Source organism: Apium graveolens, chromosome 9 (genome assembly GCF_009905375.1).
Source record: "Apium graveolens cultivar Ventura chromosome 9, ASM990537v1, whole genome shotgun sequence".
Lineage (NCBI taxonomy): Eukaryota > Viridiplantae > Streptophyta > Magnoliopsida > Apiales > Apiaceae > Apium > Apium graveolens.
In genome coordinates this window covers 261,927,814-261,999,902 of record NC_133655.1, presented here as the reverse complement: position 1 = coordinate 261,999,902, position 72,089 = coordinate 261,927,814, and the positions used below count along the sequence as shown (strand labels likewise).

The 72,089-nt window shown below is 34.0% G+C and overlaps 3 protein-coding genes across 3 annotated transcripts; 2 read left to right on the top strand and 1 right to left on the bottom strand.

The window, feature by feature from the left end:
* Nucleotides 1-27,001: 27,001 nt before the first annotated feature.
* LOC141683309 (protein NO VEIN) lies at nucleotides 27,002-41,355 on the top strand. Its single transcript, XM_074488006.1, has 8 exons — nucleotides 27,002-27,510; nucleotides 27,979-28,313; nucleotides 28,830-29,538; nucleotides 30,440-30,538; nucleotides 32,206-32,380; nucleotides 32,677-34,403; nucleotides 34,817-35,029; nucleotides 35,611-41,355. The coding sequence occupies exons 1-8, from the start codon at nucleotides 27,061-27,063 to the stop codon at nucleotides 40,039-40,041; spliced, it is 8,139 nt and encodes a 2,712-aa protein (XP_074344107.1). The 5' UTR covers nucleotides 27,002-27,060; the 3' UTR covers nucleotides 40,042-41,355.
* A 2,290-nt stretch (nucleotides 41,356-43,645) lies between these two features.
* On the bottom strand, nucleotides 43,646-60,321 carry LOC141683660 (protease Do-like 2, chloroplastic). Its single transcript, XM_074488409.1, has 21 exons — nucleotides 60,013-60,321; nucleotides 57,955-58,131; nucleotides 57,011-57,061; nucleotides 56,747-56,820; nucleotides 56,547-56,610; nucleotides 55,603-55,647; nucleotides 54,830-54,937; nucleotides 53,557-53,634; nucleotides 49,211-49,277; nucleotides 49,038-49,096; nucleotides 48,457-48,556; nucleotides 47,665-47,744; nucleotides 46,470-46,526; nucleotides 45,634-45,737; nucleotides 45,173-45,260; nucleotides 44,932-45,017; nucleotides 44,799-44,823; nucleotides 44,624-44,695; nucleotides 44,454-44,504; nucleotides 44,310-44,370; nucleotides 43,646-44,238 (listed from the first exon to the last, which is right to left on the bottom strand). The coding sequence occupies exons 1-21, from the start codon at nucleotides 60,214-60,216 to the stop codon at nucleotides 43,991-43,993; spliced, it is 1,899 nt and encodes a 632-aa protein (XP_074344510.1). The 5' UTR covers nucleotides 60,217-60,321; the 3' UTR covers nucleotides 43,646-43,990.
* A 430-nt stretch (nucleotides 60,322-60,751) lies between these two features.
* On the top strand, nucleotides 60,752-63,939 carry LOC141687126 (uncharacterized). The gene is made up of 2 exons (XM_074492292.1): nucleotides 60,752-61,161; nucleotides 63,404-63,939. The coding sequence occupies exons 1-2, from the start codon at nucleotides 60,877-60,879 to the stop codon at nucleotides 63,662-63,664; spliced, it is 546 nt and encodes a 181-aa protein (XP_074348393.1). The 5' UTR covers nucleotides 60,752-60,876; the 3' UTR covers nucleotides 63,665-63,939.
* The last annotated feature ends 8,150 nt before the right edge of the window (nucleotides 63,940-72,089 follow it).

The window sequence follows — 72,089 nt, the reverse complement described above, 5'->3', positions numbered from 1 at the left end:
TAATAATAATTTTTAGTCAAAGTCGTAGTAGATTAATATGTGATATGTTTATTAAATTATATGACACCTAGGTGAAATAGAATTGTCAGCTCTATATATATATATTTACACACAGCCTATTAGTTTGTCTAGTTATCAAAACCCTAATATTGCTAGACGGTGCCAAGGGTGAGAAAGAAAGAAGGAGAGATAGAGGTTTTTAAATAAAATCTGCAGAGAAGCGTAAGACACTTTACTTTAATAATTTTGTGTATGTATGGTCTAATATTTGATATATGTATTGTATGACCTGTATGTTATTATGGGATTTGATGACAGATATTAAATTATTATCATGGAACTAGTAGATCTGTGTTCTTGTTTTAAAGTTAGGCTATATAAACATCCATGCTTTACATATATTAATAGGTACTGAATGATTATTTCTTTAACGACCATGTTACTCACGTGTTATTTTCATAATTAAATATTTGTAAATTTATATGACTATATTTTAATCAGACTATTTTGTTGTTAAAAGATTATATATGCCTCTGTTTTATCTCATACACTATTTACTACGAATTTGCAGTTTGCCTACTACTAATTAATATACAATACTTGTGATTATTACTCTTATTAAGTATAATTTATTATTATTATTATTATTACTGATATATCATGTACGAGGTTATTAACCGGCATAATTGTTATTATTTATTATTATGAATGAGTGTTGTTTGTCCTTTTTGGTATAAATCGTAAGCTGTAATTTTATAATTTAAAAATATAGATTAGTTAGAGTGGTATTTAATCTCACGGTTAATACCATATTAGTTTATATCCTATTAAGTGGTCGTGGTCGAGTATTAAGGGTCAGGAGGTCTTATCCATGTACCTTGTTATTATTTTATATTTATTATTTTGAAGATTTTAGACGGTTTAATTTTTGTTTAGAAATATATTAGTGCTCTGTTTTCAGGTTTTAGGATTTTAAGTAATATTTCCCTTTATTTTAAGAAGGGGGTGTTACAACAGGTCCATTATTTTTTCATCGCCCTTTTGCTACATAAACTTATTTCCGGATAAATGCATATTATTGTGAATAGTTTGCAATCCAAAATTTAAAATACCTGTGCGATCGTTAAAACGAAAGGATATTAAATTGTAGCACGACGGTTAACATTTAAGTTGAGTGTGTTTACATAAGTTAAAAGAGCTTAGTTGAATTGATCACAGTGAGAGATGATTATTAGCTAAAATAGTTGGTTAAATAATATAAAATTTAGATTATTTAATACTAGTTTTACAATCCGTGCAATGTACGGGCCTTCATTAATATTTTTATATTATTTAAAATTATAATAAATTTAGTTTTTGATTATTATCTTATTAGTATATTTATAAATAATAATATAAATATTGTTATTAACGAGATTCAAACATGAATATTGGATACTATATAAATAATAATATAAATATTTACTGTTCGTGGGATTTGAACCTGGGAGTTTAAGTAGTGTATAAATAATAATATAAATATTTATTGTTGGCGGGGTTCGAACCTGGGAGTTTGAGTAGTTGAGTAGTGTATATTATTTCAGTATTTGAATTTAACGGTCATGATTACTTGATTAAAAAAATCTGACGATCATAAATGGGGATAACCAAACCAACCAAAAATGCATACCAAATTATACCCGATTCCGGTTATTATATTATAATAAGTATAGATTTATTAAAACCGAAGTTGACTATAATGATTGGTTATATTTTAAAATTTATATGTTATAATTATTTTAGTCTATTATAAATAAAATATTTTATTTCAATATGGTAACAAATGATTTGGCACATTGCTAGAGGTGTCTACAGGTTCGACAAACAAAGCCATATCATGAGATTGACTATAAATTTTGCTAATGGTTTTATACCATTAAAGTGCATAATAATTTTACATAATCTCTATAATTATAAATATTACAAGCCACAAAGACTTTTAGCTAATGGTTTTATATCATTGAAGATAGAGAATTTACCAAAAATACCAATTTTTCTAAAAAAAATTGCGATTTTACTATTTTCTAATTTTTTTTGCAAAAATACGGAATAAATCAAAATCAACCAAAATCAATCAGATATGCAACTAGTTGTATAAAGTTTTTTTGGTTGATTTGAAGTTGCATGTAGTTGCACAAAGCTGTCAAATAGGGGTGAGCGTGGTGCGGGCGGTGCGGTTTTTTCCTCAAACCGCAAACCAAACCGCACATGCGGTTTGCTCAAATTTCCAAACCGCAACCGCACCGCGTACCCTCGAAAACTGCATAAACCACACCACCAAAATGCAATGCGGTGTGGTGCGGTTCACTACGGTTTATACTTTACAAGTTCAAAAAAATTATTGGAGACAGTTAGGAAGGTTGTAGAAAACTTCTTCAAACACAATATTTGATGTAATATTAGTGTTTTTCCCATTATCGTCATTAATAGAATATGTAGCCCTTCTGGAGATGTAACACGGGATATTGCAACGTATAACTGACCATGAGAGAATATGGGCCGAGGAAGATACAATCCAACTGTCTCCAATAATTGTCTTTGGCTCTTGTTCACAGTCATGGCAAACCATATTTGGAGAGGAAATTGTGTTCTTTTAAATTCAAATGACCAATTCGTGTATGTTGGGACCATATCGATTCTTGGAATTAGATGTTTCGTACCAACTTGAGATCCACAGAGAATTTGACATTCTATACTGTTTTTTTTACATCCAGTAACTATCATCCTTATACTATTGCATAGACCCATAATCTGATTTAAATTCCTCATCAACATAACAATAGCTCCAACCTTTACTTTCAACTCATGTTTAGGCATACATGGCATATTAATGGAGTTCAGAAACTCTACTGGAAATGACGAATCAAAGTCATTATCGTCAACGCCCCTGTCTTCAATTGAATCTTGACTAAGATAAGTATGCACATTACCCAAAACTCTTTCAAGAATCTGCGCATTGATGTCATCAACTACAACGTTTGTTGGAGTCAAAATAGATCTCGATCTCAGATACTCCCGTGAATGCATATTATTCTGAAAATCTAGATATATAATGTCAATTAGGGTTTTTAGGGACTCTTGACAACATAGTCATCAGGAACTACAAACTCAGTTTCAACATCTGCATGATGAGTATCAATGCATTCAACTTTTTCGTCTCCAATCTCAAGTTGCCATTTACTAAAGTCATTTATTACTTTATTTCTAGCTTCAGAATTACCTGAATGTAATCTCATGTTCTGACTGAGAAGAAAGACCTTGCAAGATTTTCAAAACCGGGATTTGTTAAATGACGCATTCACTATTTCAGCGCAACCGCACCGCGTACCCTCGAAAACTGCATAAACCACACCACCAAAATGCAATGCGGTGTGGTGCGGTTCACTGCGGTTTATACTTTACAAGTTCAAAAAAATTAAATAAATACAAAATTTAAATTTATTCAAATTTTCGAAAATAATTTTAGTCAATCAGAATGTAATATCTTAATTCACTAGTATAAATACTTGGATTTTAATTTTCCTAGTGAAGAAATACAAACAATAGATTGTGTAGTCTCTTTTTTATTTGTCAGGAGATCGTGTGTTCAATTTGAATTCCTTAATGAATTTGACATATAATTATAACTCAATAAGGATGTTATGGCCATCTGGTGAAATTCAGTTTAACTAAGAACATAAAATGGTTCTTTATGTTACCCGATAGGAATATAAGTGTGTGTATATATATATATATATATAATATATTAAATATTGCGGTGCGGTACAGTTTTGAACCGCATTTCAGAAATTAAAAACCACAACCCTCACTGCACTGCGCGATTTATTAAAAATTCAAACCGCAACCGCACCACAAAAATTAAAAACTGCGTTTTGCGGTGTGGTTTGGTGCGGTGAGGGCGGTTTTTGCAGTTTTTGCGATTTCCTGCTCACCCCTACTGTCAAAGGTTGCATGCAGTTGATTTCAGTTGCCAAAAAACCGTATTTTTGCAATTTTTTTTAAAATAGTATTTTTGCAAATTAAAAAGTATTTTTGCAAATTTTTTAGAAAAATCACAGTATTTTTGCAAAAATATTTTTAGACTTGGGTATTTTTCAAAAAAGCCCCTGAAGATTCTCTTATACAAGTTGATATTTTTCATTGCACTCGATTTATTTAATTAATAATTTAAATTGAGTTAAACAAGTGTATTTATTTAATTTTTTGAAAAAGGAAAATAATTAATAAAAAGTTATACAACATCTACACATATAATCGAAATTAAACAATCGCGTAATCATATCACTGTTGAATCATTTCTCCTTTGATAAGGTACCGAGCGATTTTTTGAAGAAATATGTACATGTTTTAACTCTCCAATTATTATTTTGAACAATTGACCATAGACCATAGATGCATCACCATAAAAAAATTTATCACTTAATCAATATCATTAAAATCTGACAGATCTGCAATCCCGTACATGATGAAAATTAATGTGAACGTATGTTATTTTATATGCAAATAATTTCTTATAGAATTTTATCGAATATGCATAGCATGTGTACATCTAACATTATAATCTGTTTTCCAGTTTGGCATAGGAGAAGAAACTCCTGAAGTGTATAGTACTGATGGGACTCAGAACATGGGACGATAAGAAATAAATTTTTAAGCACTTGAACTATCTCATCTCGTTCAAAGAAAATTAAAATTTAATGAAAAAAACCGAATAATAAGGAAAGGATAAAATTGGGAACTCTCACAGGTGTATATAACTTAATTGATAATTTTTATGGATAAAATTGAGTTCAAGTTTTTAATTGATTTTTTTGCTGAAATCGATTTTTTTTTGTCATGATTGAACTCGATTGCTCGATTTTCAATTTGACACATATTGGAGGTGGGCAAATTGGTCCGTTAATGAAAATATCCTTAAATAAATTATGGGCCTGACAACAACAATTTATGTTTGTGTACTCACCATGTCATAGGGGCATCTAGGCCCAAACAATGCACCGCATCGAAAGCGGAACAGTTGTTTAGGTCTTTCGAACCCTTTCTCTTTTCTTTCTTTGACCATTTTCAGCTTGAAAACTGACTAAATTTATATTTTATTTTTGATTATAAGTAATACGAATATCCATTTTTAGTTTTTTACTTGCATATCCTAAAAATTGTTATTTCCTTAACTTTTTAAATAAATATTTATTAAAATAATTGAAAAATATGATATCAAAATCGTGTCGCAAAAGAATTCACAAATAAATATCTCAAATACATACTTAAAAAATATGTATATAAGTATATAACCATACTTTCAACCGCATATATTAAATTTATATTTAGATCACACGTTAAAAAAATATGCTAATTTTCCCATTCACCCCACTTGAAAAAATAACAAAAATACTTGGAAGCAAAAAATAGAAAAACAAATATTAAAAACTTACACACATATTCATTCAAAATATTAAACATGTAAAATTAGCAACAAAAAAAAGAAAATAACAACATGTGTGTGTCCCATCACATACATATATAAACGCCAACAAACCGCCCAAACCCCCCGTCTTCAAACTCTTCTTCTCATACCCTCCTCTTTTTTGGATCGAGGCCAAAATAACAAAATGGCAGCTCTTCAGTTGCATCGTTTTTTACAAATCTCTCGATATCTTCCTGGTTATACTTCTATTTCATTATTATTTTTATTTTATTTCTTTGCTAATTTATGTTTCTTCTTCTCATTTTCATTCTTTAGTGTACTTCGATTTGTATTAATGTGTATGCAGTGAGCTGTGATTTAGTTTGCGCTTTGTGTGTGTTATGAATGAAGCTGAGATGTGTTGGATAAATCTTAAACTAGTTTATCTATTATTTTGTTTTATGTGTATTGTTTTATTTTCAGCAGTGTCTCGGTATTGGAATTGGTCGTGATGTCCTAGAGAGTTTTTTTAGGAGCAGTAGGAAGTAATGGGAGTAGTGGAGTAATTTTAGGATTGCAGGAGTCTTTCAGTTTTTAGTTTCCTAGTTTGTAGCTACTAGGTTTGTTGATTTTCTTTAAATATCATTGTATTTCCATTCAGTAAGTAAAAGAGAGAAAAGTTATATTCTCAACGTATTGTTGTGTGTAGCTTTATATTTAAACATCTATCTTGTAGTATCTGAATCATTAAACAACATTTGGTATCAGAGCTCCAAGGTTTCATATTTTATCAAGTGCACATGTCAAAGGTAATGGACATAGGGAAAACTAAAGGTGGATCAATGGGTTTGAGCTATCCGATGTTAACCAGAGTAAACTACACAGTTTGGGCAATGAAGATGAAGGTTCTCATGCAGGCACATGGAGTCTGGGAGGCCATAGAAAAGGAGGATCCAAAAACACCTGTAGAAGAAAGGATGGACAAAGTGGCTCTAGCAATGATCTATCAGAGCATTCCTGAGGAAATGCTACTTTCTCTCTCTAAAAAGAAACAGGCAAAGAATGCTTGGGAGGCGTTGCAGACTATGTGTCAAGGCGCAGATAGAGCTAAGGCAGCGAAAGTTCAGACCTTAAAAACTGAATTCGAAGCCTTGAACATGAAGGATGCAGAGCTGTTAGATGATTTCAGTTTGAAACTTGTTGGACTTGTGACGAATATTCGAGCTCTCGGAGAAGATGTGAAAGAGGCCTATGTGGTGATGAAACTGTTACGTGCAGTTCCGACTAAGTTTTTGCCGATAGCATCAACTTTAGAACAATTTGGTAACCTGGAAACAATGACGTTAGAGGAAACGATTGGATCATTAAAAGTGCACGAAGAAAGAATAAAGGGAAGCACAGAAATCACAGGTGGTCAAGTGTTGCTAACAGAAGAAGAGTGGATTAAAAAGGAGAACAGTGAAAATAAATTACTTCTCACTAGAGAAGAATGGAAAAAGAGAATGCACAGAGGTGGTGCTGAGGGCAACTCAGGTGCAAGGGGTCGTGGCGGAAGGGATAAAAGCAGAATAAGGTGCTACAACTGTCACATTTACGGTCATTACGCTGCCGAGTGTAGAAAACCAAATCGTGAAAAGGAAGTAAGGCAGGAGGCATTAATGGCACAGACAAATGACGATGAGCCAACGTTATTGTTGGCAAAGCATGACAAGGAGTGCAAAGAAACGATGTTGAATGAAGGAGGCGTAACCCCAGTGGTAATGATAAATGGAAAGGAAATAAAAATAAGTTCTAATGTATGGTATTTGGACAACGGGGCAAGTAATCACATGTCGGATGACAGGGAAAAATTTATGGAGCTAAATGAAGGGATAACGGGGTCAGTGAAATTTGGAGACGGTTCAACAGTGAAGATTCAAGGAAAGGGCTCAATAAATTTCAAGTGCAAGAACGGGGAAGAGCGTATGTTGCACGAGGTATATTATATTCCTTCCCTTTATAGTAACATAATCAGTCTGGGTCAACTTTCTGAGGAGGGAAATGAAGTTATCTTAAAGGGAAATTATTTGTGGGTATATGAGAAAAAAGGTAGTCTGTTGATGAAAGTTAAGCGTTCTCAAAATAGACTATATAAATTATTAGATGAAACTGTGACGTCCGAGTGTTTGTTGTCCAAGTTAGATGAGGTATCAAGGTTGTGGCATGTTCGTTTAGGACATGTAAATCAGTTATCCATTGCACTGATGAAGAAAAACAACATGGTGTATGGTCTACCCAATGTCATTCAATCGAGAGAAGTATGTAAGGGATGCTTAAATTCTAAACAAACAAGAAAGCCCTGTCCCCGGAAAGCAACTTACAGTGCATCAAAAGTGTTGCAACTAGTACATGGCGATCTATGTGGTCCCATTGAGCCAACTACATTGGGAGGGAACAAGTATTTCTTTTTATTGATGGATGATATCAGCCGAGTAATGTGGGTTTACATCATAAAAAGAAAGGATGAAGCTTTTGGTATGTTTAAAAAATTCCGAGCCCAGGTTGAAAATGGAGCAGAGAAGAGAATCAAAACTTTCAGAACGGACCATGGAGGTGAGTTTAATTCAAATGAGTTCAAAACTTTTTATGAGGATGCTGGAATTGAAAGGCACTTTACAGCTCCGTATACGCCCCAACAAAATGGGGTCGTAGAACGGAGAAACAGAACTGTCATAAAAATGACTCGGTGTTTCTTGAAAGAGATGGGGTTGCCGGCAAATTTGTGGGGTGAAGCTGTTCGTCATTCAGTATATGTGTTAAATTGACTACCAACACGTGCCTTATCGAATCAAACTCCATATGAAGCATGAACGGGTAGTAAGCCAAACTTGGGCCATCTTCGCGTCTTTGGATGTCTGATGCATATGAGAATTCTTGATGTTCACACGAAGAAGTTGGATAACAGGAGTATGCAGGTGATTAATCTTAGACGAGAACCCGATACTAAATCATACAGAGTTTATGATCCAGTGGGCAAGAAAATACACGTGAGCAGGGATGTCATTTTCGAGGAAATAAAAGGATGGTCTACGTTGTTGCAGGGAGAAAATGATAATCATGATATGGGTTCTTTTTCAGTTCCAGAGATTTATGAAGAATCTAACGGGAATCATGATAATGCAGAATTTTCACATGTTCATGAAATGGGGGGAGAAGATTATATGACGCCACCACACTCACCAGTTAGTGGCATAAGTGAAACTGTAGACTCGAGTTTATCACAGTCGTCCGTTGGAGGTGTAAGTGCTCACAGATATGATGATAGTGGAGAACCGCGACGCTATAGGCTACTTTGAGATTTGTATGAAGACACTGAACAAATTGAATTGGATCAAGAATTGTTATTTGTGGCAACTGATGAGCCACGGAATTATGAGCAAGAAGCTAAGGATAAGAATTGGAGGCTAGCGATGGAGAAGGAAATCGATTCTATTGAAAAAAATGGGACATGGAAGTTGACAGAACTACCTATTGGGCATAAAATTATCGACTTAAAGTGGGTATACAAACTGAAAAAGGATGTGAGTGGAAATGTTGTGAGGCACAATGCTCGTTTGGTTGCGAAAGGTTATGTACAGGAATATGGTATTGATTACGATGAGGTATATGCACCAGTTACTAGATTGGAGACTGTTCGTTTATTATTGGCATTGGCAGTTAAAAATGATTGGCAGGTGCATCATCTCGATGTAAAGACTGTATTTCTCAATGGAGATATCAATGAAGAGGTATATGTTTCGTAGCCAAAAGATTTTATCAAAGAGGGACAGAAACAGCTAGTATATAAATTGTTTAAGGCGTTGTATGGTCTAAAGCAGGCACCACGTGCGTGGTATGACAAACTAAACAGTTGTCTTGAGAAGCTGGGCTTCAAACGCTGTCCCTCAGAACATGCTGTATATACTCGACGGATTAAAGATGATGTACTGATAATTGGCATATATGTTGACGACATTTTGGTAACAGGTACAAAATTGTCTAGCATTGATATGTTCAAAAAATAGATGGGTCGAATCTTCGAGATGAGCGATTTAGGACAGCTAACATATTATCTGGGCATAGAGGTCAATCAAGGTGATGGGTTTATCGAGCTGAGACAAAGCGGGTATGCAAAGAAGTTGCTTTTGCAAGCGGGCTTAGCAGATTGCAATTCAACCATATTTCCCATGGATCCAAAGGAACAACTGATAAAATACTATGGTGGAAAGCCAGTGGACAACACAAAGTTTCGAAGTCTGGTAGGAGGTTTACGGTATTTAGTATTGTTGTGCATTTGTTGTGTACTTGATGATTTCATAAACAAAACATCTAAGTGGATTTTACTTAGTGAAATAATGTAGCACTCGACGAATAAGAATTATAGTCCCGACGGATAACTCATTATAGTCCCGACGGATGTTAACTTATTATCCATCGAATGAGTAGCTTATATAATAATGAGTCTGTAGCACAGCTATGTATACACCTTTGTATAGAATCTGTAGTAGCATATAAGTCATGTTGACTTTAACTAGATATGCAGAATATGTTAATTAATTGTACATAAATGATGTCTTGTAATTCTGTATAAGTGAAATGAAGTCATATGCTTGATTGCTACCCGACGGATAACCTACAAAGCAACCGACGGATGATCAACAACCCGACGGATGATCAACAACCCGACGGATGATCATGTACTCAACTAATAAAGAATTCAAACAACAGTTGAACAGTGAAAGCTGAGCACAGCCGTCGAGATGTATACAAATCTACTGTGGAAGCCCATTAACCGGGTAATAGAGGACGAAAAGCAGCAAAGATTAAGATTAATAGTTTTTATATTTGTTCAGTCTTTTTGACTTTGTAATTTTGGTAATATATAAACCAAGAACGTAGCAAATAGAAATGAGTTGAGATACACAAAAATAGAGAAATCTTTGTAAGTAGAATTATTAGCATTTCCCTGTATTCTCAGTAGTTCAATTTGTAAGCAGCTGTGAGCATTCTTCCACACAGAGTCCTCTCGATATATAATATATATCTCTGGTGGAATTATTTAAATCCACCAGAAAGTTTTTAAAGACTCTTGTTTTTAATTACTTATGTTTTGATTCAATTAAGTTTCTATTCCGCAATGTGCTAATCAAAACATTATATCTATATTCGAGTTGAACATTTTTATTTCGAGAAAAAGGTTCAAGAATTTCATTCAACCCCCCTTCTGTAATTCTTGCTATATTGTTAAGGGACTAACAATTGGTATCAGAGCAAGCTCTTAATCTACAAAGAGTTTAAAGATCAAAACAATTCAGCAAGATGAACAAGAAAGACGTTGGGGTCAAGATTCCTTTTCTAGATAAAGATAATTACCAGCATTGGAAGGTAAAGATGCATATTCATATGATTTCTCAAGATGAGGCCTATGTGGACTGCATAGAAAGAGGTCCTCATGTTCCAATGAGAGCTGCAACAGGAAATGAGCCATCTGTTCCCAAACCAAGGCATGAATGGTCTGATCCTGACATTGAACAAGTCAGGAAGGATAAAAAGGTCATGAACATTTTGTTCAATGGAGTTGATGCAGACATGTTTGACAACATTATAAACTGCAAAACTGCCAAGGAAGTCTGGGATACTATACAGATAATCTGTGATGGTACTGAGCAAGTTAGAGAAAATAAAATGCAGCTCTTGATTCAACAATATGAGCATTTTCACAATGAGGAAAGTGAGTCACTCACTGACATTTTTAGTAGATTTCAAAAACTCCTAAATGCTCTTAAGTTGCATGGAAGAGTCTATCAGACTAAAGACTCTAATCTGAAATTTCTCAGATCTCTTCCAAAGGAATGGAAACCAATGACAGTCTCATTGAGAAACTCACAAGATTATAAGGAGTTTACTTTGGAGAGACTGTATGGCATCCTGAAGACCTATGAGCTTGAGATAGAGCAGGATGAAAGGATGGAGAGAGGAAAGAAGAAAAGGAGGATCCATTGCACTAGTTGCTGATTTGGAAAAGGAGAAGGAAGTGAAGATGGAAGCTGTAGAATCAACTTCAAAGGTCTGTGAGAATAAGGGCAAGGGGCTTGCAGCAGAAAGTGAAGATTCATTGAGCCAAGATGAAATGGAGGACATTGATGAGCACCTAGCATTTCTTTCCAGGAGATTTGCCAAGCTCAAGTTCAAAAAGAACTTTGGAGCAGCCAAGCCAAATAGAAACATGGTGGATAAGTCAAAATTCAAATGTTTCAAATGTGGCTTGGCAGGGCATTTTGCAAATGAGTGTAGAAAGTCAGGTTCCAGTAAGAAAAGGTTTGAGTCTGTGGATTATAAGCAAAAATACTTTGATCTACTCAAACAAAAGGAAAGGGCTTTTATTACACAAGAGAATGACTGGGCAGCAAATGGTTTGGATGAAGATGAGGATGTCAGTTATGTCAATCTAGCCCTAATGGCCAAGTCTGATGAAACAGAAACAAGTTCCTCAAGCAATCAGGTAATTACTATAAACCTTGCACATTTATCTAAAGCTGAGTGTAATGATGCCATAAATGACATGTCTACGGAATTATATCATTTGCGTGTTACACTTAAGTCTCTTACTAAAGAAAATGCTAAAATCAAAGAAAACAACTTGTTTTTAAGTGAGAGGAATAATGTGCTTGAGTCTCAGTTTATTGATTTTGAGAAATTAAGAATTGAGTGTAAGATTGCTAAGGAGGAATTAACTGAGTCCTTGAAAAAGGAAGAGATTTTAAAGAAGCAGCTCGAGCGTGAACAAGAGGTGATTAAAGCATGGAAAACATCCAGGGATGTCCATGCTCAAATCACCAAAGTTCAAGGAATTGATTCTTTTTGTGATGAAGCCTGGAAAAAAAATAAAGAGAAACTATAACCTAATTTGGTAGATGGTTTGCTGACAGATGTAGACTCGACGGATGATGAGGATTATCCGTCGGATAACAAAAAGTGTTATCCGTCGAAAGATGAAAATCCTCATCCGTCGGCTGTGAGCAAGCCCATTAGCAAAGCCAAACTAATCAAGCTAAATGAGAAGTATGGGTCTGTTTCCAAGAACTTTGTTTCAGGAGAGTCAAGTCAAGTTAAGAAAGGGAGAAAGGCTAATGTTGGTCACATGACTGTCAAACAGTTGAGTGACAGACTTGAGAAAATTGAGGTAAAAACAGAGACTAAAAGGAAAAACAATAGGAATGGTAAAGTAGAGATTAACAAACACAATAACTACACACCTGATAAATATGCTCCTAGAAAAATCTGTGTCAAGTGTGGTAGTGTAAATCATCTGTCTGTTAATTGCAAATCTGCCATGCCTACTCCCATGTCTGTTCAGTCTCAATTTCCTAACATAAATGCCATGCCTCCCATGCCTGTTAATGTTATGCCTACACAGAATATGAATGCACAGTTTGCTAATATGCCATTTGCACCTAATCCATATTATGCTGCATACAGTATGCCTCAAATGCCATTTAGCATGCCTAACTGGAATAACATGTTTACACCAAGCATGCCATTTCCTGTTAGCCATAATATGCATGATAATTTTGTTGCATTAAATGGTTTCAAAGGCCCAACCCAAATGACTAAGGAAGATTCTGAAATTCCTAAGTCAAATGAGTTAAGACCTAAGAAACAGAAGAAGAAAGCTAACAAGGCAGGACCCAAGGAAACTTGGGTACCAAAATCAACTTGATTTGATTTTGATGTGTGCAGGGAAACAGAAGGAATCTTTGGTACTTGGATAGTAGTTGTTCAAGACACATGACTGGTGATTCTACCCTGCTCACAGAGTTTAAGGAGAGAGCTGGCCCAAGTATTACTTTTGGAGATGACATCAAGGGTTATACTGTGGGATATGGCTTGATTTCAAAGGACAATGTCATCATAGAGGAGGTTGCCTTAGTGGATGGTCTTAAACACAATCTATTGAGTATCAGCCAACTTTGCTGCTGGCAGTTACTGTGCACAAATTTTGTGGATGAAAAATCAATTGTTGGACTATGGTCTGCAAGTTGAAAGAATTCCCATTTTCTGTGATAACACAAGTGCAATTTCCATCACAGAAAATCCAGTGCAACATTCAAGGACAAAGCACATAGACATCAAGTACCATTTCATAAGGGAATATGTAATGAATGGTACTGTGGAGTTATATTTTGTTCCAAGTGAGAAGCAACTTGCAGATATCTTTACCAAGCCACTGGATGAATCCACCTTTTCAAGGTTGGTAAGTGAGTTAGGTATGCTTAATTACTCTTAATTTATCTGAGTTATTTTGCAAGTTGAAATGTAGCCAGAAATTTAGCTGATTTTTAAGTCTTGGATGAAATTTTGGCTAAGTCAAAATTTGCATCTTGACGGATGACCCTTATCCATCGAGTTTAGTCATCCGTCGATATACCATTTTGCCAATAAAAATCAATTACCTTTCTGGAACCTTTTAAAACTCGACGGATAACAGTTTATCCTCATTCGTCGAATTGTCTAAATCTCAGTCGTTAATTCCCTGAACATTATCCATCGAGTATACTTACAGTTTGTAAGCATTACACGACGGATAATGGGTGGAATTTTTACAGTTCATTTTTAAACGGCTATTTTAGGCAATTTCTATTGGTTAATTTACTCTTCTTTATTATTTTTATCCGTTGTTTTTGAGATAGTATAAAAGCTTATTTCACTACAATTATTTTCTTTTATCATTCTCAAATTCAATTGCTTTTATTTCATTCTCTCTCAAACAAATATTCTCTTTCTCTTCAAGCTTTCATTCTCTAACAATGGCACCTGTAGTAAAGATTATGTCTCAAACTGGGTTCATTTATGAGAAGAACAACTTCACTACTTTGGTCAATAGGGGTATTCAGCAATTAGAAGACTATCACAAGATGATGGACTTTGTGAAGAACTTCAAGTTAAATTACGCCATATTGGAATCACCCACAATTTTCTGTAAAGTTGTTGAAGAGATGTGGACCACTGCAATCTACAACTCCACTGACAAGACCATCACTTTAACCATCAAAGGTAACGAATTCTGTATCAATAGTGATGTGATAAAAGCATGTTTCAAAATTCCTGATAATAATGTAACTTCACCACACACTGACACTGATCTTATCAATATGCTTAATTCCATGCATTATACACTTCCTACTTCTAAACTAAGTGATATTAGAAGAATGGGTCTTAGGAAGGAGTGGAGTTTCATGTGTGATGTAGTTACTAAGGTTTTTTCTGGAAAAATCAGTAATTTTGATTCTGTGAACATTTCCATGCTTAACATGCTATACATGCTAGTTACAGATAAATTTTACAATTTCAGTGACCTTGTCTTGATTGAGTTAGGTTTTAAATTAGGTGAGTTAGCTAAAAGAGGAAAGAATGTGTATTATGCTAGATTTTTCATGTTATTAGCTAACCATCTATGTCAAGAAATTGTGCTTGAGAACCCAAACAACAAACTGGCTTGTTGGGTTCAAGAGAGAAGACTCATTGCAGATTTGAATAGAGCCAACCATCACAGGGATGTGCCAATATTCTATTTTCCTGTAATGCAGACACCTCAGGTAAGTGAGGTAAGTTCATCCATCCTTACAACTATTCCAACCTCCTCCATTTCTTTGAGTTCAGGAATAGCTATGGCAACTGTGATAATGACCAAACAGTTGTCTACCAAAGCTGCCAAAACCACTGAAATTTCTAAATCCAAATCAAAGAAAACCCCCTCTGGTATCTCTCAAAAGGTACCAGTTGAAAAATTCACCAAAGCCAAAGAGGGGAGTGTGAAGAAGGGTAAGTTAGGTGAGGGAAGGGGTGAACATCAAAGAAACGCCAAGAATAAGGTTGGAGAGTTGAGTGAATCCCAGCCTAGCCACACTGCTGTTTCCCAACAAACTGCAGTGCTTAAAAATGACAAAAGCTCACTTCTAGCTACATCCTCCCAAAAGGATGCAGTTATTGAACATAGCTCTCAGCCAAGAGCACAGGACAAAAGGGTTAGGGACACAAGTTCAGCCCAAACTTACACAAGAAAGAAGAAATCTAAAACCTCTGGGGATGCACAGGGCACACACACAGTGCAAACTGGTGCTAAAGACACAGTCCCTGCACTTTCTCAAATTCAGTTTGATATGGCTCCAATAAATGTGGAGTCACAGCCAAAATCTCTAATAATAGAAGCATCTGACACACCATACTCACCAACAAACTCTCTGGAAGTGGATATGATAAACACTTCAATTCCTGATTCCCCTTCTTTAACTCTGTTGGGGAAGCCAAAATCTAATGCAAGTGAGCATCATATTTTAGATGATTTGTTGGCTCACTTGCCAATTCTTTCAGATTCTATTGTGACATCTGTGCCTCAAATATCTTCAATCAACGCAGAGTCAACAATAGTTTCTCTTCCCACCTCATTCATTTCTACTCTCTCGATGGATATTGTTCATCCCTCGAGTAGTGATTGTATCCCGACGGATAAGCTTAACAGTAGTTATCCGTCGGATAGCATTACCACTCACTCGACGGATATCACTTATCCGTTGAGTATCTCTGCACAACTTCATACTTCAATTATTTCAAGTGCAGAAGATTTAGTGGTTGTACAGTCACTCTTAAGACTGAGAGAGGAGAGTGTATTGAGTGAGAGACTGGGTTGCTCCCAGGCAAAAGGAGAGGAAAAGAGTGAAAATCAGCAATCCATTTATTCAGGATTGACAAAAGTGAGTGAGAGGAGTCCCACCTTAGTAGGTGAAGGTGAGGGTGTGAGGGTGGGGAGCCAGGGTGAGACCCTGATATAACAAAAGAGAGATTATGAGAGAAAGGCAGGTACAGGAGAAATAAGGGTGGATCCAGCCATTGCTAGTGAGTCAATGATTGTGGATGATGCTGAAAAGGAAAGACAATTTCAGCAACATTACAAAGCTGTAATTGATAACATTTCCTTGGATGCTGACACTTTTACTCATCCTGTGTCAGCCTATCAATTGTTGGCTGCTCAAGGCAATGTGGAGGTAGAACAGACTTTGAACTTAGTACACACCTCAGAATCTCTTCAAAGAGATAAAGCTGCTGTCAATAGGATGCCTTCTCAAGCTGGTGAGCCATCTGAAGAATTTGAAGTAAATTCTAATGATGATGACTCTGTTTCTTTGGATGGAAGCATGAACTTAGGGGGAGATGAAGGCCCAAATTCTGTTTCAGATTTACCTGAATGGGGATGGACAAAGGAATCTACACCAGGACAATTTGGTGTATCCTTGGTTAAGCAAGTTATGGTTATTCAAAAGGCCCTTCAGGAAACTTCAGATGCTGGTACCAAGGCTATTCTTCAAGCTCACCTAGACTCTCTACATCTCATGAAGATCCAGCAGTTAAGACAGAATCTGAGTGTGGATGAACTCAAAAAGGATATAGCTGACTTGAAGACCTATTATTCTGAGAAGCTGGATTCAGTCATCCCATATGGTACCATGCAAGATCTATTACTGAGACCGAGGAGAGAATCAGATTCTGAAAAGAAGCTGGCCAAGCTGGAAAATAGAGTTCAAGCTATTGAAAATTTTGTGGCCATCCTTCTGCAAAATCAACAGTCTCAGACAAGCCTTCTCATGCAACTGGCTAAAGCACAAGGCCTAACTCCTCAACTTGATGATAACAAAAAGGAGGAGAGAGAATCAAGTAAGGGGGAGAAAGGACCAAGTGAGGGGGAGACACTTCAAGTTCAAATCAGCAAAGTAATTGTACCTTCAATTACTGTCTCCAAGCCAACAACTGCAGATGGCATAGATCTGATTAAAGCAGCAGCAACAAATTTGAAAGTTGCTGAGAAAGGAAAGTTGAGTTTTATCAACTGGAATAAGATTGATGAGGAGATACAGAAAACGTTTGAACTTGTCAAGGAGTCAGTTAAGTCAACCATCCATCACTCTCAAGTCAAGCCAATCAGTGTGAATGAGATGAACATGAATTATCTGGAAAGAGGACAATCTTCCTGCATCAAGTCTCCAAAGGCTGAAACAATTCTTAAACCAAGAGCAAATTATCCAAAATCATCCTTGAAGAACCCCTTGGACACTGTGTATGAGACACCCAAGCCTGATGAAAAGAAGCTTCTATCAAGATCAATTGTCTTCTATAAAGATCCAGCTGATTCAGCTTCAAAAAGGAGAATTGCTAAGATATTCAGAAATGGAAAGGAAATTTGTGTGGTAGCTGGACATCCACAATTTGCTCATACAAAGAGAGAAGAAAAAGCCAGATTGAAGCAGGAAAAGAAGCAAGCTGCTCTAGATACAAAGAAGTTTAAACTAAAGAAAGAGCAGATTGTTATCTTGGCCAAGCTACAGGCTGTGAATTCATCTCAACAAATTCCCTCTCAGCCATCTGAAGCTGCTGAATCAAAGAAGAAAATTGAAGAACAGAAGAGATCTCCAAGGAAGAAAGAATTGGCTAGAAGAACAAAAAGGAAACTGGATATTGTTGACAAGGAATTGGAAGATCAATTTCCTAAGGAACCCACACCAGCTACAACTCAAACATCAAAGCCCTCTGTGGTATTTGAAGGCATAAGGGTGGTGGATCCCTACAGGAATATTCATGGTGAACCTATTGTGCCAAAGGATGAGCCAATAGAGTGGGATAACATACCAATTCCTGACTTCAGCTTACCAATCCTGAGCAAGCCAAAAAGGACAAAGTCAAGGGCAGTCAAGAAAGTGAAGTTGTCACCTCTCAAATCCAAGTCAGTAGTTAAAGCTCAATCGAAAGTCAACAAGGGAGACTACTTGTACCTGTGTGACATCAAAGAATTTTCAGATCTAAACCTCTATCTGGATGAACTGAATGAAGTGAGGGGAATTGATGCATACAGGAACCTACCTGAAAGGTTAGTGTTCAAGTACAAAGGAGGAAATGAGATTGTGTGGCCTCTTCACAGGATTCTTCAAGAGAGCCAAGCTGTTCTGATTAAAGTTTATTCATCCTTCAAGAAGAACTTTGGGTTCAATGTAACTGCAAGAAGACTAGTATTGAATAAGATTGAAGAACTAAGGAGTATTAAAGCTAAAGATGGACTCTCAAAGACTCTAATCATCCCATACACAGGGAGAAGAGTGCATCTAAGGCCCTACTGGATGATGGAGTTCGTAGATGACAAAGGTGTGAGAAGATTCTTCATATTAGAAGACCAATTGAGTATCTCTAGTAATGAGACTCTCTTGGAAATGCAAGAAAAGCTAGATCTCTCAGAATCTGATGAACTGGAATTCCACAGGCAGCTCCAAAATCAGATTAATGAAAACAACAGAAAGCTTGGAAGAAGAACCAGACCTTCAAGAAACTAGAAAAATCTGCTCAGGCTAGAGGAGCATCTTGAAAATGACTGTGAGCCAAACCTTGTACATTTTGATTATTTGAAGCACTTTCAGTGTTATCTACTTATCTTTAAAGTTATATATTTAGGATGTTTTGTTATCATCAAGTTTCTCTGAATTTATGGCTACAATTCCAGTAGACATAAATTGGGGGAGATAGTTGTGCATTTGCTGTGTACTTGATGATTTCATAAACAAAACATCTAAGTGGATTTTACTTAGTGAAATAATGTAGCACTCGACGGATAAGAATTATAGTCCCGACGGATAACTCATTATAGTCCCGACGGATGTTAACTTATTATCCATCGAGTGAGTAGCTTATGTAATAATGAGTCTGTAGCACAATTATGTATACACCTTTGTATAGAATATGTAGTAGCATATAAGTCATGTTGACTTTAACTAGATATGCAGAATAGGTTAATTAATTGTACATAAATGATGTCTTGTAATTCTGTATAAGTGAAATGAAGTCATATGCTTGATTGTTACCCGACGGATAACCTATAAAGCAACCAACGGATGATCAACAACCCGACGGATGATCAACAACCCGACGGATGATCATGTACTCAACTAATAAAGAATTTAAACAGCAGTTGAACAGTGAAAGATGAGCACAGTCGTCGAGATGTATACAAATCTACTGTGGAAGCCCATTAACCGGGTAATAGAGGACGAAAAGCAGCAAAGCTTAAGATTGATAGTTTTTATATTTGTTCAGTCTTTTTGACTTTGTAATTTTGGTAATATATAAACCAAGAACGTAGCAAATAGAAATGAGTTGAGATACACAAAAACAGAGAAATCTTTGTAAGCAGAATTATTAGCATTTCCCTGTATTCTCAGTAGTTCAATTTGTAAGCAGCTGTGAGCATTCTTGCACACAGAGTCCTCTCGATATATAATATATATCTCTGGTGGAATTGTTTAAATCCACCAGAAAGTTTTTAAAGACTCTTGTTTTTAATTACTTATGTTTTGATTCAATTAAGTTTCTATTCCGCATTATGCTAATCAAAACATTATATCTATATTCGAGTTGAACATTTTTATTTCGAGAAAAAGGTTCAAGAATTCCATTCAACCCCTCTTCTGTAATTCTTGCTATATTGTTAAGGGACTAACAAGTACATACTAGACCTGATATAGCTTTTTCAGTTGGCATGGTGAGTAGGTATATGGAGAACCCAACAACACTCCACTTGAATGCAGTGAAGAGAATACTGAGGTACGTGAAAGGAACTATTGGACTTGGATTAGTGTACACAAGAATAAATGGTAACAATGTCCTAACATGATATTTGGATAGTGATCTAGCTGGTAATAAAGATGATAGGAGGAGCACTGGTGGAATGGTCTTCTATTTGAACGAAAGCTTAATAACCTGGGTCTCTCAAAAACAAAGATGCGTAGCATTGTCCTCTTGTGAAGTAGAATTTATGGCTGCAACAGCAGCAACTTGTCAAAGTATCTGGTTACGTAATGTGATGCAACAGGTTTCGAGTGAGTATATTGGTCCGGTTGTTTTGTTTATCGACAATAAGTCTGCCACTGATCTTGCAAAAAACCCTGTCTTTCATGGGCGTAGCAAACACATCGATGTTCGATATCATTTTATCAGAGAGTGCATTGAACGTGGAGAAATCACGATAAAGCATGTGTCCAGTGATTGTCAACGTGTAGATATCCTGACTAAAGCCTTGTCGACAGTAAAGTTTGAAAGGATGAGACAACTTCTAGGAGTCAAGGAGGTGGCAAATAAAGTTTAAGATTAAGGGGGAGAGTGTTGGATAAATCTTAAACTAGTTTATCTATCATTTTGTTTTATGTGTATTATTTTATTTTCAGCTGTGTCTCGGTATTGGAATTGGTCGTGATGTCCTAGAGAGTTTTTTTAGGAGCAGTAGGAAGTAATGGGAGTAGTGGAGTAATTTTAGGATTGCAGGAGTCTTTCAGTTTTTAGTTTCCTAGTTTGTAGCTACTGGGTTTGTTGATTTTCTTTAAGCATCATTGTATTTCCATTCAGTAAGAAAAAAAGAGAAAAGTTATATTCTCAACGTATTGTTGTGTGTAGCTTTATATTTAAACAGCTATCTTGTAGTATCTGAATCATTAAACAACAAGATGTAGTTAATTTGTGTTTTTAGTAAAGTTTTAATAGTTGTTGCATTTGATGATCAGGTTATTTTTATGGACCATCGACTCGAAACAACCGCTTACACACTCTCCCAAATTTATTTGTTAGTGTATTATGTCCCCGCGTCGATGACTATGTTAAAAAGAATTATATTGATTCGAGGAGGTGAAGTCACTACTAGAAAAACAGGATTAGACATCACACCTTAGACATCGGTTAAGAAAACCACTGATGTTAAATCTACTTTTTACATCACTAAAACAAGAACCGATGTCTTTATATTTTTCGGACATCAGTTGTCTTTGAAAACGATGTCTGGGACACGATTAAAAAAAAAGTAAGTGCGAGACCCCTCTTTTTTTCCCCGCCTTAAGCCAAATATTTTGGTTTTAGTTCCCCCCCATAACTTTCCCCCTTAATTTTTATTCCCCTCCCAAACAAACACAGGCCTTGTCCCAATTTTCAAACTAAAAAAAACTAAAAAACATATAACTAAAAAAATTAAAACATAAAACTGAAAATATAAACTGTCATTCAGACAAACGAGAGCAACAGTAGTGTTCTTCCCCCTTTGTTGTCCAAACGTAACCCTAAAACTAACCCCGCCTTCGATTACTCCTTCGATTTTCATCTCAATTTCAGATTAAGTTTCAATTACAGTAAACCCCCTTTCTTTGTTTCTTTATTCGATTAATCTTTTGATTTTTTTTGTTTATATTCTTGAACATATTTGGGGTTTGGTGTTTGTTCGAGCTTGGTTCTTGGTGCTTTGGAGGTGTTTGTTTGAGCTTGGTTCTTGGTGCTTTGGAGTTTAGCTATTTGAAGTTTTGTGCTTAATTAGGTATGAGTTTCTATTCGATTTTTAGATTCGATTTATTTGGATCTTAAATTAGGTATATGTTTCTGTTCGATTAGAGTTTAATTAGAGTATCATTAGAGTTTTCTTTGGCGGCATGTATACTATCTATAATTATATGTGTGCATGTATATATGTATGCTTAACTGTGTGAGTTGTTGTTATGTGTATATATGTGTACAAGTACAAATGTTTGTGTCCCCTGTATATGAGTTTGTGTCCCCTGTATATGAGTTGTTTATGTCCCATGTATATCTGTATTTATATATCCCCTGTAAACATGAAGGCATTTACATGAATTCTAATATGATATATTAGGTGAAATTATTAGGCTTGTATATTATTAGATATAAGCAATTAGTTGTATGAGTGTATGTTTAGTGAATATTAGATCAATTTTTAGGCTTCTATGTTGTTAGCCTAAGAGCATCTCCAACGATACTCTGTATAATAGTTGGCTATAATAATATAAACTGATAGTTATGTAAAATTTGTTGAATGTATAAGGTTTTATGCTCGAATGAAGTTGGCAGTAGGATTAGCTATATGTTAATATATTACTATATTGTGTAAAAATGTCTCACAAGGGCTCCCCTGCCTTGGAGATGCTCTAATTAGAGTTAATATACTAGTACTATAATAGCAAACATTAGTGAATATTAGAGTCTAATTGAGTATCACTAACTGTTAACAACTTAAACACGGGGATGATGTGATAATTATAAGTAAATTAAAATATTTATTAATGATAATGTTATAGTTATAGTTAGTCTTTGTTAATAAGAACTTGAATCGAAAGTATAATCTAAATTGTATCCATATTATATTAGGGGTGAATTACAATTATAGACTACTATTTTGTAGTCTTTGTTACTACGATATTTGACATTTTATTTAACAATGAGGTAGTTCCTTCTGAACATGGACAAGTCGTGGATTTTCAAAGATAGGGATACACTCGAATATGAAATTGGGGTGGAACAATTTTTGATTTTTGCTGAGGAAAATTCTCGTGATCCTAAAAGAATTCCCTGCCCTTGTAAACGATGTGTTAACTTTAAAAAATTCTCCGTAAAGATTACCAGGGGTCATTTGTATGACAATGGTTTTAGTTTAGGGTATTTGGATTGGATTTGGCATACAGAAGGGTGTGGGACTAGGTCATCGGTCAATAGTACTTGCAACGCTCCACCCCCTGCACGTACACCTGCCCTTGCCCCTGCCCCTGCATCGGAAACCGTCAATGTTTGTGATGATGCATATAATTCGGGTGAGTATGACAACGAATCGTATCAGTTTAGAAGGTTTGTGGCGGATGCTGAACATCCTTTGTTTGAGGGTAGTGAATGTACGAAGTTAAAGTCAATGCTAAAATTGCATAATTGGAAAGCAAGGTTTGTGGCGGTGATTGCTTTCAACATTCAGGCTGGAAGGGGAAACAAAGCCCCGAGTATCATATATATTCCGGTAAGTTTTATTTATTTTCTGCATTCATGTCGGTGCACTTCTGACTTTGCGCTACTGCTTGTTCGGACCAGTTTTTAATTTAGTAATTAATCTTTTTTTGTTAAACAGGGATGTCCTAAACAGCCGGGTGGGACTGAATGTGGATATGTAGTTATGTATTACATGAAAGAGATTGTCATGGACCCCGAAATGTCATTTATGAAAAAGGTATTTGTTTCTACTTCAATGCATAGTTGGTTTATATGTCAGTTGTAATTGGATTCATTATAATTGTCGTGTTTTACATTATTCAGTGAGCTGCCAAGAATCGGAAGGTAATTTATTCCAGAGATGAGCTTGATGAGGTTCGATTTCAGACGTTAGACTATATTGAGTCCTTCTTGTGAAAAGGCCCTGATGATCTGCAGCTTGCAATCTTGGACATATCGTTTTCTTTGAAGTAGGCGAACTTTGGTTTATTTTGACTCTAGCTAGCTAGACTTGTGTTGCACCAATCAATTTGCTTTGAGTATTTGAACTTTCATTTATTTTGACGTGGAGGAAACATTGAATGATTTGGTGTTGGGATGACTTATGTAGATGTTAATATATGGTTGGGTTTATCTATGTAGTTGGTTTGGATTATTGAATGATGATGCAATTGGTAAATTAATGTACGTATGGTTTTTTGACATGGATTTTTGATTTGGTAACTTAGATTTGGTATTGGTAACTTAGATTTAATATTGGTAAATTAGATTTGTGATTTTGGTTTGTGATTTTGGTTTGGCATTTTGATTTTTGGGGATTTTAATGAAGCAGGTGATTCATGGAAAAAAAATCAAAACAGACATCACTTTACTAAGCCAAATAATTGATGTTAATAATAAGCAAATAACACATCCCTTTATATGAAAGCCACTATGGCACTGATGTCATAAGCAATCACACATATCAGTTTGTTAGTTTCAAACTGATGTAAAACCAAAGAATAGATATCATATAAATACAAAAAGTGATGTAAAAATATAGTAAAGACATTAGTTCATTTATATGAAAGCCACTATGGCACTGATGTCATAAGCAATCACTGATGTCATAAGCAATCACACATATCAGTTTGTTAGTTTAAAACCGATATAAAATCAAAGAATAAATATCATATAAATGTATAAAGTGATGTAAAAATAGAGTAAAGACATCAGTTCACTTACAGAACCGATGTCTAAATAAACATTGCACATCGGTACTATATAGTGACTGATATTATACAATAAAACACACATCGGCTTGATTTGAAGATTGATGTGAATTTGTTGTTTTCTCCTATACATAATATGTTTAAACTAATATAAATTTCATATTATTGCAGCATTGAAGTCATAGTAAAGGACTACTTTGAAGAAAAATACATCAGAACGAATTTAAAACCGATGTCAAATATGCTTTAAGACATCGGCTCACAACCGATGTAAAAGACCCCTACATTTAACATCACATGCAAAAACATCAGTTTGATTTTTAAAAGACATCAGTCCACAACTGATGTCTAAGGCCTTTTTTCTAGTAGTGATTGCTTGGTTTTTTCTAGTTTGAATTTTGAATTTTGGTTCCTTGTGTTTCAAGATGTTACTTGCTTTGGTAGTTCGTTTTAGTCAGCAATTCATTCAGTAGTCTTCTTTCAGGTTTTCAACTATGTCTCGGAAAAAACACAATTCTGTGGATATAGATAGATTATTGTCGTTCATCGCGTATAGTTTAGACAAGATTGAAGGTAATTTAAATTTAGCTTTTTGAACATTTTAGTTTGTTCGGTGCAGTCCAAACACATAATTTGTCTAATTTTAGTCAGCAATTTGTGTGGCATGTGTAAACGAGTGAAAAAAATATAAATAATAATATAAATATTTATAAAAAATTGTTGTTGGCGGGATTCGAACCTGAGAGTTAGAGTAGTGTATATTGTTTTAGTATTTGAATCTAACGGTCATGATCACTTGATTAAAAAGATCTGACGGTTATAAATTGAGATAACCAAACCAACCGAAAAATATCATGACTACCCATACCAAATTATACTCCATTCTGGTTATTGTAATATAGTATAGATGACATGCCACAAATACTTTTAGCTAAGAGTTTTATATCAATGAAAATGCTCTTATATAAGTTGATATTTTGTCATTGCACTCAATTTATTTAATTAATAATTTACATTGAGTTAAATAAGTGTATTTTTTTTTTGGAAAAGAAAAATAATTCATTAATAAAAAGTCATACAACATCTAAACAAATAATCGAAATTAAACAATCGCGTAATCATATTGCCACTGAATCCTTCCTCCTTGGATAGGTTACCAAGCTATTTTTTGAAGAAATATGTACTCCATCTGTCCCTCCCATATGTTTACACTTTCCTTTTTGGGATGTCCCTTCCAATTTTTCAAAAATAGGAAAGTTTTTATAATTTTTAAAATAATTACATCCACCCTGTATCTCCACTATACCCACTTTACACATATAATATCAATCAGTCTCACTACTTTACTCACTTTTTTAACTTTCCTTTACTGCTTTATCATTTTTCTTAAATTCCGTATCCAACTCAAATGTAAACATTTGGGAGGGACGGAGGGAGTACATGTTGTAACTCTCCAATTATTGTTTGAGTGATTGACCATAGATCATAGATGCATCATCATAAAAATCTTTATCACGGAATCAATATCATGATAATCTGACAGATCTGCAATCCCGGACATCATGGTAACAAGAAAAATTAAAACAAAAACCAAACTCTCACGATTAAGGAGAGATCAAACAAACTCCATATAAATTGGGAACTTATTAAAAGAAAATTGAAACTTAATCAAGAAAAACGAATAACAAAGAAAGGATAAAATTGGGAAACAAGTGTATTGAATTGATAATTTTTATGGATTAATTGAGTTCAAGTTTTAATTGATTTTTTTGCTAAAGTCGATTTTTTTTGTCATGATTGAACTCCATTGCTCGATTTTCAATTCGACACATATTGGAGGCGGGCGAATTGGTCCGTTAATGAAGATATCCTTAAATAAATTATGGGCCTAATAACAACAATTTATGTTTTGTGTACTCACCATGTCATAGGGGCATCTAGGCCCAAACAATGCACCGCATCGAAAGCGGAACAATAGTTTAGGTCGAAAATGTCGAACCCTTTCACTTTTCTTTCTTCGACCATTTTCAGCTTGAAAACTGACAAAAATATATTTTACTTTTTATTATAAGTAATAAGAATATCCATTTTTAATTTTTTACTTGCATATCTTAAAAATTGTTATTTTTTAAACTTTTTACATAAATATTTTTAGAATAATTGAAAAATATGATATCAAAATCCGTGTTGCGAAAGAATATTCAAGCAAATATCTAATTCACAAATACGTATCTCAAATACGCACTTAAACACACACATATATATATATATATAACCATATTTTTGACCGCATATATTAAATTTATATTTAGATCACACGCTAAAACAATGTGCAAATTTTTCCAATCACCCCACTTAAAAAATAACAAAAATACTTAGAAGTAAAAACTAGAAAAACAAATATTAAAAACTTACACACATTATTCATTCAAAATATTAAACATGTAAAATTAGCAAAAAAAAAAATATAATCCCATCACACACATATAAACGCCAACAAACCGCCCAAACCCCACGCCTTCAAACTCTTCTTCTCATACCCTCCTCAGTATGTACGGACAGCCTCCACGCTTCCCCCGCCGCGCCGCCGGCGGCCGTGGACCGGCGCCGCCGCCACAACAACCTCCACTCTACTCTCAAAACCCTAACTACTATCTCCCTAATCCAAACCTAGCTCCACTGAATCAATTCATTCAAACCCCCAATTTTCACTTCCAAAACCCTAATTTCCCAATCCAAAACCCTAATTTCTCAATTCAAAACCCTAGCTTCCCGGTTCAGAGCCATAACAGTCGGCCCCGGTCTAATGAAGCGCTTGAGAGAATCGATAGAGCTGCGCTGAAGGCGCGCGCTGAGATTTTAGCGGCTGGAGAGAGCGTGACGGCGTGGAAAGTGAGTCAGGCGGCGTTGTTGACGCTTAAAGCCGAGTCGTGGGAGGCGTTGGGGTTTCAGATGCAGCAGGTTCCTTCGTTGTATCGGCTTATGGTTATCGAAGGAAAGGTACTTACTTTATGTTCTCGTGATCACATAACGCGAATTGAAAGCGAGCTTATGTATAAATGAATGTGCTATGTATATGTAAGTTTGATGATAATGCTATAATAGTTAGTTAGATATTAATATTTTATGTTTTTGTTTGAATGCGGAAATGATGTACATGTGTATTTAGAATATTTGTTTGGTAAATTAAGTTTGAGGTTGTTTCTGTTCCGCCTTTGTGGTCTCCTGGCTAGATGGGTAGTAATTAGAAATTAGAGGAAATGTGTAGAGATGAAATGAGTATATGATCTTTCTAATAATATTAATGAATGTATTTACTCATATCTTCACTATTCCTTGGAGTATTTTTTAATTGAATGGAGCCGAATTAATTATTTATTTTTATGGAAATTTTGGTTGGTCGTTTTATTTTACTACTGAAGAATTGTGATTTTGGTGGTGTTTTAATGGTGCTTTTGCGTTTTTTAGGTTAATGCATTTATCCACTGTTTTGTTGGAGTTCAAAAGATTACGTCATTGTACGATGTGGAATTGGCAATTTGCAAGAATGAGGGTACTGAGAAGTTTGAAGAGCTTGATTTGGGTCCGTTGGTACGGCATCCACTTGTTGTGCATTATTTTGGATTGAGTTCAGAGGTGAAGGATGTGTTCAAGATAACAAGTGAAGAGATAATAGCTTTCCTTTCTACATTTATGAGAAAAAAGCATAAAGACATAAAGGCCGATGAGCTATTGGATTTCATTGCAAAGAAAAAATCTCTAGATAGAAAAGAATTGCTCGGTGTGCGCATTCGGAGTTTAGGGTAAGTATTATATCGTGCTATCTTGTTAATTCAATTGAAGGTCTTTGGGTCTATAAGAGAAGTTGTGATTTTATAGTTTTGAGGGAGATTTATCTGGAAACAGAACATCTAATAAAGAAAAATTACAAGGGCATCATCTACGAAACTGCGTCTGTATCATGCCAGACGTTATATGTGTTTATGGTCATGCGTTGCTGTTACAATAATGCACTTGGTTTTTTTCATTGGGAAATATATTTTATGAACGAATTTACAATTTAATTTAAGGACCTTCACTAGCATCGGTCATCTGTAATAAATTTGTAGCTATAATATTATATTTGGGACTAATTAAAAGGGTTTTATTGTTCAGGATATATTTGCAGTCTTAGTGAAGCTTCTTAAAAGATTCAACTTAGCATGTATGTCAAAGATGTGTAATATTGTAGATTAGGAAACTCAAACTACTTAAATAGACCTGTTAATGTTGCTAAAACTATGCTTAACAATTGAATGAACTAGTTCTGATTTTTATAGGATGCATATGTCCCATATCCACCAAGGGTGGAATTCTGAACAGGCTTCAATTAAAAAATATATAGGGGATGACAAACCGGCATCCAGTAACAAAAGGAAGAAGCGTCCTCTTTTTACGTCGCAGAAAAAGCAGTTGGACGAGCACTTCGGACGTATATCAGAACGCGTCAATTCATTTACTTCGGCACATGAAGAATTCTGTGGGAAGCACATAAAATTTAATTCATCTGGATCTGAAGATGTTAGCGACAGTTCTAGTGATGGTGAAGGTAACAGAAATGAAAATCTTCTACAGAATTCATGCAGGTATCAATCGCAAAATGAAAATAGTTCAGATCGTGTTAGTAGCTGCCCTTACCCATCGATGATTGAGGAAAGGACAAGACTTGGTTTAAAACGTGAAGCGGGTACTAACCCCTCTACAGCTAGTAGCTCTCTAATAGACAACGAACTTAGCAGGCCTTTGAAACAAAAGAGACAATCTGAAAACTCAAGTACAGGAACCCCAGCACATCAGTTACTGAAAAGAGACGAGGTCGATCCATATCGTTCGATCAACAATAAAAAGTTTAACATGTCTAAAGCAAAAAAGAAGAAGCTTAGATTTCTTAGTCAAGTCAATGATGTTGAACTTTCACGTGACAATGATTCTATTAGGATGTTCATCTTGACTTGGAAGGAGGCATGCCGGGAGAATAATGTTACCGAGGTATGTAGGAACTCTTATTTTAGCTGTAAATTGTAATGTTGCTGCATGATAATGTTTGTCTGATGCCTATGATGAAATGCCATAGTACTGTTTCCTCTATTCCTTGTCTGTGATTGATATATTGCGGTGATTAATTAATGGCCATTTCATGATATAGATCTTAGGCTGCTATTGACTGCAAAGCTTAAAGTTCGGCAATAACTTGAATTTGGCAATAAATAAACATTACGCTGCTTGTGTGGGAAGTGGGAACCTATGCCTCGGGCTATAATTGATACTCCAAATAAAATTTGCGTCGCTAAAAATGTACTTGGTATCAATGATATACTATTTTATTTTGACCATGGTTGTGTTTTATTTTTTTATTGTAATAAAGGCCTTTTAAGTAAATGGATGTTTATATTTGTACAAGCCCATTATAGTGTCTGAGTGAAGTAAAAGTAAATTCAGAAATTATTGAGTGAAAAGTTGTGAGGTATCATCAGGTATACTTGGGTTTAATCAAATAAGTTTAATCTGTTTTTGATCTGAAAGTCCAAAATATATATTAAAAAAGTAGAAACCTTTAGCAGTTGGTATTTAAATTTCTTAATAGATTGATATCAGTCTTTTATCAAGTCGAAAATTTGTTTATGTGGCCTTCTTTATGTTGAGGTTATTGTGATGAATTGATCTACTTATAAAGTTTAAAGTACTTTATTTGTGAATTTTACCAATTTTTTAATGTTAGGATTTTTTTTCTTTAGTATCCCTTTATTTGTTTCTTGTCTATTTTTGAGGTTTAGTAAACTTTCCAGTGCCCCGGGTCTGGTTTCTATTGTTGGTGAGAAGATGGAAACGTATTAGACGTTTAGCCTGGAGAAGTTTTAATATTATTTTTTTGCTTTTGCTGATTGTGTAGGTTTTGGATAGGATGATCCAGTTCTACAAAACGAGGAAAGGAAAGAAAGTGAAAGCAATGTTTATGCAAAAACCATGTGCTGAATTACTAAATGTTGCTGTAAGTTTATTTCAGTCTATTTCATTGCAGTGAATGGTTGTTAATATTCTTACTTTTGTACGCATCGAGTTGAGGATTATATCAAGGCAAGTATCCATAGATATCCTTACAATGTTGCAACTGCTTCCCGTCACTTTGATGACGCGCGCATCCCTTTGGCTAATTGTATCTAGTTTTTAAAAGGTTCTTGTGTCTCTCCTAGTCGCCTAACAATCCCTATGAACTAGTATAATCCAGTATATTCCTTAGCTTGCTTGCTTGCCTAACAAAGAAAGAAGTTCAAGGGATATGTAATTAGCCCGATGTGTATTTTAAATTACAATAATTCTCTTGGCCTATATTTTCTACATTTTACTAACATTTTTTATGTTATTCTATGAGAATGTAAGTAGTTGTAAGTTTTTATAAAGTTTAATAATGTTATATAACTAGTTTAGTAGGATTGTAGGAATAATAATTGATAGATAAATAGTTGTTACTAACATATATTTTTGTTAATTAATTTTGAGTTTTATCAATTTGGTTTGTATGTCTTGCATGAGTATTTGTAAATGAACAAGATTTTAATAAAAAGTAATAAATTTTAAAAAAATTATTTTTTGTATGGTTAGTGTGAATGCTTAGTATTATTATCAATTTTAATGGATTAATATTAAGTGAATATTTTTTTAATTATGTATTCTAGTAAAAATATTATTAGTATCTATTATTTAATTATGTACTTGTAGCTTGTGGAGAATTAAGCCCGAAATTGGGGTGAAAAGATGTAAGACATGAATATTGTTTTGTTATCTAGCGGTGGCCATCGAACCCGAAATTGGGGTGAATCCAAATTTGGTACATCAGTATTAAAAGCGGGTTTCGGTTGTTAAGAAAGATTACAGATTTTTATTTTATTGAAGTTCAGGAGGTGTTTGGTTCATGGTTAATGAGCCCGGTTAACGGGAATCGGAACCTCAATCCCATGTATTAGTGTTTGGATTAGCAATTTGGTGATTGGGAATGGGAACTTCATTCCCATTAAATGGGTAAATCATTCCCTACTCACCCCTTCCTTGGGATACCATGTCATTCTTATTCCATTTAACCCCCATTCCCATACCCCTCATTCCCATTCCCGTTTTCCATTCCAAGTTTACCATTCCAACTAACAGTCTAAACGCCCCCTCTGTAACTCGTATCATCGATAAGTTTCACTCTCACTTCTTGTGAACCCTAAACTAATACATCATATCAGTGAGAAGATGTTACAGCAACAGTCCCTAAGGTAATACTCATTATCCAGTTGGAAGCAAAAAGTTTCAAAATAATTCTTTGGATATTAATTTATAATTATTCCCATATAATTAAGTTCATTTAATTTGTTGAAATTCCACATTGTATTTTCGGAAGTACAAATATTTAAAGAATATATGAATTAATATGTTACACTAACAAACTGGGTCATCATACCCCTGTCAAATCTTGGATCCATGACCTAGAATTTTAAATATATTACAACTGAATATCCGATGCTAGGATACGCACTTCACACTTGTTTCCGATACCTGCACATGAGTCTGCATAGATATTTATATGTTCACTCTAATAATTTGACAGTTACATATAGTTATTGCTTTAACGCCATTTGCATTTGTACAATAAGTTGGGCTGCTTTGTCAATGCAGGTTGAGGCTATTAAAACTGGAATGTGTGATAGCATGTATGATACTTTGCAAACTCTCAATCAACAAGGTGTTGCAAACCCACTTCCAAAGAGGTGTATAGAAGCAGTAAGCATAGAGGTTGAACCAGCTGGAAAGAAATATGTTGCCACTGGGAGGGACTTGACATACCAACACAGTGAGTTGGATTAATTTTATATACCTTTATTTGTGGATGCCACATAGGCTGTCTTTTCGATTCATTGAAATTTTACAGTTTTCTTCATATTTATGTGTATTTTGAACATGTATGGAATGAACATATATTGATTATTTTCTCATCTTTATTATTTATTTACTTTTCCTGTTTACAGTAATTGAGTATCTCATTAGACTAGACAATGTGATTTTTTACATATATGGCCTAATCACGCAATGCACAAATGTTTGACGAAAAATTCATTTCTCAGTTTTATATTCTTATACAACTTGTAGGTGTTACTACTGAAGATATTCTTAAGAAACTGGTGACATACTTTGCAAATGATCTTGAAACTGTTGGTAAAGGAAGTTCTTCGTTAAAGGCAAAAATTGTATTTTTGAGGAAGCTCTCAAAATTTGAGTTTTGGCTTGCGGAGCAGTTTTCTATGGAAACCTTTCAGTCTCTTGGCTACGGAGATCTTTTTACGTTCATTGAGAAACATATCTCCCTGCTACCTCGTGCATTTCAGAGGAGCCTAAGTGTTGACATGTGCGAGAATATTTCTTTAGATGCATGCATGCTTCAACATCAGCTGGATGTTCTGTTGTATCAAGCTTCAAACAGCTTGCTCGAAAATGAAATTTTGAGTGAACAGAAGATTTCAGAATTGCTTGCTAGACAGTTCCCTTCGTTATGTTTAAAATTAGTGACAAATGGTTCCCCAAAAGATATCGAGGATTTATTAAAAGGAAAAAAACACTACGAATCTTCTAGTGTTTTGTTTTCTGCAACATTGTTGGGCAAGAGCTCTAGCGAATACATATTTGATCACAATACTAATCTTGATGGATCAGACAGTTGTATAGATCAGAAAACTGGAGTGCTAGGGACTGTATCTACTACGGATGCACTCGAGGCTTTAATTAGAGCTCCAATGTTGACGGACCTGGAGTCATGGTTACATTGGGGTCACAAATTTTTTCCGTCTTTTGGTCCTCTTTTGCCTTGGTTGTTGACTGAGGTAAATGCTAAAGAACTTCTATGTTTGGTGACCAAGGAGGGTAAGGTGGTGCGGATTGATCCTTCGGCATCCCCGGATTCATTTTTAGAAGCTTCTCTTCGGGCATCATCTTTTGAAACAGCTGTCCAGCTGTTGTCTTTGGTTGCACTATATGGTGGTGATTGTCATGTCTCGCTGTCCCTTTTGAAATGCCATGCACGTAAAGCTTTTGAAGTTATAATAAGAAATTCTTTGGATGATGAATTGGACTACAATAATGGGAAGTCATTAAATAGAGGACTTATCTTTGTTGAAGCTGCATACAATGATGATAACAAGAACAGATGTGGATCTGAGAGAGCTATGTCAATTGCAGCAAAGTTCATCCTTAATTGTCTAGGTTGTCTACCAGTGGAAATGCATAAATTTGCTGCTGATTTGTTACTTACAGGATTGCAGTTTGTGGCAAAAGAAGCTCCATTGGCCATTTTGAAAGAATGCAACAATATAAAGCAGCGGTTCATGCTTCATGATGTAGGATTGTCACTAGGCATAATGGAGTGGATCAATGATTACAACGCATTTTTCTCGACCAGACCCCAGGAGCTGGCCATGTCCACTACACAGCCAAGTTTGATAGATGCATGTCTCCAATGCACCGGTCCAAATATATACACCCCAAAGGCAGGAGACAACTTGCCATTTATGGGTAATGAAGTGAGTGTCCCCCTTGTTACAAGTCAACCTAATGAACAACATAAAGAAGTCTGCACCATAAAAAATATAATGGAAACTTCTGTTAACATTGCACATGAATCAAAGCATTTTTCTCTAGTTGATGAAGTTGACAGTCCGGATACAGTCATTGAATCTATTAGACGAGAAGAATTTGGTCTTGATCCTGATCTTCTGGCTTCAGAAAGTAGCATTTTAAAGAAGCAGCATGCTCGTTTAGGGAGAGCATTGCATTGCCTTTCACAAGAGTTGTATTCTCAGGATTCACATTTTCTTCTGGAGCTGGTACATTAAAACTGTTCTGTTTGTAATTACTTTTCTGCCAGTACCCATAAGTAGTGGTTCTTCTAATTACTCATGCTGGAAAGTCAAACCTCGTGCATCCCAAATTACCTTCTGCAGTTAAAAAAAACAGGACTGTTTTAGGGTCAACATACCTCCTGCTGTTTTTTAGTTAATTTTAAATTTTAAATTATTTTTGACTAATAATTTGCCAAAAATTCCTTTAGCCTTTAAAATGATAACTTGCTGGGCATCTTTTTTATTTTCCCACCAGCCTCTTCGATGTTTGCTTTCAATCTAAGGCCAATAATTTAATATTTTTGACTGTAAATATTTTTCAGTTGAAGATGCGCAAAGATTTCTTTCGTTTTCTTATACAGAGTTTGTGAAATCTTTTATTTGGCCTTTGTCATCAGGTTCAAAATGCAGATGATAATGTTTATCTCGGGAATGTCGAACCTACTCTGAATTTTATTCTCATGGAGGGATGCATTGTGGTCCTGAATAACGAGAGAGGCTTCTCTGGTGATAACATCAGAGCCCTTTGTGATGTTGGAAATTCAACAAAGAAGGAGCCTTCTGCTGGATATATTGGAAAGAAAGGCATTGGCTTCAAATCAGTATTTCGGGTATTCTGAACCTATTAATTTTGCTACTGTTTTCTGTATTTTCCCTCTCTTTCTGCTTACTCATATACAAAATTAAAATGGTTTATTCTTTATCAGAGGCAGTAAAGTAGATGATCAGGTTGGATTGACTTCTGTTTTAGAGTTCTATCTTTTTCCTAATTATTAAGCTCTGGAGGAGAACAAAATACCTCAAAGATTCGGTAGCATTTTAATGATAAACAGAGTTAATGAATCTTATCAGTCTGTCTTTTGGCTGATTTTATTTTGGAGCCAGTACTTCATTACTGGTGTTTGGTACATTGGTCATATCTTCCTGTATGTTGTATGTAATATTTGATTAAATAGTGCTTGTGTTCAATAGTTACTCAGTTTTCATTAATTTATTTAAAATAGTTGTCTTCAAAGAGAGAAATTAACAATAATACATTTATTTGATATTTTTTCAATCATCTATGTTTTTAGATGCACATCAATGGAATTAGCTATGTACTAGGAAGCTAGAGTGACATTTTGGATTTTTCTGTTTTGTTTGATTAGTTACACTTGTAAATTCCTTATAATTATGGCACGGTTGTTTGCAGGTTTCTGATGCTCCAGAAATTCATTCAAATGGATTTCATATTAAGTTTGACATTAGAGAAGGCCAGATTGGATTTGTATTACCTACAACGATTCCTCCTTGTGATGTTGAAATGTTTAGCAAATTGGTGAAACAGGATGCCAATGAAAATGATAATTGTTGGAACACTTGTATTGTGCTTCCTTTCAGGTCAAAGTTTTCCGAGGGCCTGTCAGTGGACAAGATTACGTCTATGTTTTCAGACCTTCATCCATCTTTATTATTATTTCTTCATCGTCTACAGTGTATAAGGTTTAGAAATGTGCTCAGTGATTCATTGACTGTCATGAGGAAAGAAATACTGGGTAGTGGTATCATAAAGGTTTCTCTTGGCAATGAGAAATTGACTTGGTTTGTAGTATCTGATAAACTAAGTTCTGGTGCTATACGTCCTGATGTGAAGACAACTGAAATCTCTATAGCTTTTACATTACATGATTTGGGTAATGAGGATTATATTCCACGTCTGGACCAACAACCTGTATTCGCTTATCTCCCTCTACGAACATATGGAATGAAATTTATTATCCAAGGTGATTTTATTCTTCCTTCCTCTAGAGAGGAAGTTGACGGAGATAGTCCATGGAACCAGTGGTTATTGTCAGAGTTTCCCCGTCTGTTTGTAAGTGCAGAGAAATCTTTCTGTTCCCTTCCTTGTTTTAGAGCGAAACAGGGGAAGGCTGTTTCAGCTTTCATGGGTTTTGTTCCACTTGTTGGAGAAGTGCATGGATTCTTTTCTAGTGTTCCTCGGATGATCATCTCTAAATTGCGCAGGTCAAATTGCCTTCTTTTAGATGGCGATATTGATGAATGGGTCCCTCCATGCAAGGTTATAAGAAATTGGACTGATCAAACTCGTTATCTTTTGCCTGATAGCTTACTCAGTCAGCACCTTGGCCTTGGATTATTGCATAGAGATACAATCTTATCCGATGCATTGGCTAAAGCGTTGGGTATTGAGGATTATGGTCCCAGGATCTTGCTTAAGGTTCTGTCTTCATTGTGTAGTTCAGGAGATGGTCTGAGGTCTATGGGCTTTAGTTGGTTGTCTTCTTGGCTGAATACCTTATACCTGATGTCTTTCAACTCTGGGAAAGTTATCCTCAACAATACAACTGAATTGGATATTTTAACCAAGCTTAGAAAAATACCTTTTATTCCTCTATCAGATGGTAAATATGCTTCACTGACTGATGGCAAAATTTGGTTACATTCTGATGCTGATAATGAGTATATCCCTGAAGCTTTTCCAAAGCTGTATGCAAGCCTTCGTACTGTGAATCCTGTCCTTCTATCTGCAGTTACTGATTGTAAAGTTTTACAAAATGACACTTATTTGGTGGATACCGTTACCAAAATGCTCTGCTTAGCTGGTGTTGAGAGGTTATCTGCACATGAAATTGTGAAGGTGCACATCTTGCCAGCTCTTTCTAGCGTTAAAATTGGTCAGGATGATAATGATATGATGATAGAATGCCTGTCTTTTGTAATGTTTCACCTGCAATCCAAGTGCTCCAGCTGCTCTGCAGAAAGAGAGCAGATTCTCTTAGAGTTGCGTAGTAAAGCTTATATATTGACCAATTATGGTTATAAACGGCTTGTTGATACAGCAATGCATTTTAGTAATGATTTTGGGAATCCTATTGATATGAATAAGCTGATTAACGGTATAGAATTGAAATGGCATGAAATTGACAAGCACTATCTGAAGCATCCAATTACTAAATCAGTATCTGAAGGAATTCTGAAGTGGAGGATTTTTTTTAAAGATTTAGGAGTAACTGATTTTGTGCAAGTTGTTGAAACCAAGAAGTGTGTATCAAGAATTTCCGAGGTTCTCAACAGTGTGATTTCTGACAAAGACGTGATTTCCTCGAATTCATTTGTCGACGATTGGGAATCTCACGAATTAATTCAATTGCTATCACAGTTGTCCTCAACTGTGAATCGGGATAAGTGTAGCTATCTCTTGGAGGTTATTGATACATTATGGGATGAGTACTTCAGCAATAAGGTCAGTGGATACTGCAACACGTCTTCTGGTGAAAAGATACCTTTCAAGTCCTCGTTATTAAGCTCCTTGCATGAGATTAGATGGATAGCTACAGCTGTAGGCGAGGACCTATACTATCCTAAAGATGTATTCCATGATTGTGAAGCAGTGCGATCGATTTTGGGTGTTAATGTACCTTATGCTGTTCCAAACGTAAAAAGTACAAAATTATTAAATGATTTAGGTTTCAAGATTCATGTCACCATTGACGACATTTTGTCTTGTCTTCGAGTATGGAGAACATCTCAAATCCCATTTAGGGCTAGCATAGCACAGATGTCCAAGTTATATACATGTATTTCTGATGAAATGGTTGCGACGAAAAGAAAAATAATGAGTAATTTAACGTCTGGAGCTTTCATATTTGTCCCAGATCCCGCTGGTTGTTCATCCCAGGATGTTGTTTCAGGTGTACTTTTGTCTCCTGAAGAAGTGTATTGGCATGACTTGACTGGTTCAGTGGACCAGATTAAGGGCAAATGTCTGTCTACTGATGTGGTGGGTAAGACACATGGTCCTTACCGTAATATGTTGAAAAGCATATATCCAGGCCTTCATGATTTCTTTGTAAACGTTTGTGGAGTACAGGAGAGTCCACCTTACCGAAACTACCTTCAAATTTTGCAGCAGCTCTCAGCTGTTGCTTTACCATCACAGGCAGCCAAGATTGTGTTTCAGGTTTTCTTAATATGTGCTGATGGCTTAAAATCTGGTGCACTAAGTTCTAAAGATATTGATTATTTCAAGGAATGTCTTCTAAACTTGGAATTTACTGTGCTTCCAACTTCAGTAGATAGGTGGATTTCTTTGCACCCATCATTTGGTCTCGTCTGTTGGAGTGATGATGAGAAGTTAAGAAAGGAATTCAAACATTGTGACCATATTGAGTTTCTTTACTTTGGAGAGCTCAGTGATGAAGAAAGAGAGACACTCCAGAAGAGGATGTCTGTTTTCATGAGACAATTGGGAATTCATGCTCTCTCGGAAGTTGTGACTCGGGAAGCTATATATTATGGTCCAGCAGAATCTGGTTTTAAGACTTCGTTGATTAACTGGACTCTTCCATTTGCCCAGCGTTATATCTATAAATCATATCCTGATAGATATAATCAACTGAAACAATCTGGATTTGTGGACATCTGCCAATTGCGTATAGTTGTTGTTGAGAAGTTGTATTACAGAAATGTTATAAAGAGATCTGATGTATCATCCAAAAAGAGACGTGAGTGCAGTTGTCTTCTTCAAGGAAATGTCTTGTATGTCACCCAGGACTCTGATTCTCACTCAATCTTTTTGGAGCTTTCCCGTCAATTGGTTGATGGGAATCCTGAATTGCATTTAGCAAATTTCCTTCATATGATCACGACCATGGCAGAATCTGGTTCCACTGAGGAGCAAACAGAATTTTTCATTTTAAATAGCCAGAAAGTGCCGAAGCTTCCTGAAGAAGAATCTGCTTGGACACTACAATCAGTGCTACCATCAGCTGACAATGATAATACACTAATGGGAAGTGTCACAACAGTTATTGATGAACCAAATTCCTTGTCTAAAAGAAGATATAATGTCAATTCCAACTGGCCTCCTGCCGACTGGAAAACTGCACCTGGTTTTGGTTCCGCCTATGCGAATGGCTTGATGACGAAGCCATGCAATACTGTGCAGCTGAGAAAGGAAAAGAACGATGACAAACTTTCATGCCCTCTAGAAAGTGGACCTATAATCAATGCTGATGCTGAAAGAGCCGTCGAAGATAATTCAGTTGCCCTATCTGCGGATATTATCATAGATTCAGAATCTTTGGAAGATCAAGCTGATTATGCAAGAAATATGGTTTTACCTGGTACGAATGTTGATTTTGATTCTGTTGACCTGGTTGCTACAACTGAGGATCCAAATATTGGCCCAGTTATTCCCTATGAAAGAGACCAACTCTCAGTTGGCAATGCCAATGTAGAACAAGCACTGTTAACGGGTAGACTTGGAGAATTGGTAGCTTACAGATATTTTTCAGGGAAGTTTGGCACGACTTGTGTTAAATGGGTCAATGAAAATCATGAGACCGGATTTCCATATGATATTGTTGTTGGAGACGTGTACATAGAAGTAAAAGCAACCAAGTCTGCTAGAAAAGACTGGTTCAACATAACAGCTAGAGAGTGGCAGTTTGCATCTGAGAAAGGGGAATGCTATAGCATTGCTCGAGTTACTTTGCATGGTAATGACATGGCTAAGCTCACGGTATACAAGAATCCAGCAAGACTCTGCCAGCTAGGCCAGCTGCAGTTAGCCATTTTAATACCTAGGCAGCAACATAATAAGGATATTGTGCCATGCTGATGTGGGAGGCATCTGGGTACTTGCACTGCCTGCAATTTAGACTTCCCTTTGTATACTGAAAGAGGTTCATGTGCATATATATGCGGCAACCATTTCTTTTTTCTGTACAGTATTCTTGGATTGAGTGTAATCTGGTTGAAAAGTGGATACAATGAGGTTTACAGGGCGGATTGTGCTAATTGCAAGCTTTTTTGTGTATTTCAAGGATTTGTGGGAGTTCTGTTACATAATTAGGATATTTTGAGCATGGTGTGTATCTGTTGCAAAACCAATATGCACCAGAAGTCCCTTTTTAGCCCAGCCTTATTACAGATAGAAATTCTTATAATTCAGAGTTTTTGTTGTTTGTTGTAGTCTTATAGAGGAATCTTATCAAATTGACAACAAATAAGGTCGTTGACTAGTATTAACTGATACCCGCTCCTCGTGCATTCGTATGAAAGTTCGCATTTCGTTTTATAGAGTTAAGTGTATCTGCTCAGCTGGTAGAGCTCTCCAATTGGGTTATTGCATATGATTCAGTTTGTTTTCGACTTCATCAGTGATGGGGCGGCGTATGTTCCCCAAAATATATGTTTAGTACTCCGTTCGCCCCTTAATGCATTTCTCACTTTTTTTTAAGGTAATTCAAATTACTTTTCCCCTTTTTATTTTTATCATAAAAAACTAACACTCTTGCGTTAAGACAAACAAACAATATTCTCACTTTAAAAAATAAATCCACTCGTTTAACCCCTCCGACTCCCACTTTACCCTAATCTATTTTCTCTCGCTCCTCTCTGTTCCTCTCTCTCTATTCTCTGCCACCAAACCCTAATTACTTTATCAAAACATGAGTATACATTATGGATTTTCCGATTCAAATGATGAATTTGCTAATACAGTTATCTACGAGTGTTCTGATCCCCATCATTGTGACAAAGACGATTGCTGTAACGAGGAACATAGTTATGGCCGTGAATATGTTCGATTGAGATGTGGTCGAACTCATTTTGAGGAATCGGTGGCGAAATCGGATGTGACGATGGATAAAAACTCTCGATCGTCGTTGCATGAAAGTGTTATTCAAGCCCCCTTAGATGAATATGATTCTCCTCCGTCCCCTCTTTCTTCAGATCTAGTTGAAGTGACCATCGTTGTTGCTCCGGATCTGTCGAGCGATGACTTGGATTTGGATGTTGAGGCCGATTCAAAAGATCCATGCTCTCACTCCTAATCAGAGTAAAGATGTTCCACCTTGAACTTGTTTGTGTGGTTGATCGTTTGTTTTTGTAATTATTCGCTTGTTGGTGTAATGAATCGCTTGTTCTCGTATTTATCTGCCTGTTCCTTGTAATTATTCGCTTGTTTTTGTAATTATTTGCTTGGTGGAGCAGTGAATCGCTTGTTCTCGTATTTATTCGCTTGTTCCTTGTAATTATTCGCTTGTTGGTTTAGTGAATCGCTTGTTCTCGTATTTATTTGCTTGTTCCTTGTAATTAATCGCTTGTTGGTGTAATGAATCGCTTGTTTCTATAGTTATTCGCTTGTTGGTTTAATGATTCACTTGTTCTTGTAATTATTCGCTTCTTTTTGTATGTAATTGCTTGGATATGTACTTAACTGGTCTGTGATGATAGTTCATTTTTGCTGAGACGCAATGCAACCAATTAGGAGGCTTGTGTGTGCTTAGTGGTTGTAGATGTTGTCGATGATGCTTGGGGACAATCTGAGATCAAATAGTTAAATATTCATGAACTGCTTAAAACTAAGATTACTTTTAATACATGAACTACTTAAAACTTAGCTTACTTCTAGCACTAATATATTAAAAGCAAAATTAAGCTTACATGTCCTCATTGTTGCACTTAACATGTTGAAGATGATGCTCTGTTTGCTCTATGTATGTAATTCCATGCCTCGTGGACAGTCCACATTGGTGCAGTGACTTGAACCGGTAGCTTATACTCAGCTGCTAATTTTTTCTTATTAACATGAGGCACAAGGTAATCATTCGAAGTTTTCACTTTTAGTACTTCATTTATGACATATTGATAGGATAACCAAACATTTCCCAGTGTTGTTGGATCTAGTTCACAATATGTCTGATGTACTGCCTCCAACATATCGACATCTTTTGGCATTTTTTTGTGCATTAAAGATTGAATGCTTCTAAAAAAAACCAAGTCCAAAATATTTAAATCTGGACTATTTGGTGGTTGTTGCACCAGAATGAATGTAAAGTCCCCTTGTTGATGAACTTGTTGCCACTCTGGGTCATCTTGACATATGTGTCATTGCATTGTCTTGCTGTATATATGTAGTTTTATTACCTTCAATTATTGGCCATTTCTGCATGATTGCTGGTATTATATCATTGATTAACATGTTTCTTGTTTCCTTTTTTTTCAACTGATTCAACAATCTTGGTGACAACTGTCCCCTTTCCTCTGTATTTGGAAGCCCTCTTAGCTGGTTCTTGGTAAGTGAATGGGAAGATACCTATCTTCCCATCAAAGGTACACTCATTTTCTACATTGAATCTTGGTCTTACTACAGCAGTTGTGAACGTTACTTTAGGTATGAATTTGCTTGACTTGGAAGCCCAGTACTTATCTTTTTCATTTTTTTCCAAGTAAACCCCCTGTGATTTACAAAATTGTACATAGGATAATATTGTCTCTTTGTTGTTGGTGTGTCACCCATTAAAAAGTTTAGAACCCATTCAATCCTTTGAAATAAGTTTGCCTGTTTCAAAATAGGATGTAAAGGGTTTGTGTGAGGTTTAATAAGTTCCCTATTTATCATTCTGTTTGTTGTAGTTGAAGACACTTTAAGATGTGCTGCCAAATCTCTTATGCATGCTCTGTCCCCCATGTTTATCTCAGTTATTGCATTAGGTTGCACTTGTATTCTTTTTCTCCCTGAGTTATGACCCTTTGTTGACATGTTGTATGGCTTACTTGTTGTCTTTTACCTCCTTGCAGTGCTTCATATTATGTTGATTGTTCTCTATGTTACATTGAACGGATGGGCCACTTCTTGAATTGTACTATGCTTAAGTTTTCCCTCTGTCTGGTTGTTCAAAAGCCACGTGAGTACTTGCATACTTGAGTCATAACTGAGATTTGCCCTCGTTTTGTGATGATGACTATTTGATTCTTCGGTTCTTCATGTGTTTGCTTTTCTGTATCTCCATTGTTGGCTGATTCAAGTCAAAAGGGAAAGAATAATTTATTTCTGAATAAATGGGGGCAAAGCAATGATGCAGAGGTTTTTTTTCAATTTATAGTTCTAAAAATTTGGTTGTAATATTTGCTATAATTTGTGCGTATGTAATCATGAGATTTGATTGGTTGTTAAAATTTGTCTCTTGTAATTTTATTGGTGGATATAATTAATTGTGGTTGGCCACTCGTGCTTGTAGATTAGGCACCAAACTTGTTTCCAGTTTTTTTTTTAAAAAAAAAATTTGGGAAAAAAAATTTGGACATAATCTGCTAATCATTACATTCTTTAATACATTACATTCTTTAATACCTGTGGCATTCAAGATATGGGAAAAGTAATTGGGTAAGTAGGGAATAATATATAGTGTAAATTGAATTATAACATCAGAATACACTAAGAGAAAGAAATATAATATCTAAAAAAAATCAAGATGATTTATAATTGCATGTAATTCATTAATCATAAACGAATACATTTTATTCATTTCTCAACAAATACATACAACAAGGACCACTGGACCAGAACCTCCTTAAGGCCGGCATTCTCTTCCCCGATATATTATCATCTCTCATTTGCAAAATTTTCTAATACTACATATCAGCTGACAACCAGACATGCCGAAATGGCGAGATGGTGATCGAAAAGGATAATTATTTTCAAAGAACTGTTGACCACGTTTTCTTATTTGCGGCAGCTTCAGGAGTCAGAAGAATAAAGAATGCTGTTCAAGAAGTATCCGTTATGCCCAAAGAAGCCCATCAAAGCCAAATTCCGAACTTGTAACTGGACTGTCACCAAAATTTTGTGGCTCTGTTTCTTGGTTTTCTTCTATGATGTCTATGTATGGCTCTGAAAGATCGGCAGACCTCTCAGATGGGATTCCGTAATCTTTTAGGATGCAGGATGAAGCAACTGAAGATGCCTCTCTGTCTAGAATGGCCAAGTAATTGTCTTCGAACTCAAAAACAAGATACCTATCCTTGCAGGCTGACAAAGCAGTACTATAAGCAAAAATATTAACTCATACAAAGCTTAATAGGTAAGGTAGTGTTACTTACAATCAACCAAATGAGCTAGATGATGTATGTTTTTTATCCGTGTTCCGTTAAATTTCAAAACCTGCAAGTACGAAGATCTTGTAATGGTACCAAAATACCCACCAATGATATTGTTTAAAACTCAATGTATTGATAGAAACTTGCCTGCTCATTGCTCATATCCTCATAACCAATGTTTACTTCATTTGCTAAGACCTGCAAGAACGGATGGTTAGCAATGCCAAATCCTACAGTATAGCATAAATGGTTACTAGTTTTGTCATTTTTGGATACGAAGATCCATTATATAACTTCCCATGTTGGAAATAATGTACCTGTGATAGGACCACAATTTGTTCCCCTTTAAATCTTGACAAAGAGTAGCGTGCCTTCGCCAATAGCTTCAGCTAAAACAAAGAGAGATCTTATCAACTTTGGAATCAACAACAGCACATCCAAATCAGGTTTAAATACAAAATCCACGATTATTAGCAATTAATGACAACTTACCCCTATACTGTCTTCACATTCCTCACTATTAGAAAAGCGAATAATTAAAAAAGCATTAGGAGTTTTGTAACTAATGGATACATTACACACGATACATATTTTATTGGTCAGCTTGACAATTTGATAAACTTACTCTATTAGTGGCTCTGACAGTGGTGTAAACACCAAACCAGCAACTATTAGATAGGAAGGCTGACCTCCTTCAATATGATATGGGACCTAGGGTGTTCATACCAAACAGAAATTAAAGAGAGAGAGAGAGAGAGAGAGAGAACTGAGTCGCATTATCAAGAAGTGTAACATTGTCAGAATCAAACTGCTTATATCATTATCAAGAAGTGTGACATTGTCAGAATCAAACTGCTTATATGTACCAAATGTACACGTGGAGTTAGAGCTACTTGAACTTTCATTAGAGATCCTGCTCGGATAATACCGAGCTCTGCCAAATCACCTGAAAATCTGGACACGGATAAATATTAGTCACAGTTTAAAAATCATGTTTGTGCTTCACGGATGACTTAAAAACTTGGATAGACAGGAAAGGTTCTTGGTCCATTTTGACATCAACAATTACAGATTATAAAACAGCCTGGTCGAAGTAACTAAATGCAAAACAAGTATTAGATGTGATAAAAGAAGGGCAGGACAAATAATCAAATGTCCCATATGGTAATATTTCCTGTATGGCATATGTCAGTATGCCACCAAGATAAAATTTTGATTCTGGAGTCTTCCGACCCTTGGACCTTCAACCAGCAGACAAATAGACTAAATGTGTCATAATTAAGAAAATAAATATTATAATTTTTTAATAAAAGATTTAAGAATTTACTTCTGACTAATCAGGTAGCGGAATGCAATGCGTTCAGTAGATCTAAAAGGCACTGTTCCTTCAGAACCAATATGAACACCATCAAAACTCACAATCACGTCCCCCTGAAAAGCAAGAAAGTGCAAGTAATGATTAGAAGAATTTCACACTAGGCAGATATTATTAGCACAAGAGGAGTAAAACACTGCAAATACTGATCTTCCCATATTTATTATTGTAAAAGTTTCGGATGTAAATTAAATCAATATCATGGTGTGAAGCAATATGGGCTTTACCCCTAAACCATCTATATGTTGTCCACATCTTCCCTACAAGCAAATAATAAATACAAGTACATTTAAATTGCATCCCTGAAAAGAAATATAATAGCTTTAAATCCGTGATCGCCTCCCACGTACAGATTTTTCATTACGGGAAAGTCATGATTTCAAGGCCTTAAAAGTGCATTAAGCCATAGTTCAGCAAAGATAAACGTTGATAAATTTAAAAAGCCCGATCCCTTACTAAGGTAAAAATCTGGGACGATGTAAAATCGTAGATGTAAGCCAAGTTGAATTTTATTTTTATCACAGAAGACATGAATTTATCACAAAACCTTCCTGATATACCTCAATTCTGCTTCTTTGTCCCCCATAAACAAAGAGATATAACAGTGATAATTTTCAATGAAACAAAACTAGAAAGCTATAATGTCTTAATCTCGGAAACGAATTATTAAGGTTTTCGTGTAATAATGAGTCACTCTTCATGGAAGTCTTCCAGAACATCCCTTCATAAATCTTCCTAGAGCCATCTATGAGATTGTCAAAATAGTCTGTATCTATATGGCAGTGTACCTCTTTCAGGACTTTACTTGCACCAGAAGTAGGCTCTACTCTCCGCACAAGTACACCCTGCAAAACAAAAAAAATCATGAAAAATTTAATTGGACAGCATGAAAAGCAAGATGATAACAGGTTGATATATAAGAAGTTTTATGATCTCAGAAAGTTTAAAAAATATTTAATCGCAGAAAATTACTCGGATTTTTCATTTAATATATTTGCCGGGGTTTCGAATTAGTAGAAAATTAACAACAGTATATCAGTCAGAATTTTGCCAGGTGAATTAGGATTTCCTACCAACTATTTCTCATGTAATACCCATTTATTCATCAGAATTGTATTTTTACTGATACGGAGAATTAATATTGCTATTACTTGCAATTGATACAAATTTCTCTCTAAAAGACAAAATAAGAAGCCTCACTCGGAGAAAATGGACCAGGTTGACGGGTGGGGCATCTCGTGAGTTAAAAAGAAAAAGATAAACAAAAGGAGACACTTTCCCTCTCTTTCGCAAATGAGAACATTTCCTTTTTTTTGTTTCATCATGTGTTTTCATGATTAATTGTTGCTGAAATTGATAGCGTCAATAAGACATAACAGGACTAGATAGCACAGTACATTCAATAGTCCTGCTCAGTGTTCTAGAAGTCGGCGATTAATCGCTGTTCGGTAAAAAAAACAAGATGATTAAGCGAAAATCGGGTCAAAAATCGGTTTTTACGAAAATCGGTCAAGAATCAGAAAGAATCGGATTAATCGGTCAAAAATAGGATTAATCGCTCAAAAATAGGCCTCATTGGTAAAAAAATAAAAAATTAAAAGAAATTAAAAAGTATAAATTAGTAAATAGTTTAAGAAAAAAAGTATTCTCATATACATATTTACTATTTTAAATGGTTAAATAATGAACTTTCTTAATTTTTCATCTCAAATTAACCTCAATTCATATATGTTAGATCTTAAAATTATATTTACTTTAATAATATTACATATTATAAATTTATTTGTATAAATATATATAATAATTATATATGTTAATTAAAATAATGAAATAATTACATATCCTAATATTTATATATATAAATAATATTAAATTAGTTCCGAATAATCATTCCGATTAATCGCCTATTTTCCGATTAATCCCTGGACGGGTGCCTCTACCAACTAAGTCTGATTCCCGCTTTTTACAAAGAAAGAGCCAAACCTCATTCGATGGTACTTTTAAGCAGGAACGTAGTGCTGGATTCTCTAGTTTTTGCAGCAAGACTCCAAGGCAAGGAAAACCTGAAATTGAAGTAATAATAACTATAATATAGGATTGCAAGTACGATGATAAGATGATATTTCACTACAGCCTTGTGAGATCACATTATTCATCTATTAGTGTCTGTCCATGCAAAATTCAAATCATGCATAATGAGGTGAGGTATGAGAAAGAGAAATAGAATTCCCGCAGCTTAACATCTAATATCTATGAGGACTAACTACACAAGAAAATGACCGTAATCATGGCCTAAATTTACCACAACGCAAAACGGAGCAATTTCATCAAATGGGAACCGTCAAATGTATGGGCTGATATTTGATTAAAAAGCTGTAGCTTGTAGGACTTACGTAGCACCATAAGGCAACATATAATATTCGCAAGTGACCAAAAGGAACACAAAAATCTGATAATTGGAGCTTTTTTTGCTGAAGTATGTTATACAAGTACCAGGATAATAAACAATACAATAAGATACAACTAAACAAATGTGGACGTACTATAATGATGCCAGCTTCATATAGAAAACATACTAAGAATAAAACATGTTATTACTAAGTATACAACACAAAGAAATACTAATTCTTGGCCATGATTTACAAAGAAATACTATTAAATCTTGAAATTCGTTTCCAAGCATAACTGGGCAATACCCGACGAATCTAAAAGTTAAAAAATAAAATATAACATATAGGAGTAACATATAAAAAGATATGCCAAAACCAGACTCACCTGTGTACTTTCCACTCCTCTCGTAGTCATCTAGAAAATGAGACACAACTGTAGTTGGTATCACATATCCAATATTTTCAGTGTCTTCAGATCTGTATACCTAAATGAAGTGACTTGTGAAAAGCTGATTAAACAAAGAATAAGCACTCAGATATGGAAATATGCATTAACATTAATTGTTAAGAGAGGCATATTAATCTTCGAAACCTAGAGTAGAATGATATCGACAATAATGAGAATACTACTTACCTGAGGAAAAAGAATTAAAAAAAAGGATGACTGTAATTTTTAAGCTTCATTTATGGAATAATGGCTATAACTAATTTTATGTACATGAGAGCAGTTATCCTTGACTTTGCCATCACAATTTGATAATGTCAGAACTTATAAATTTAAACATTCTTGCATAATAAACATGAAATTTGACTCAAAAATTTGTGAAATATGTGAAATCAACTTTGTGCAGAAACACATGGAGTTATATGTAAGGAGATCAATTACTTAGACCATTTTGAGTGGCACACATAGAAGACGACGATAAAAACCAACAATAGACATGTTCAAAATTAACAAAAGACTACCTGAAATGCCACACCGATGCATTCACCCTGATCGTTGAATGCAGGACCACCACTATTACCTACAATCTAGTTACTATAAGTAGTGATTATGAAAAGAATTCAGAATGAAGGAAAACATAGATAAGTTTTTCTTTCCTTCAGTGTGTGAAATCATACATATTTGAGACACTCACCGGGATTTATTGCAGCATCAATTTGAATGCCGAGCAACTCTGATGATCCATGAGCATATGATGTAACCTGAAAGTACATATTGCTCATTACATTTATGTTGCTTGAATAACAAGACATCAGTTCAAGGCATTTTATTCTTTGGTGGCAAATAAAGCATTTGTCATTAGGTGATGGGAATATAAATTAAGAGATGATTAAGGGCATAATATGTTGCCATTCTATAAAGTATTTGTACCATGGCTAACATTCTTAATTACATTAGACGAGATCAACTCCATGCAATGACGGATGCAGGAGAAATAAATAGCGGGGCCAGACTTATTAATAACCGAGATAATTTTAAATATTTTTCCAAAATTACTTGTTTGATAAATATGCAACTACAAAAAAAGCCAAATGATAATTTTTTTTGAATAATATGCATAAACAAGGGTTCAAAACAAGGAATGAGAATTTTTTAAAAAAAAATGATAAAAAAATCAGGAAAACTTGTGCAGAAACAAGATTAACAGACAAGGAATTAGAAGTGTTGGGGGAAAAAGCAGCTGAAAGGGATTAACCCTTGTCCCCTCTGAACAAAAACATAGATCACAATGCTACAAAGTTAACAAATTATAAGTAAAAACATATAATATTTATTGAAAATCCATATATTTTCAGATTTTTTTGAAGCAGGTTTTTTAAATAAGAAGTTAAACAAATATGGTTTTCCTAACTCCAAAGATAGTACCATGTTAGTCGATTGTGCATTTCTTTGACGAAGAGCCATTGGCACAGAATTTTGAAATGTAGCTCTACATAAAAATTTTGACTGTTGTTTATTTTATATAGAAGTACATTTGCAGTACTTTAATAGAAAAAGTTTATAAAAAAAAATCCAAGAGATAGGGTGTTTGACCCCCCCCCCCTAAAGTGGTACCTTGGAAGAAGAGATATAGAAGTTTAGCAAAGAGTCATTTCCGCGGATTTTGCAAACATGATTGTACTCGGTGCAAATAGTAGCTAGCATGCAATAAAGTTATGCAATATATAATATAATTTAAATACGGAAACTGACTTGTCTTTTTAACTGTATAACTATTTATAACAGTTTCTGATTAGACAAGTCATATTTATTTTGATATTTAAAATATCTATCATTATTAAGAAGAATGTGAAATGTTACAGATAAGATAGAGTGGATATCCTGCATAATTAAGTGCAAATAGTAGCTGGCATTAAATAAAATATGCAATATATAACATAGTTTGAATATGGACACTGACTAGTCATTTCAATTGCATAACATTTACAGTACTGTCTGATCGACAAGTAATATTTATTTTGATATTTAAAATACAGTGAAATGAAATGGTCTATCGTCTACGTTTATGCTATATATACATTGTGTCATAACAATTGATGTAGTATAGTAATTGAAGAAAAATGAGTTCTAATCCTGGTGATATATATTACTCGAACATAAGATATAAAATGGTTTTATGATGACTATTTTAGGTACTCAATGCATTCGAATTTACATTAGTCAACAAGTTCAGTAATTATGATGCAGAGGGAGTGGGAATAACGTATAGGGTGTCTTCAAAGTTGTGTATGCCAATGTGATTAGCATGCAATACGAATACCAAAAGAACGCGTCATACACATGCAGCGAGACACCCCTCAACAATTGAATTAGCATCGTTCCCTGCGAGGGAGGAAGAGAATCGAATGCGGATGCGCTTAAACCGCAAGAATATAGAAACGAAAAATAAAAAAAGTATGCTGAAAACGACGACCTTCACACTACAAGGATGTATCATTATTTCGCTACAGGTTCTGATTACGTTTATGATTGCTTATTGTCCGATGATGAGTAAGAGAAATATGACCATAAGTTATTCAGCTTTCCATGTTGGATGATTTTCGTTTATCGCTGGCCAAAATGCATTGCATCGTTTTCCGGTGAGCATACTGTAATGTTGTACTGGACTCCGTTATTTTCCATTTTACGTATTGTTATGTAGTCTTGATGAAATACTGTATTATCTTGTGTACACTATTTTTAAAAATGAGTTGACTTCTCAACTTTATTATTACTTTACCCTATAAATGTCTCTTTCCTTCTCACTCAAAATCATGTGGAAAGTCTATAAAACAAATCACCATAAAAAGGATAAGGGCAAAAGACAAGAAACTTCTACTACTGGTAAGTTCGGTATGCGTCAGCTCAGTTTCCCCGAATCCGTTGATCGTAGAAAGAATAGGAAAAAAGCTGAAAACGGTAAAAATCCAAAAATAAAGGTGAACTGTAAAATTCTGGACACAATAAAAGCTGATAAGAAAAGATTAAAAAGGCATATAACGATATGTCTCTCACGGTGGAGGAATGTGTCCATCAGGTGGATGAGGTGTATAAAAAAATATGATAAAATAAAAATTAACCTTATTGAACAAGAAGATACCTTTATGGCAAGGTACGTTAAAACTCATATCATGAGCAATGTCTAGAAGTTGGGGAAGATGAGAATGAAAGAGAGTGTCAGGTTGAGGAGGATAAGGATTGAGAGTATGATCAATATGTTGTAACTTTGCTGATTTTTAAGAAATGGTGTCGTGTTTTTTTAATGATTGTACTAATACTGTAATGGGCAATGTATAATACTCGTTTCAATTCCGATAATATTTTGTGCTATTTTATCATTTTAATAGGAAATTACAAAAATGATAATGTTTCATTAAAGTTTACATCACACATTGTTGTTCTGTTATAATTTAGCGGTATCTTCGAAGTATTTAACGAAAAACCATGCTCACCAACTTATATCACACAAATGATAAATATATTACATTGCGGAATGAAAAATTAGAAAGAAAAATGACATAAACTAGATCCAACAATAAAAAAAAATTACCAACTAGAAAATCACATTGTTCACTACGGGCGCATTGGGCATTTCTTACTACTCTTTGTGTGACCTTCTTGGTTGCATACAACACATTTGTTCCCTGACCGTGGATCATCCATCTTCGTTCGGATCTTTACCGATTGTCCCTTCTCCCCACGTTTATTTTTTATCTTCTTTAAAGACTCATCTCGCACCAACTTCCGAGAAGTTATCCGATGAGTCTTTAAAGAAGATTAAAAATAAACGCGAAGAGAAGGGACAATCCGTAAAGATCCGAACATTTGAGAAATGACCTAATTACTATGGGTGTAAGGGTTCCAGTTCATCAATCCTTTACAGTGTATCCTCGTCACGCGGAAAGTCCTACTTGGTCTGAATTTAAGCGAAAAGTGGTTAATGTTGTGGCACGAATTAGGAAGGAAAATAGTGTTGTTGTGTAGGAGTCGTCATTATACGTATCAACTAGCGCAAAATTCTGTAAGTACTAGTGAGAGAGAGCTTACAAAAGCGCAGCACAACAAACTATTATAGAATCTAAATTATCTTTCCGACGATTACATGTCGGATGATTCCTTTTGACTTAATTGTTCTCCTGTTTTTTTTCAATTGTATTATGAATGTAGTATGACCACTATGACGAATCTCCTTTCCGTGTAATCAGTTTATTTCAAAGTAATTCAGTACTCGATTACTAAAATTTAGTTATTTTAGTCATTTTCGAGAACGTTAAAACCTTATTTCCAAATTTCTCTAAAAATATAGAGAAACTATATACTTCAATGTTATGGTGAAAAACTCGGGAACTAAGCCTAAAAGACTATATAATATTGAATACAATCATGTTTGCAAAATCCACAAAAATAGATCTTTGCTAAACTTCTATTTATCTTCGTCCAACGTACCACTTTAGGGGGGGTCAAACACCCTATCTCTGGGATTTTTTTCATAAATATTTTTCTATCAAATTACTATAAATGTATTTCTATATGAAATAAACAACAGTAAAAACTTTTAGTAGAGCTACATTAATGCACAATAGACTAACATTATACCATCTCTGGAGTTAGGAAAACCATATATGTTTAACTTCTTAATTATAAAAAATAACCGGTTTAAACAAATCTATAATAGTTGTGAACTAAAAAAATCATATTTTTTAAAAAAATTTGAAAATTGCACCTTAAATTGAATAATTACACTAACAAGTGTGCCTTATCGATTAAGGCAGCAAGGGAGAAGGAGGAAAATTTTTAAAAGAAACAAAATTGTCACCAAAACGCCACTTCAAGTGGGGTTCAACGACTGAATGCCACTTGAAGTGGGTTGTTATAGCATTTTTAAACATTTTGAACAGGTATACCAGTTTTGAAATTTTTTGGTTCAAGTGTACTAGAAAAGAGAGGGAGCCACAGATACCACCTAAGAATTTGACAGTTCTACGAGACAAAAAAACAAACCTCTATTCGTGATACAACTCCCTTACTCACTGAAATAGTATCTCCTCCAAGAGGATATCCAACAACAGTAACCGAATCCTGCCATTAAGAAATGAAAAAAAAAACAAATTAGGATGTTATATGTTCATAACACTCCCAACTAAACATTTTGATCTTCATTTATTTTGCCAGGGTTTTGATCTTCACACACAAAATTTAAAAGTTTCATGCAACAGTCACCAACTCCAACAATTTTAGAAAGGAAAGAAACATAAAAGGTTAAGAACCGGATAAGGATTAATCTCTTAAACTCATCAAGACCATAAGAAATGATGTGGATCAAATGAGACTGCTAAACCATATAACCATTATAGCCAGTTATAAATTACAAACAATATTAAGAACCAAATGTAGATACCTAGATATCTTTTTACATTAGATTGCGCCAGCAAAGTGTTAAGTGACCAGCTCTCCTAAAATCTCGAGGTGTTTGAAGGATTTAATAGGATCATATATTATAATTTAATACTCCCTTTCACTCGAAATCCCATTTTATTTTTTTGGTCGACGAATGTATCACAACTTCACAAGGAAGCAGGAGGCCATCTTAGGAGTTTATTTACTGGAGTTGGAAATATATAATTGAGAATACTGGGGGTAGGAGGATATCTAACTCTCCCGATCTGAAATCTAATACCATCTTGAGTAACTAGCTCTACTAAAACACCATGGAAAGAGACGGAGCTAGAAAACAAGAGTTGTGGGGATAATTTTTTTTCCTTTTATAACTAATTCTATTAATAATATTTTGATGTTAAATAAAATGTCTAATATACTCGAATTTTATATATTAAAATTCATATTCATTTTAAACATCATGAATTCCATCAGTATAATGATAAAATTTATATATATTTAGGAGGCAATGATTAAATACCACAATAATTTAGCACTAAAAATATAAAAAATTAAATTATTTTCATGAATTTTAATACTAATTTTTTTACTATAACGGGGTTTGGGGTGGCGGCCGCTACCGCTGGCTACCCTTACCTCCGTCTGCTCAGGTGTTTGAAGGAGGACTAAATAGGATCACACCCATTTAGCTTACCTTCTAAGTAACTTAAAAGTCGAAATATGTATGCATTTTCATTTTTCAAATTATAAGTAACTTAACACAGTTAAAGCGAAAAGTAAAAGGGAACCAAGGCATATAACAATATAAGAAAAAGAAAAGAAGTCTACACAATAAAACGAAAACTTCGCACTAGCATCATTTAGGGAGTGAAACTACCTGCAGACGAGGCAAGCGACCAAATTGTAGAGGCTCAGCTCCTTTCCAGAATTCTTCACTCTCTACTGTAAGTAAGGCTATGTCACACTCCACGCCTTTAGCTAGAACCTATACATAGTTTTACTAGTAAACATAGGCTGCAACCATTCATATTCTCCAGCACACAAAATTTTCTTCAACATAAGATGGAGATTCACAATAATAATTAAATCTTAGCATAGAAATTCTAAATATGTAACACCGAAACTAGTCATTATTACATAAAGATCAATAGGAAGCAGTTCAATGTCTACAAAAGGTTTCACGTAACTCGGCCATTTTTCTTGATCATGAGATATTATCAAAAAGCACTGGGAAAGAGATTGACTGAGATGATATCAACAAGCAACTCTGGTAGACAGTAAGATCATATTTAAAAAGTTGTAACAATTAAGACAGGAAAGCCAGAGGATTAATGTGAGTGATATTCTACATGAATGTAGTTTCTTGAAAGGCGATGCTGCTGCTAAAGATTGAAACAAAAGAAAGGGGGAATAGTTTGTGGCAATGTTATTGTTTAAGTTTATTAAATTACTTTGATTTAGAAAAAGCTATGATTTATCCATTCTTTTTAATCCCACTAAAGGCAGATCATGACAAATTACCAGCATACAGCCAATCATTGACCAGGATACGGACATTAAAAAGTAATAATGATTTCATCAAAAAAAAGGAATAATGACAATTTATTTGAGTAACTTAAATCATAGAGCCTATATTTATGTATATGATACCTTAGCCACATACTTGGTATCATCTCCCCTTCTCTTCACTTTGACCTGCAACCATTTAAGGACGCCACAATTAGGCATACACTCTCTCATTTTCACGATTAAGAGTTAATTTATAGCTTGATTTGTGATTGTGAAATTTATCTATAAATCCTTATGCAGATTGCAATGTGGTTAATAGTAACATAATGTTTTCTTATTACTCCTAAAACTTATCTGAATCTGATATAGCATTTGTGTGGTAACTGTTAAATCGCTTTACCTTGAAGTAGTTGGAGTGCTCATGTTGTATGGAGCTCATTTAACAATTTACATCACTAGAAAGGATGAAAGCAGGGGAAACCCGGAAAAAGGTGTGGCAAATCAGGGTTATCGCTTATACAAAACAAGGCTGGTTGAGCAAAAACAATATAAGAGTCAACAAAATGAAAAGAATGACAGTGAATCATGTCACTAGCCCAATCTGATGAACATTTGAAGCGATTGCGGTAATGAAATATAACTAATAAGATGGAGTGAATAAGCAAACGAGGATTAGAACCAACACGAAGCAAAGTTTGGCTGAGTTCTGCACTGACAAGCTTCAATTAAAGACTACTTGTCCCCTTTTGACAAGGAAAATAATATGATACAAATCTATTTGGTCTTGACCACACACAGCATTAGACTAACAAAAGATATAGTAGAGTGAAGTAATTCTACATTAAGACAGACTTTTTATACTAATATGACAGACACAACTGTATCATAATAAAAAATATACAAGTAAAAACCAATAACAGCCATCAGTTATCTAACACAGTCATCCATTATGCTCATTGCTCAGCATTCAATGTATAATGCAGCAGCAAACACATTGGCAGAAACCTTTGTTGATGATTTCTTTTTAAGTTACAACTTACCAGGGATAGGTGACAAATATACAAGGATGAAGTCCCAAAATTTACCTGAGTATTGTGCTCAACACAATGAGCATTAGTTAGAAGCTTCCCATCTCCAATCATGAAAGCACTGCATTGATAAAATGATAGAGCAAGCCTCGGAAATCAGTTAACTATGTAAAAATATTTGAGTGTTCTTTTTCATGATATTTAAAATTTTAACAAATTCTAAGAGCGATGCCTAGGTGGGAGAAATTAATACATGCCTTCCTGTGCTTGTGTATTGTCTTTGTTTTTGCCAAGGAAGCGAGTAATCAGGTGCAGTATGGGTACAGTAAACCTTGACAATAAATAACAAGATGAAAACCAAATTGAAGATAATGAAAGATATCCAAATTGCTGATGCACTTATGGCACATATATACAATATATAGCCACATTATGTTTTAAAGTTAAACTAACAAATACTTACAAGTCATAAAAGGGATTCAAAGGAGTTTGTGCTAATTAGATGCATATAAATTGATTACCTTTACAACAGCATTAAGGAAATTTGCATCCTGAAGATTACTTGTTTCAACCTGGAAGAACCGGTAGAACTTACATAAGATACCTCCATGCAGAAATAGCGAGCATTTAAGCTACCAGATTCAGGCTACAATCTCTTAGATAACTAAAATGGCATCCAATAATCAATTATCAATGTCATAATTATAAGACGAGTTTATAAAATCTTACTGAAATTCGAAGTTAAAGAAACAAATTACTTTCGCTCAGATAATATCATGTAACTATCAGCTGAAGACATAAGTAGTACAAATTTTCCAAAGGAAATATTTTCACGTAACTGTAACATTTACAGAACACCAATATAAAATAGAAATATTTGCCACCAAAAAATCAGGAGGTCTGACTTTTGGGTTCAGACAGGGAACTAAACTCGTGAACTAAACACCGCCATTTTACGAGGCGAAACCATTTGGGTGTAAATCCAGAAAGTTGGAGCAAAACAAAGAATTTAAGTGGGAGCAACTACACCAGTTACTTGACATCAACTTGTGGCCTCTTATAACAGGTCTAAGCAGGTGGACAGCGTACCAGATACATATGTAGAACGTTTCAACAATTTTGTAATATTGTAAACAGATGGAAAAAAACTGGAAAGCTGTCAACCTATTACTATGACAACTATAAGTTCTGAAGTAACACTATGGTATTCAGGTCAACAAGTAATCGAAAAAAATTCTGAAACGTCAAGCCAGATACCAAGAACCTAAACTTTGGCATCTGCAAGTCCTGAACTCACCAAAGGCCTCGTATCGTGTAGTCAATTACAAGAAAACAATCTCACTTTTTTCCACAAAGCATTATATCTGAAATCATGTCAACTACTCCTCTCTGTCTCTTTCCAAGAGAAACCTGACGCGGGGTGAAAAGTAAACATATACGAAAATTATGCAAACTGGATGCCTACCTGCTGCTCCTTTGAGTCAATCAGAAATCCCTTGCTGCCCTTTTTCTGTCCACTAACTGATTTAAAAGCTGTTGATCGAGATCTTCCACCGTTACTTCTCGCCCCATGGTCCACGGTTTTTGAGTAAAAACTTTCATCTATAGATCTTCTGGAGAAGTTCTGTGAAGAATCTTCTTTCTGGAAAATTAAGAAAAAGTGTAATTGATCGAGCCTGTTAGCTAAAACTGAATATATTGGTAGAGATGGACAAATTGTGATGTGTGTGTGTGTAAGAATACTGGTGCAATTTTCCAGTATGGCAGTCCCAGTGTACATTTGTTTACTCGGGTATACCTATAGTGCGTCAAAATGACTAAATGTTTCTATTAACATAACTAAATGTTGAGAGTTAAATCTAATGTGTGTTGTATGGACGGTTGAGTGTTGGGCCACTAGTGTCAGCAAGACTATGACTCAGAGTTAGTCAGATAAATTGAATCACCTCCGCAAGAAGCTACTCATATATCCATGTCTAAAGCGAGGAAATTAATAATACATTCATTTATAAATAGACTTGTCTCACTTGCTGAAAGTAAGAAATTACTGGTGTATGTGCCTTTATGTATTAGTTGAAATTAGTTCTCTCATCTGTAGATCAGGCAGCTTGAAGAAGGCTATTATAGGCACTGGTGAATTGTGACATTATCCAATAAGCTCCCCGTACAACATGTTAAGCACACTCACTGTTTAAGAAATTAATTATGATTTGAAACTTATGAACTTTGTTGATTAAAAGTAATTATATGAATGACCTAAAAAAGTGATTAATTGATTTAGTAAAAGAGGATACTTCATAAGTTTGGTGCAGTAGCCATTTGTAAGGAAGGCGCATTATGTGTATTAACACCAAAAAGAAGAGGTTGCTAAGGTACATCAAATCTAAGTTATCACTAAAGATACCATCATACCAAAATCAGTATGGTGGAACATATTGATTTTCTAGGTGAAGTACATTTGAAATTTAGGAAATGCTACCACATCAAAGTATCCTGTTCTTTCGAGGTTGCTCTATTAAGCTCATGGTTTTAAAATTTGAACTGCAACAATTTATCTTGTGCACTTATTCTTGAATTTTATATAAGTCCGTCGTAGACAACTCTCAAAAGGAGAGAAAAATGATGTGGAGCAAGGCATTAAAATATTAAATATAAGACACTATTGATTAATGAATATTGGGAACAGTTTTCTTTTCTATGAATTGCGATCCTGACTAAATTTTCTCTTTTGCAGTTGAGAAATCCTAGTGGAAATGCTTCTTTGTGCCATCGAATTCCTTAGGGATAGTAGGTATTTCTATTGTTTTATTCCATAGACACAGACCTTTCACTTCCATACAATCATGAAAGTTCATGCTGCATATGTCTTGCATCAATCCTTACTCATAGGTGGCCTAGATACTTATGAGATCGAGAATTCGATTCACACCCCTTATCTAGTTCCCCCTCTCTATGTACTGAAAAGTCTAAAACATTGCAAATTATGTAAATTACCAACATCGTGCAGACTAGTTTCGGCCTATTTGACTGATTTGGACACTTGACACAAACCTCCGGTTACTTTTACATAAATATTTATGAGCTTAACTAGCACAAAATTGTATAGCAGATGCTACTTGCTAGACTGGTTATCGTGATCTTAATTTTTATGTAACACAATATTATTCGGAAAAGAAAGCAAAAACAAATTATAACACATATAACAACTAAAACTCTATACAAAGAACACAATGCAATACATCACTAACTCCATATTATTATATGGACACTTGACTACATCCTCCAGCTACTTTTACATAGATTGATGTAAGCTTAACTAGCACCAAAATGTGTAGCATATTGCATAACATACAATTATTCCGAACCGAAACTAAACACAAATTCAGCATACATAACAACTTAAAACGGTAAAAAAAGTCAAAAATCACAATGCAATACATCGCTAAGCTGGTGTGCAAAACAACAATTCTAAATTACACAACTACATACATTAAAAAGAGCATAAAGATTGAAACTTTATTACCTGTTTGGAAGAATTACACTGAAAAGACGAAATGGGGTTATCTAAAATGTGTTTCTTGGAGCTCTGATTGAATCTTTTAGGAAAAAACAAGGGACCCACACTTGTGGGTGTGAAGAAAAGGCGTTTATAAGGAGGGGAATCTCCGGCGTCGGCGCCGGAAAGGAAGGAGCTGAAGCACAAGTTAGTGGCAGCAACATGACCCATTTTACAGAAATGGAGATGAAGAAAGCTGAGAGCTTTAGAGGAGAAGAAGGGTGTGTTTAAAGTTTTGAGTTTTTACCTTATCTTCTATTGATTGTAGCTGTCCCAGCTTTGTTTACTTCTTTGGCGCCTTCTGTAATTTAAGGAGCTGTTTACTTTAATTAATTTTAACAAGGAAAAATGATTGATAAATTACAAAAAAAAAAAAAAAAAAAGTTTTCTGTGTAAATACTAAAAAGAAGTAATAAATCTTATGTTATATATTTTGTTGACAATCTTATGTTAAAAAAATAGTGATCATATTTTCCTGAGGAGAGTGAAGAATTTTTTATTCATAACCACTAAAATTTACAATGTAAGAGAAATATCATAGGTCTAGGTCTAGCTAAGGTAATTTAGTCTTCAACATTTTTTGTTTTTTTGATAAATAATAATACAACATTCTTGCTATCTAGCCAACAACATATGAAGAAAAAAGAAATAATAATTTAATTTTGTTTTAATGTATGTGAGTATATTGACAAAATAATGTTCTTCCCTTTGTATCAAAAGAAAAAATATGTTCATTCACTTTCACTTGGTGGCCAGTTTTATTTTACTTCCCTGTCATCCAAGCAAAACCTTCCTTATCCTGAAAGCTTTGTCAATTGTCACAAATCTCAGATGAGTTCCTTAACATTTTTCATCTCTTCTGCACAGCTGCTTCCTGAAAAAGATCATCTTTTGAGTACAAAGACTAATAAAAGTGGTAGCTTTGCATTTGTTAAACAAAATCTTGATTTTCAGGTCTCTGTATGCTCTGCAAGTGATAGGTTTGTGTGTCTATGTTCCCAACAACCTCATTCAAATTCCTTAAATGTTGCAAATGAACAAGAAGATGATGATGAAGAGTATGTTCAAATTCTTAGAGTTCCTCATGATTGGTTGAGTCCTTCTAAGGCCTTGGAGGTACTCTTTTTAATATATTCATTATTTTTTATATATGATCTGCAAATGAAATGTATTTGTTTGTATGATAGCTTCTGGTGCATTTTGGTATGATTTATTTGATTAAGATTAATGTGCATTTGGGGTTTACTCACATTGTTGGTGTTGGTTTACAATCTTGTGGTTCCTTTGTAATAACTCCAAGGAAAACGAAACCTCGTGGTGTTTTAGGAGCATATTACGGGTTATTGTGCTTAATTGCTCATTGGTTTAATTTATAAAACTTAACTGAAGAAACTTTGGTCGGCGGCTGTGAAGAAGCTATAGAGCAACTATTCAACAACTAAAATATGGTTAGGTTATTTTCACCAGGAAAAGAAATGGCTTGAACTAGCCCTATTCTCATATTACTTTAGCAAAATGTGTCCTGTATTATGTACTATACCTAAAAAATATATAACTTATCCATGTCCTATTAATAAAAAAAATATCACAGATCAAGGACTTGTTACATATAACCTTTAGGTAAAAAATGGTGAAAATGTAGCTTAAATTCCTAACAAGTTGTTGGAAAATATGGGTATAAGTCCCATATTGGTAAGTCATATTTTTGAGCATTATGACTAAAAGATGTGTGAGATATGATGATATTCTCTTAATAATGAAAATTATTATTTTCCATTAGAATTTGGCTCAAATATTATGGCATAAATTAATTTGATTTTGTTTCAGATTAATTGATATGGTGTATGTCTTGATATATTTAATCTGATTCTGTTTCAGATTATTTATGGAATAGAGTAGCTTGCAAATATTACACCGATTCCATAATTAATGATATTTAATTATGGAAAAGAGTAGCGCACAAGTCTATCTACACCTATATAAACACCTCTAAGGCGTTAGGGTTAGACACACCAAAAACATATTCGCCTCTAAACACAAATCTCTCTCTCTCGGTGATAGTTTCGTGCCCGTTCAAGCTCGCTGAAGGTGCTCGTTATCCGTAACGCCGCCGCTACCTCGTTTTATCCTGGGAGGCTATCGACTCGCACATACGGTGAGAGGCGAAATAACTTTAAGGAGACAGTTTCAACTGGACTCGAGGATCTCTCTTCTGTTTATATCTTTTCTTCCTCCGTTTGATTTCGTTTACTCACGCACACACTTGTTTAATTATTTGTATTAATCGCAGATTGTTTTCACACAAGTAATACTCATTTTTTATGTATGTCTAAGACCTACATTAGCCGAGAACACCACGAAACAACTAACTCTAATTGGATTGCTGTCTTAAAGAGCTCTTTTCTTAATTCTTAACTAAATTTAAGACCAGTTTTTAATGCCTTTTAGAATCTGTGTTTTCGCTAGCTTTCTTTTTTATTCTTTTCTGGTTAAAACAGAATTGCAAACTTTGTAAAGAACCAGAGACCTTGTTCATATTCAAGATATCTGAGGTTGTATCACCAACTGTCCAACTCTATTATGTAATGTATCTGAGATTCAGAACAATCAGGGCTTCAATAATGTAGCAGATTCTGTACTATCATGCCATATTGGAAATGGAATTTGGGCACGATGATGTAACTATGATCACATCATGTAACTACGTTTTTTAAAGTTGGTGGCAGAATCTGGTGGTCTAATTACTCAGCTAAAGAGAATTGTAAGCTACATTGAACTTATTATCCAGTGACAACGAAATGTAGGACGATCAATCATTTTGTACTTGATGGCGTTGTGTGTTATTGGTATTGGGTCAACTCAACTATCTTGAAGCATGTGATGGGTGATTGATGTTTTACCAGTTATACACAATCATCTTCAGGTTCATTATCTACGAAGTCGAATGTTAGCCATGGTATTGCGGAGTGTCTGTACTCTGTAGCTTCACTGTTGTGATCATACCTGTGTGCTTATTATAATTTGTAGCATGTGATTTTTTTTGGTAGGTTACTTACTACTATGCTTACAAAGTTTATCAGTAATATATTTTATCACGAATATCTGTCAATGGTATCTTGAGTGCAACCGATTGGCAGTAGCTTAATGTCAAAGTGAAATTGAGGCCTTATTTGGAATCATTAATTCTCTTGTGTGACCTACTGTTACTTCATATGGCTGAGAACTAGATTCAAGTTTGAACTTTGTTATATAAATTCTGCACTGAAGAAGGACCACAATTTTATTTACTTATTCGTGTGTGTTGCGCGCACACATATTTTATGCGAAGAATAATCAGTATGTTTCACCATCACTGCAGGAAGCAACATGGCTTAGAGCAACACTGCATAAATGGCTGGATGATGAGTATTGTCCAGAGGCAAGTAATGTAGAGATCAGCCAGGTTGCTGCTGACTCTTATCACAAATCTTTGTTGGAAAAAGAAACCGATTTGGGTGAAATTCTGTTAAAGATGGCCACGGACTTGGGGCGGGTATCCTTTCAAGAAAGCTTTCATGGGGCATTCTCATCAGCAAATGCAGCTGTAAATCTAATAGTGCAGCGAATAGAGCAGAACTGACTTTTTTTTGTGGTGCACAAGGTTAGTTATGTGGTACATAATATCTGCTATGAGCTAGGGAAGTTGAAAATTTCTAATTTTGCTGTTCTATTATTATAAATGAGAAATGTACCAAGTGAATAGAATTCTTTGGCGGCAAGCCCACCACAACATCCCATGTTATTACTGTACTGTATTGAATGTACTGATGTTCTCATAAAAATAAATAATTTTGCTTTTATCACAGATTATATTTGAATAATGGGCTACTTTGGCTGGTAATCACCAGAACATCCCATGTTATAATGTTCTTGTATGTTGTATCTGTATTGGAGGTCCCTCGAGGCCGTAACAGCTGATTGTGTTCTCTAACCCCTCAACGCGGGGGCGTAGACATGATATTCTTAACCGCGATTGCGACTTGAATTTCCAACTATGCAATCAATATTTCAATCATTCGTATTTCATAGTGTAGGTCATAAGGTTAATATATAAATCGAAACACTGTTAACAGATGTTGGTGCCTCTAATTGTAGTGAGATCTTGTATGACCAATTTTATATGCATGTTCTTTCTCCAAATGGAGTGTAATGTATTTTATCAAGTTAATCTATTAATCACTTGAATGTTACTAGTACTTATTTAACTTCTTACCTATATTTCATTCAGCTCCACCTGAAATCAGTTTCGACTACGCCCTTAATTTCTTTAACTGGCGACTTTGTAAAGTCATTAATTGCGCCTTGCAGTTTGGTTCAATTTTTATCCCTTAACGATACCGAACTAAATTCTCAGGAGATAGAACTTGAAAATACTGCTGCATTTCAGAATACCACTGGACATTGTCACCAGCTCTGTTAGCGTTACTTTGTGGCCTATATTTGTCCTCAAAAATCAGGACAACGGGGTGATTCAATATTTTCAGATTCAGCCTTCCGTCAAGAATGTGCTGTTAACTGAAGGGTTAAGCTGCTGAAGATGATTGACTGGTAGTTGGAAATAGGTGAATGAGTGTGAGATATATTAGTGGTCCAAAAGCCTGAGGGTTTTGTAGTAGAGTGAGTGAATTGTTAGCACGTGAAATTTATCATACCAGAACAAATATCAATCATACTCGATGTCAATAATTTGGCCTCCTTATTGTCCATATATAGACCCATTTCAAAGTTGGAATTTGGAAATTTATTGTAACATCTCTGGCTTCTATAATTATTGGTGTTTATGTTGTTGTTCTACTTGTCGCAACAAAGAGAAACACATCAGAAATTCGACTTGGTTATTGGAATTTAGTAGTTTGAAATTTTGGGTGGAAATGAAGCATTGGCATTAGATTGGCAAAAACTAACTTTTTAAAGTTTTTTTTGATTAATGAAGCATCAGACACTTCTAATAAAATTCTTAAAAATTATGTCAACTTTGATAAGTTGATCTATTTGTTTTCTCGGAAATTAACCTGGAACAACTTCAGCTTTCACATGATTCTGCCATTGATATAAATAAATCTGGCATTTGAATTGGCATATGGAATTATTTTTACCCATAATTTCTCGGCTTTAAGTCATATCTACAATTCAACTCTTCTAAAATTTCGTTATTTTCTCATGTAATATATTATAGATAGAGTAAATTACTTAGTAGTGACTAATATAATATAACAATACAGTCCATTAATAATCGATTAATTTTGGCCTTGTCAATTAAGTGCTAGGCGATACTTCAAACTCTTAACCCGCCCTGAGATTTGTACAACATTGCTAATAAGAACCCGTTGGAATTTCATTTTTACTTATCTTTTTTATATTAGTTTCATTTTTACTTATTTTTTATATATTGTGAACAAAGAGTCTAAATAAAGAGCAGAGTAATAATGTAGATGCTCGTTTATCTTGAAACAAAGGGCACACTAGCTTTTTCTGTACCCACATGATCCAACCAATATTCATATTTCAACATATGTATCACCCTGATTCCTGACAAATAGGTAAATGCACATATCAGAAATCCAGAATAGCTGTTAGTATCCTTGCACATGGAGCACTAGTACTACATTACTTGCATCTAGTAAATACTCCTACCTCCCTAACCACGGATTCTATATGAGTAATATTTACACGTATTTCGAGATTTTTATAAAATATAATTTTATAATGTTTTTTGTAAAAAAAAATTTTGTCAGTACAAATTTAAACATAAAATTTTTATTCAGAAAAAAATTTTAAAAAATATTATAGAACTATATTATAAATAAACATTGAAAAACATACTAAAAAATAATGTATAGCATTCAAAGAGAGAGGGAGTATCATGGAACTCATAACCAGCAATCCCTATCCCGTATCCACTATCCCCCTCTGCAAATCATCAAGTGAGCTGTGAGCCTATCAAAATTAACCAAAAGCTATGTGCTGTAAAATTTATGGCCAATGCATTCATGACAATTACTACTAGTAGTATTATTCATATCGGAAATTGTACAACAACGCCAAAGAAGCAGCTATCGGCATTTGTGAATCACGATGTCACAGGGGTCAATGGTGCATGAACATGAGACAGATAGAGTATGACCCATTTAACGGTCCCCGCTATTTATACACCTGTGAAACATACATTTACTCTCACGCTGTTTCTTCATATTTATTGTGGCACGGAGAATAACGATATTCTATTGGGGCACGGAAAATAACGATATCATTATTCAAAATTACAACATCATGTCCCTTCAAATAACGAGGTTGGTAACAACCAAAATATAAATAAGCGGGTATAAATAAACGGGTTTTTTAACGTGGGCACACAATAAACATTAAACTTTCGTACATTTTGATTGGTTATATTATCATAAATATTAATGGACCCCTGCATTTACAACAACTCAACCAATAAAAATGCACCAAACTCATAAAATTTAGTGTTTATTGTGTGACATTGAGCACACATTAGAAATACCGATAAATAAATACAACTATTTAAGCCCCCCGCATTTCATATTTAATAAAATAATTTTTTTTACCATGTGTTTATAAATACATAATAAATTACAGTATATAACTTCACGGTTATTTTTATCATTATATATTGTAAATTATAATTTTAATAAGTTGCTGACAGTATTCAAACTTTATACCTATTAACGTATACTAATTTTTTTATAATTTTAATATATTGCTGTTAGGATTTAAACCTTATATCTCTTAAATAATAATACTATTTTTTAAGAATAAATGTAACCGTTCTTAGCGATTTGATCTGACAACTCTAAATTGAGTGATCAAAGACCAACAACCATCAACAACCAAACTTTCAATGTTTGGTCTTTAATATAATAATATAGATACAAAATCTATAAATATGGGTTATTTTAATTGTGGTAGATTTTGTGTATGCGGGATTCCATTGTTATTGGGAAAAAAACTCAATTAAAATGAGTTAAATTTATAATTTTTTGTACTTATTGTTTGCTCACCTTGAACAAAGGTAGAAAATTCCTTATTAAAAATAAGTATTATAATTATTTTGTAAAGAAAGACTTGCATTGCTGTATGGTTTTGATTTCTGGAGGGATGAATATATAACTTGTACAGTGATACTAATGATAAATACAATGTAAGAATTATCATTTGTAAAATTTTATTTTTATAAATAAAAGTACAAAATTTATATTTTAGTTTAAAAAAAAATATATTTCTAACTAACCGGTCAAAATACATTGAAATGTGTATAACAATCAAAGGGACAAATAAAAAATACAGAGGAAATATATAGTATAAAATTGAGTTATAATAGTTAGGGTCCGGTATTAAAATCATATAAGGAATTAAATTTAATCAATCTATACTATACTATTATAAGCGAAACATTATTTCGTTTGCTCGGTTGGTTACCATCTTCCTAAAAAGTATATTAACACTTTCCAAAACAAATTTTAAATATATATATTTTAATTAAAAAATTAAATCATGTATCTAATATAAACTACAAAGTCTATAAATTATTATTCAACTTAATTTCTAATCGCACTCAACCTCTTTGTTACCTCTTTTGTATGGAACCCAACACTTACAAAATTAATTTTAATAATTCAAATTATAATTATATCCTTATATTATATAATATGTATAAGAGGTATCTTATCCAAATATTTGGTAGTTATGGTCCATGTACCCCAAAACAATCTCAACTGTTGCATCATAAAAGATGGCATCTTAGTCGTTCAATTATAAAATTGGATATAATAATTAAAATATAAATACATTCACTCATAATCCTTTATGAAGTCTTTTATAACCAACGATAAGTGGGTATTCTGAATTGAATAGAATAAAATATCTAAACCAAAAATTAGGCATTCTAAAACAAATAGAATAATGATACAAAATTCGTAATTATTTTTTTCTTCAATTTATGGATAATATTTGTTGAATTTTTTTTAAACCGTCACTGAATTAAACATAACTTCCTAAGTTTTGCGTGGGTTATAAAATCATCAAAATCTAATTATATCTTTATATATAGTAAGCGTAACATACTTTGTATCCAAAATTTTGATCATGTACCGTTAAAACAATCTCAACCGTTGATTTGGTATAATTAAAAATAAACGATTAAAATAAAATTTTATTAGAATAAGTATATTCTTAATACAATCATAAATCATAAATAAAAAGTAATTACATTGTTCTACTACTATTCAAACACTAATTGTGATACCTGTTATAATACAATTCTAGATAAAATATGATTAGAAATTTAACAAATCATAAATCATAAATATAATGTGATTACATTATTCAACTACTATTCAAAAATACCAAAATATGAAGATCGAATACGATTAGATATTTTACTATATATAGCTACAATAATTTAATTCCACATATGTACATTTATAAATATTTGCATATTTATTACAACAATAGTGTAATAAAATATCAAACATAAAAACAATAATGCAACATCATAAGTAACGTGTATATTAAAAAAATTAAAAAATAATAAAAATAAAAACTGTGCATCGCACAAGCTATAAGCTAGTATAACAAAATAATTCATAAATTCATAAAAAATTAAAAAGATAATAATATTACTATTATATTATAATCGAAACATATTTTTGTTTGGTAGGATGGTTACCATTTTCTTAAAAAGTATGTTAACATCTTCTGAAACAAAGTTTAAACAAATATATTTTAATTAAAAAAATAAATCATGTATCTAATATAACTACAAATATTATGAATTATTATCCAATTTAATTTATAATTGCACTCAACCTCTTTGTTAGTAAACAAAATACTTCCAAAATTAATTTTAATAATTCAAATTATAATATAAAATAAAATAATTAATAAATCCATAAAAAGGTTAAAAAGTAATAATATTAAAAAAAATACCAAATCAACCACATACACCACTGCTTCTCAAGATTTCCACTTTCCCTCTACACCTTTTTAAAATACGTAAATATTTTGATTTCATTAATCTCATTAATATATAATTATTATTTTTTATAAATTATTTTTATAAAATATTAAAATAATAAATTACAAATATTATAATTAGTCAGTACATTGCACGGGTTATAAGCTAGTATTAATTATAATTAAAATAGTTAAGTAAGGTAATAAAGTAAAATAATAGGCAGTGAACGATCAGATTTTTAATGTGCTAATAATATGTACGAGACACGAGTATTTTCTAGAATTTTTTGTGTGTCGCGTAATTATATTCTTTTGTTATATGTTTATTAGTAGAATTATGTAATGTCTCGAATATACTTATTACCGGTCGATTAAATATCAAGACATAAGATAAATATATATCTAACAATATATGTTTTTGTATGTGAAATATAATTAAATATGTACAAATCATATAATTGGTATGTTATTTATATAAAAAAATTTAAGTTAATACATATAAGTAACCGGTTAGTATGTTCACATGAAAAAACAAAAAATTAATATATTCATAAATTGGCTAGTTATGTAATAGTGAAACTTTCACTATTGCACGTTTATATATGTCATAATTTTGTATGTTGTATGTGTATTTATGGACATGAATTACAAAATTTCACAAAATGACTACTATTAGAATTTGTAGTAGTTACGGTGTCAAAATCTTTCATTTTATACTTGATATTTAAGATTTCTTACTATCACTTATTTATAAAAAAATTACTCTGGCACAAAATAATTATAAAAGTCTAAGATAACTGCCCTTTATGATAACATAAAACCATAACATGCAATCAGAGTAATCTGATATAAACTTTTAAATATTAAAATAATATTTAATTAATAAAAAAGTGTTATGAGTATAGATATTAGGTACTATAACTCGGACCTCATATATTATATATAAATTATTTATATAATTATTAATAATCACAATATAAACTTGCTTTTATTGAAAATATCTTTTCGAGATGCATTTCTTCTATAGTACACACATAAATTTGTATAAACTCTAATTAAATATATGTTTTCAATTTTTTTTCAAATTTAAAATTTGTGGAGAGAAAAAATGCACGCGACCTTGCATTTCTCAAAAACACATCTTCAAGTTGCGTTTAGTGTGCTAGAAAAAAAATCATATTTTTAATATGTGTGGTTTGAGGAATGATTTAATAAAATTATGACACATATGACCAACACCCTTTAATCAGTTCTTAATTGTTTATTCTGAAAAGCCGTCATCTCAACGGTTATGCATTTAACCATAAACATTTCTTTCCAAAAAAGATTTTTTTTTATCAAAACGATGTATCATAATTGTGATCTATATGTAAAAATATAGTATGTCGTATTAGTAAAATATAATATATTTTTATTTGACTCATCAATCATTATGTATAATATATTATCATATTCAAACCTATAATATTTAAAATAATATTAAATAAATAATTTTCTAACCTTGTATTTTTTATATTTAGCCGGTATGGTGTTCGTATATCTTGTATTTATAATTTTAATCTAAAAAGTACTTAAAAATATCGTTTAAATATTCAACAAACACTTATTGTATGTGTGTACATGATCATCAAATATTAAGTAATCAACTTTAATGTGTAAGAAACATCGTATTAATATTGAATAAAATTGTATTTTAAATTTAATTACTTTATTAATTTCGTATGAGTGTATACATGATCATTGGATTTTTATAATCATTTTTTATACGTAATGTATTAGATTTTAATATTACGATTACTTTAAAAAGTATAAAATCATTAATTAAATATATGTTATGTGTTAATTCATTTATATTTTTATAAATAGTCAATTTATATGTTAAATATTGATTAGTACTATTACTTTAATAGTAACTTAATTTTTTAGAAGTATATAATTAACTAAATATTAAATATGAAAAGAAAAAAGTTGTCAAAAATGTTATTATATAACTCCAATGCGATAGATACATATTAAGCATATTATTTCAAACACAAAATAAAGATTGGCATAGTGGTATTGAAGTGGGAAGGTTTGTGTCAAGTTCAATTCTTATTGACGACAGTTTTTTTATATATGACAAATGCACGGGTAAATTTGTCAATTCACATAAATAAAATATTTTATGAATTTATACTCATGTTGGTATATTAATTATTATATATAGAAGAGATAAGAGATTAGTTAAAACTAGATAAAAGATTAAATTAAATATCAATAATAATTAAATAATTAAGTACATGTAATTGTTGGATATTATTCTACACTACGCACAATAATGAGACAGTTATTTAATCAGGTTTAGCCAGAAAAGACAATTAAATCAAATAACGTAACAAAACACGAAGGAAAAATAACAAGATAAATTAGTAATTAAATTGACAAAGATCGAATAGAACACTCATAGAAACTTTATCAAGTCTGAAAGAACTATGAACAACTGAGGCGCCTAGCATTCGAGAAGTCTAGACTGTTCTTGAAGAGATTATTGCCCCACTTACGTTGTGTTGTGTTGCATCAATATCACTTCCAGAATATAACAGCTCACAGTACTTCGTCGACAGATACGTAGCACTCAACATCGACCTTTATCTCGGTTCGCCCAGAAAACCTATGCTATATTTTATATATTATGGAGGAGAGAAATAGAGATATGTAGCAGCTAGGGTTTCACGCTTCTGTGTTTTCAATATCAGTCCCACTAATTTCATACGTTTTGTTTAGTCTATATATAACCCAAAACGTAACTGAATATATTAAAATAAATATTCGAACTTAAATTGCAGCCCATCAGGATTTGCACTCAGCATCAACGAATAATGCACTCAGCAAATCCTGATCCAGCGGTGTCAGGATCAGTCTCAGCATCAACGGATAAGGCACACTGTCCATCAACGGATAAACAGTTCAGTGCATCAACGGATAATGCACACTGTCCATCAACGGATACTTAGTTCAGTGCATCTGTTAGTCGCTAAATACGCGCTAAT

What these genes read in the sequence shown, in the direction of transcription:
- LOC141687126 (XM_074492292.1), top strand. Translation starts at nt 60,877, where the DNA reads ATGAGTTCCTTAACATTTTTCATCTCTTCTGCACAGCTGCTTCCTGAA. An exon ending in GTCCTTCTAAGGCCTTGGAG is followed by an intron (nt 61,162 to 63,403) that starts GTACTCTTTTTA and finishes CCATCACTGCAG; the next exon opens with GAAGCAACATGGCTTAGAGC.
- LOC141683660 (XM_074488409.1), bottom strand. Translation starts at nt 60,216, where the DNA reads ATGGGTCATGTTGCTGCCACTAACTTGTGCTTCAGCTCCTTCCTTTCC. An exon ending in AGTGTAATTCTTCCAAACAG is followed by an intron (nt 58,132 to 60,012) that starts GTAATAAAGTTT and finishes TTAATTTTCCAG; the next exon opens with AAAGAAGATTCTTCACAGAA. An exon ending in GTCGCTTGCCTCGTCTGCAG is followed by an intron (nt 53,635 to 54,829) that starts GTAGTTTCACTC and finishes TCTTAATGGCAG; the next exon opens with GATTCGGTTACTGTTGTTGG.
- LOC141683309 (XM_074488006.1), top strand. Translation starts at nt 27,061, where the DNA reads ATGTACGGACAGCCTCCACGCTTCCCCCGCCGCGCCGCCGGCGGCCGT. An exon ending in GGGAGAATAATGTTACCGAG is followed by an intron (nt 29,539 to 30,439) that starts GTATGTAGGAAC and finishes CTGATTGTGTAG; the next exon opens with GTTTTGGATAGGATGATCCA. An exon ending in CTGAATTACTAAATGTTGCT is followed by an intron (nt 30,539 to 32,205) that starts GTAAGTTTATTT and finishes TTGTCAATGCAG; the next exon opens with GTTGAGGCTATTAAAACTGG.